A 72,089-nucleotide genomic window follows, 5' to 3' on the forward strand; every position below is an offset into this window, starting at 1 on the left:
ATAGTTTGTAGAGAGCAAACTCCTACTCTCCTACTTCCCACTGGCATAGCTGACGGTATCTTTGTCTCTGATGAGCATTTACCGTCCGCGACAACGTATATAAAATGTCCATACAACTCACGTATCTGAAAAACTGTGCTCGAACCTCCGTTAAGAGCCCACAGTGCAAGTCGTACGCTTTCCGGAAATCTAGGAATATGGCGTGTGCCTGCTGCCCTTCATGCCTGCTCCCATGATACCGTGCGAGTTTCGCACAGGCGGTGCTTTCTACATCCGTGCTGATTTCTGGACAGAGGCTTTTCTTTCTTCAGCCGTATGGTCATGTTGTCAGTAGTTGGTCTTCAGCTGCCGAAGATACCTAAATTACGTCTTCGTAGCTGCAGGAAAATGCTCGTTTTTTTCGGCAGCGACTTTCGTTTTTGTGAAATAAAGTATCATCAGTGGAGTGTAATGAGAGATATTTGTATTTGGTATGCTTTCTTGAGATGAGTCGTTCGCGAACTAACGGGTCCAAAGGAACGGTTCACCAAGATGAACGGAACGAGCGAGGAACGAATTATAAGGAACGGTCGTTCATAGTTCACTTTGGTCGCGGCTTTCTACTTATAGTTCCCGGGAACGGGAAACGGTCGGTCTCGTTCACGCAACGGCTCGTCGGCCGGTCTCGTTCCAGCCTCGGTCTCGTTCCCGTCTGTCTCTGTCTCGGTCTCGGCCGCACTCGTCCTTCTCCGCGTGGCCACTCGTCGCAGTTCCACTAAAAACGTAAATGCCGTGGGACGAGGGCCTCCCGCCGGGTAGACCGTTCGCCGTGTGCAAGTCTTTCGATTTGACGCGACTTCGACGACTTCCGCGTCGATGGGGATGAAATGATGATTATTAGGACAACACAACAGCCAGTCGCAGAGCGGAGAATATCTCAGACCCAGCCGAGAATCGAACCCGGGTCCTTGACATTCTGTCGCGCTGACCACTCAGCTACTGGGGGTGGACGCAGTTCCACTGCCGACTGCTCATAGTTAGTTCAGCATCGAGTTGTTGTTGTTGTTGTTGTTCGTTTCGTTCGCTTCGCACCAAATTCTAGATCTGTTTCAAACCTTTTTTTTTAACTCTGAACTTCTGATTCTTTTCTCATTCTATTCAGCGTCCACGACCGCTAATTAAAATGTATTTTATAATTACGTAAAATACATAAAAATTACGTGGTATGTAATACATACATCTTTTCAAGTAACAAACGGCGTTCCAGCTTACTTCACTATTTCGATAAACATCAGAAGAAATACTTGTAAAAGGGCAAGATTTTTTTGTTATTACACATGCAAAGGACGTCGGCACGGAACACACGAGCGCCCATTTTACATCTTTTTTTGATCCAAGGTAAAAGTGCACATTCATTGTTATGGAAGGTTGCATGGGGGCTTAATTAAATATAATTGAAAATACTTTTTTAGTTTTTAGTAGTTGTATGTCCGATTACGCTGTGTCTCGTAATCGGTTGGCCCTGACTAGTATTATTACGCTATCTGACTGCAAAGAACAACAACAAGAATGAAATGAAATTTTTCGTTAACACAATTAATTAATTAAGTCCCCAGCAACTATGAAACCTACGAAACCAAAGCACATATGTAATTGTTCTGTGTGTGGGAGTGTGACTCAACGTACACATCTGGCACGGTTCTTCTCCAACAAGACAAGAAATTTAAATACCAATTATACTGACGTGATAAAAGAAAATTAGAAAAACTATAATTGTGCAAGAAAACCAGAATTCACTCTAATACAAGAACACAAGCCAGATGCTTTGTTGACTGAACCTGTAATGACGCATTATTTCAGACACACAAATAATAAAAGAACATTGTGGCTTTTACCTTCATATATATTGACGAAATGCACTCTGATCATTACAATAACATCTGCTATCTCTCACATCAAATAACTGGATAAAACATGGAACAAACACTCCTTACTACAACATCTCGACAAGCCTTGCCCACTAGCACATCTCAACACGAACTGTCTTCTACGAGCTCTGCCCACGCACTGACTTCTACAAGCTCTCAACAGGCACTGACTGCTACGAGTTCTTAACAGGCACTGACTCTACGAGCTCTCAACAAGCACTGTGGAGGCGGCTTAATAATACTCTTTGGCGCAATCTCTGGCGCAGTGGCTCAGTGTAGCCACCTTTCATATGCCCCTCCTCCACAGGCCAGAATTTGATGGTATTTTTGCCAGCACTGGTGGTGAAAATACCACCAAATTCGTCCAGAAAAATACAGACAAAAATAAAAGATAATATTAATACCTAAATATCACATAATTAGTTAAAATTTTGGCTTTGCACTGACCTTTCAATAACCTAACTTATGAGATACAGTAAGCAATACAAATTTTTTTATACATGTGGCTTTACATAATAGTTTACACAATACACAAAAAATCAGTTTATACAAATGTTCATATAAAATGCTTTCAATGATTAGTTTATACAAAAAAAGACACCAACATGTGACATCATTTCAGTAGAAGCAGTCCATCAGTGGCACCCAGTAAAGTTTAGCAGGTACAGACATCAACAAGTGACTTCATTTCAGTAGAAGCAGTCCATCAGTTGCACCCAGCGATGTTGAGAGCAGGTGCAGACACCAACAAGTGACCATCATTTCGGTAGAAGCAGTCCATCAGTTGCACCCAGCAATGTTGAGCAGGTGCAGACACCAACAAGTGACATCATTTCAGCAGAAACAGTCCATCAGTTGCACCCAGCAAAGTTGAGCGGTGGCTACACTGAGCCACTGCGCCAGAGATTGCGCCAAAGAGTATTATTAAGCCGCCTCCACAGTGCTTCGTGCATGGGGGCTTAATTAAATAAATTTGCAAATACTTTTTTTTAGTTTTTAGTAGCTGTATGTCCGATTACGCTGTGTCTCGTAATCGGTTGGCCCTGACTAGTATTATTACGCTATCTGACTGCAAAGAACAACAACAAGAATGAAATGAAATTTTTCGTTAACACAATTAATTAATTAAGTCCCCAGCAACTATGAAACCTACGAAGCCAACAAAGCACAAGTGTAGCTGTTCTGTATGTGGTAGTGTGACTCAACGTACACATCTGGCACGGTTCTTCTTCAACAAGACAAGAAATTTTAAATACCATTATACTGACGTGATAAAAGGAAATTAGAAAAACTATAATTATGCAAGAAAACCAGAATTCACTCTAATACAAGAACACAAGCCAGATGCTTTGTTGACTGAACCTGTAATGACGCATTATTTCAGACACACAAATAATAAAAGAACATTGTGGTTTTTACCTTCATATATATTGACGAAATGCACTCTGATCATTACAATAACATCTGCTATCTCTCACATCAAATAACTGGATAAAACATGGAACAAACACTCCTTACTACAACATCTCGACAAGCCTTGCCCACTAGCACATCTCAACACGAACTGTCTTCTACGAGCTCTGCCCACGCACTGACTTCTACAAGCTCTCAACAGGCACTGACTGCTACGAGTTCTTAACAGGCACTGACTGCTACGAGTTCTTAACAGGCACTGACTCTACGAGCTCTCAACAAGCACTGTGGAGGCGGCTTAATAATACTCTTTGGCGCAATCTCTGGCGCAGTGGCTCAGTGTAGCCACCTTTCATATGCCCCTCCTTCACAGGCCAGAATTTGATGGTATTTTTGCCAGCACTGGTGGTGAAAATACCACCAAATTCGTCCAGAAAAATACAGACAAAAATAAAAGATAATATTAATACCTAAATATCACATAATTAGTTAAAATTTTGGCTTTGCACTGACCTTTCAATAACCTAACTTATGAGATACAGTAAGCAATACAAATTTTTTTATACATGTGGCTTTACATAATAGTTTACACATTACACAAAAAATCAGTTTATACAAATGTTCATATAAAATGCTTTCAATGATTAGTTTATACAAAAAAAGACACCAACATGTGACATCATTTCAGTAGAAGCAGTCCATCAGTGGCACCCAGTAAAGTTTAGCAGGTACAGACACCAACAAGTGACATCATTTCAGTAGAAGCAGTCCATCAGTTGCACCCAGCAATGTTGAGAGCAGGTGCAGACACCAACAAGTGACCATCATTTCAGTAGAAGCAGTCCATCAGTTGCACCCAGCAATGTTGAGCAGGTGCAGACACCAACAAGTCAACAAGTGACATCATTTCAGCAGAAACAGTCCATCAGTTGCACCCAGCAAAGTTGAGCGGTGGCTACACTGAGCCACTGCGCCAGAGATTGCGCCAAAGAGTATTATTAAGCCGCCTCCACAGTGCTTCGTGCATGGGGGCTTAATTAAATAAATTTGCAAATACTTTTTTTTAGTTTTTAGTAGCTGTATGTCCGATTACGCTGTGTCTCGTAATCGGTTGGCCCTGACTAGTATTATTACGCTATCTGACTGCAAAGAACAACAACAAGAATGAAATGAAATTTTTCGTTAACACAATTAATTAATTAAGTCCCCAGCAACTATGAAACCTACGAAGCCAACAAAGCACAAGTGTAGCTGTTCTGTATGTGGTAGTGTGACTCAACGTACACATCTGGCACGGTTCTTCTTCAACAAGACAAGAAATTTTAAATACCATTATACTGACGTGATAAAAGGAAATTAGAAAAACTATAATTATGCAAGAAAACCAGAATTCACTCTAATACAAGAACACAAGCCAGATGCTTTGTTGACTGAACCTGTAATGACGCATTATTTCAGACACACAAATAATAAAAGAACATTGTGGTTTTTACCTTCATATATATTGACGAAATGCACTCTGATCATTACAATAACATCTGCTATCTCTCACATCAAATAACTGGATAAAACATGGAACAAACACTCCTTACTACAACATCTCGACAAGCCTTGCCCACTAGCACATCTCAACACGAACTGTCTTCTACGAGCTCTGCCCACGCACTGACTGCTACGAGTTCTTAACAGGCACTGACTCTACGAGCTCTCAACAAGCACTGTGGAGGCGGCTTAATAATACTCTTTGGCGCAATCTCTGGCGCAGTGGCTCAGTGTAGCCACCTTTCAAGGTAGACCGACATACTACCGAGTGAAGCCTGCGCTTCGTAATCGAGTGTAGGGTGTCACATTTTGTAAAGAGAATATGATAACTCCCACAATATTATTTCAGTGGCACAGGGTGGCGCACGAAAAATCGGCTCATTGTCGCTTACCAATCGTCATCTATTGTTTCGAAGTTGTTTGCATTAGCTTATTTGTTATTTCTTCACTGCCTATTACATGTTTACCTATTCTGCTCGTAGCAGTCAACGAATCGTGCGTAATTCGCGAGCAGTCTGTATTCGGGGCCGGTTTTTGTGTGCCGCCTTATATTATTTCACTGCGATCAGACACATAACGTTACAGTTGGCTAAACGAGGTGTTTTGCGAATCACGAAAATTACAAGTGTGTGTGAATTCTGTAATGAATAAAAACTCTGTACTCCAGGGCGGAAGCAAGTGCCCTCTCTTGGCGGCTTCCATCTTCAGTCACCTAAGCTACTAATTTTCAGTTTTTCATAAGAACCATGTACCAAGCACAATGAACGATGTACAAGTAAAAATGAACGGTCCCCAACAAAGAGCGATCACCAGTGAACTAGCTCCCAACGATGAACGACTTTGCTCATCTCTAATGCTCTCTAGATCGAAAAACAGTTCTTTCCAAGAAACATTGGTTTCACTTGTGGTATTTTCTGTTTGGGTTTCTCCGTCCGAAAAGGCCTTGGGAGGTCCAACGGTACCGACCGACCCCCGTGTCATCCTCAGACCACAGGCGTCACTGAATGTGCATGTGGAGGGGCATGTGGTCAGCACACCGCTCTTCCGGCTGTACGTCAGTTTACGAGAACGGAGCCGTTACTTCTCAATCAAGTAGCACCTCAGTTTGCTTCACAAGGGCTGAGTGCACCCCGCTTGCCAACAGCGCTCGGCAGACAGGATGGTCACCCATCCAAGTGCTAGCCCAGCCCGACCTCGCTTAACTTCGGTGATCTGACGGGAACCGGTGTTACTACTGCGGCAAGGCCGTTGGCTACGGTATTTATTGCCTGGTTTCCGCTCACATCAGGAGTGCCGTCTGGATACACGTTGTCGAAGTATTAATTCCTTCGGCGTTGTTGATTTTGCCCTAATCCGACACTGACTTCGCAGATGTATGCATTTCTTGTGAAACACACCGCAGTGTAGCACAACTAGTACTTGTTTCTATCTTTCTGGCCAAATATGTCTCGTGTGTTCTGCACACCGAGCGAGGTGGCGCCGTGGTTAACACACTGGACTCGCATTCGGGGGGACGACGGTTCAATCCCGCGTCCGGCCATCCTGATTTAGGTTTTCCGTGATTTCCCTAGATCACTTCAGGCAAATGCCGGGATGGTTCCTTAGAAAGAGCACGGCCGATTTCCTTCCCTAATCCGAGCTTGTGCTCCGTCTCTAATGACCTCGTTGTCGACGGGACGTTAAACACTAATCTCCTCCTCCTCTTCCTGTTCTGCACAGTGTTACCAATTTTAGAACTAATTTTTCTTTGAACTAAAAAGGTTCTTTCCCTGTCCGTCTTATATGTTTTATGGCGTTTCATTGCATTTCTCCATATTTGCTTAATGTGTAAGAGAGACATGAAGGTGCAGTGCTTGAGTTGAAGAAGGAAATCGTGAGTATGTGGGATGGTGGTAGGGGGATAGGGATGAGTCATGGCGGGGGGGGGGGGGGGGCGAGGGGCAAAGATGAGTGAATAATGAATGCAAAAGTAGTCGACTGGAGAAAGTTTTCGAGCAAAAGTGATGAGAAACAAGAGGTGATATGAAATGGGGAGAGGTAACGTGTGAGAAAGTAAGGGATGGGAAAGGAAAAGCTTTCTTTCATTACGTGATTTTCTCAATTATTTTACGCTGAGTGTTCAAGTGGGAATGGTTAATATTCAAGTATATGACAAGAATATCCATCATTCGAATCGAAAAAGCCTAGTTAACATGGGCTGTAAAACGCATTCTTTAAGACATCTTCGACGTAAACAAATCTCTTCTACTGCAAGTTCTTTGCTTTCCATATTGCTAGTAATACGTACAAAACAAGAAAAAAATGTTCAGTTAGCATTTACTCTGAAGTGCATACCCTCAGAGCTATGAGCACTTGTTCATCTTCACTACTTTAAACCAAATCTACTGTACTGAGCAGGTGTTCACAGCTCTTAACGAATGCATTTTAGAGTCCACATTTACTAGTATTTTATGCTTCAACTAATCATTCGTGTCATACATCTTAATATTGACCATTTGTCCTGGGACACGCTCTGTAGTATTTGGTTAGCAATATTTGTGTGATCGCCGTTTAGGTTAATGCTTTGTGTATATGGTAATTTTCTTGAAAAGGGAGCAGGCACCTTGCTTACTGATTTTTATGATGTTCATATCTTTTTCTGTTGTAATAATGAATTAAAGATGGGTCCAGAATTATTATTTTGTTTTAATACCCAAACATTTATGATCACAGTTATAGTATCCTAAGGGATTCTTGCAGAAATAAACACAAAAAAGATTTTATTTAGGGTAGGAAATATATTACATCGAATTTTGTTGTTATTTAAATAACTTATGCGCTTTATCATTTACTTACGTAGCGTGTGTTCTGTGGACGCAAATCGAAATCCACCCCAAGTGTAAATTAATACGGCATGTGAGACCTGAGTTTCTCGTGGCGTATAAAACATTCAAATAACTTCCGGAAATTCAGCCAGCTAACACTTTCAGCGATCGCCGATATTTCGGCGGGAGAACACCCTCCCCCCCCCCCCCCTCACTTTCAAGGCAAAGTAAGTGCAACGGACAGGTGACGTACATGCAAATTTCAAAACAGAGGGACAGAGCCAATACTAGCTCACCTGCGAGCTCGTAGTCTCACTACCGATATCTGACTTTGGTCATCTTTGGTGGCACTAGTGTTCAGTGTGTGTGTTATCTTTCCTGAACCGTGTGTTATCTTTCCGAGAATTTGCATGTACGTCACCTGTCCGTTGCAGTTTGCCTTGAAAATGGCGGGGTGTTCTCCCGCCGAAATATCGGCGATCGCTAAAAGTGTCAGCTGGCTGAATTCCCGGGAGTTATTTGAAAATATGGCATGTAAGCTGCAAAGATAAGGGAGGTCAGGGAAACGACTGCACACACCCTTTAAAATACATATTCCGGTAAAATCGTGACATATGCCCCTTCTTAGCCTTACCATTGCTGTATTTGGCTTTCCTGCGTTGTCGCCGGTTTTAATTTGTATGCCAGAAGTGTTTTCGTTGTTGTTTGCATGTGTAGAATAATCTGTGGACATATGTAAAAATTTTATGTGAGGTTTAGGTACGGAGAACTATTTGGTGTGGTTTGTTACTCATGGATTATGTGCTACGGCTCTGTGCTGGAATTTTAACAGCGTTTCCTCTAGTTTTCTCTTGTTCGTCAGTGGAATCTGCGTCTGGTGCTGCGACTTGGACAGACGTTTCACTGCACAATTTACGTTTCTGATGCCCTTTTAGTTGTTGTTTGTTTCACTGTTTGGTTTTTGATTTCAGGAAAAAGAAAAAGCCCACTGAGAATGCCACGACTATGATGAAACATGTTTAGTTATTAAAGCAAAACAATAATTGTGTACCTGCAAAAAGACGGACAAATGGTTAATTCGTTATTATTATTGTGCAAGCACGGGAACAGAGCTTAAAATTGCAATACGGTATGTTTTCCATTGTGTTTGGCGTATGATATTCTTGTCAAGCTCGAGTGGAAATGTTGAGTGGTTCGTACTGTATTTAGATGCTCTGATGCGCTCCTTATGTTTTGTATCAAATGTTTAGCCAGAGATTTTATCTCTCGAGTACGTTTATTGCGAGGGTCGTACAATGAGTAATGCCTCAATTTTTTTTAAAGCCGTTTATATAGACAGAGGAACGTCCTTGTTGGTGCTTCACATTCGATGTTTGTTCTGTGCGCCGATGAAGTTTAGAACCGTTCTGGTAGATGGCAGAGCCGTAGCACAGCGTCAAAATGGCGTCTACATACGACTCACGTTACAAGCAGCGTGCTGTCATTGAATTCTTGTGTGCAGAAAAAGAAACCGTGGTGAACATCCATAAACGTTTATGTGCAGTGTATGGTGATGCTGCAGTTGATAAGAGTACAGTTGAGCGATGGGTAAACTAAAGTTGCACCCTCAGGAAATGCAGAAACAGAGCTCCATAACTGGCCGCTCTCCAGACATGTTGAATCGTGCGGATGCCATTATTCGCGCCGACCGGCGCATCACCACTCGACAAATAGCTCTACAGTTGTCGGTCAGCATTGAAAGGCCAGCCGCTGTGGCCGAGCGGTTCTAGGCGCTTCAGTCCGGAACCGCGCTGCTGCTACAGTCGCAGGTTCGAATCCTGCCTCGGGCATGGATGTATGGGACGTCCTTAGGCTTAAGTAGTTGTAAGTCTAGGAGACTGATGACCTCAGATGTTAAGTCTCATATTGCTTAGATACATTTGAACCATTTTTGAGCATTGGAAGTGCGTCTGCAGTAAGCGAGACTGTCGGGATTCAAAGAGATGCTGACGCTGGGTTCTACGAATGCTCACAGCGGACCACAAGATCTGAGTTGTTGGAACGTTTTGAGACGGAGAGACCTTTTTGTCACAGATCCTTACGGGGAATGAAAGCTGGGTGCACCACTTCGCGCCGGAAACAAAAACGCAGTCCTCATTCACGATAAACGAAGAAATTCAAGACAACTCCTTCTGCCGCAAAAGGCCTTGGTGAGAATCTCCTGGGATTGTGATTGCGTCATTCTCGTGGATGTGATGCCAAAGGGGTCAATCATCAATTCAGAGGCATGCGTGAAGACTCTGAATAAACTCAAGAGCCATTTCCGAAGTGTTCGATCGGACAAGGATCCAGCAGAAATCTTGCTCCAACACGATAATTCACGCCCACACACAAGTCTGAGAACGCGGGAATACATCGCTAAATTGGGTTGAACATCATTGCCTCATCCACCCTACAGTTAAGACCTGGCACAAATATCTTTGGGCCGCTTAAACATTGTCTACGGGACACACACTTTGAAGATGACGAGAGTGTCAGTCATGCAGTGAAAACATGGCTACGCCTACAGGACAAGAGGTTTTACCAGCAGGGAATACACGCTCTTCCATGACATTGACGTACGGCCTAGAAAAATAGGAGATGGACAAGACATGTTGATGTACACTACTGGCCATTAAAATTGATACACCACGAAGATGACTGCTACAAACGCGAAATTTAACCGACAAGAGGAAGATGCTGTGATATGCAAATGATCAGCTTTTCAGGGCATTCACACTAGGCTGGCGCCGGTGGCGACACCTACAACGTGCTGACAGGAGGGAAGTTTCCAACCGACTTCTCATACACAAACAGCAGTTGACCGGCGATGCCTAGTGAAACATTGTTGTGATGCCTCGTGTAAGGAGGGGAAATGCTACCATCACGTTTCCGACTTTGATAAAGGTCGGATTGTAGACTATCGCGATTGTGGTTCATCGTATCGCGACATTTCTGCTCACGTTGGTCGAGATCCAATGACTGTTAGCAGAATATGGAATCGGTGGGTTCAGGAGGGTAATACGGAACGCCGTGCTGGAGCCCAACGGCCTCGTATCACTACCAGTCGAGATGAGAGGCATCTTATCCGCATGGCTGTAACGGAGCGTGCAGCCACGTCTCGATCCCTGAGTCAACATATGGGGACGTTTGCAAGACGACAACCATAGGCACGAACAGTTCGACGACGTTTGCAGCAGCGTGGACTATCAGATCGGATACCGTGACTGCGGTTACCCTTGACGCTGCATCACCGACAGGAGAGCCTGCGATGGTGTACTCAATGACGAACCTGGGTGCACGAATGGCAAAACGTCATTTTTTCGTATGAATCCAGGTTTTGTTTACAGCATCGTGATGGTTGCATCCGTGTTTGGCGACATCGCGGTGATCGCACATTGGAAGCGTGTATTCGTCATCGCCATACTGGTGTATCACCCTGCGTGATGGTATGGGGTGCCATTGGTTACACGTCTCTGTTACCTCTTGTTCGCTACATTTCAGATGTGTTACGACCCGTGGCTCTACCGTTCATTCGATCCCTGCGAAACCCTACATTCCAGCAGGATAGTGCACGACCGCATGTTGCAGGTCGTGTACGGGCCTCTTTGCATACAGAAAATGTTCGACTGCTGCCCTGGCTAGATCTCTCACCAATTGAAAACGTCTGGTCAATGGTGGCCGAGCAACTGGCTCGTCACAATACGCCAGTCACTACTCTTGATAAACTGTGGTATCGTGTTGAAGCTGCATGGGCAGCTGTACCTGTACACGCCATCCAAGCTCTGTTTGACTCAATGCCCAGGCGTATCAAGGCCGTTATTACGGCCAGAGGTGGTTGTTGTGGGTACTGATTTCTCTGGATCTATGCACCCAATTTGTGTTAAATGTAATCACATGTCAGTTCTAGTATTTGTCCAATGAATATTCGTTTATCATCTGCATTTCTTCTTGGTGTAGCAATTTTAATGGGCAGTAGTGTATATTGTTACCAAAGTACGACTCTCGAGAATAAATATGTTCTGAGAAAAAAAAAGTGATGTTGGACCAGACCGCGCCGCTGCGCTCGTGAGCCACCGCGGTCCCAGGCGACCCCGATGGGCGGCGGCTCTCCGCTGCTGACCGACCGGTCCGCGGACGATGCAGCGGCCGCCGCCTGCCATCCGGAGCGAAAGTGCTCAGCCCTGCTCAGCCGTGCTCTGGCCCGCTACGCCCTGCTGTGGCCGCGGCTTCTTGCCGCCGCCTGCAGAACTGCATCTCCTCCTGCCCTTCCCCTCCCCCTCCCCCTCCCCCCACGTTTCTCCGCTCTTTTGCCGTCGCGTGACGGGCCTCCTCTCTCTTTCTCTCTCTCTCTCTCTCCCTGGCCTGCCACTCCCCCGCGCCTGCAGTAGCCGCCGTGTATATAAGGGGGGCGAGGCGAATCGGGCGCCCAGACGTGATCCAGGTCGGTCGCGGAGAGGGTCAACAGGAGGAGCAGGAGCTGCCACCAGCGGACACAGCCAGACTAGAGGCGCCCTTCCAGACAAGGTGAGTCTGCACACTCTGCCTGCGCAGGACAGCCTGGGACCCCCTATCGTGGCGATGCGGGACCTAGAGTCTCCAGAAGCACGGTCATGACCGCCCTTACTGGATATCACATACCCCGAGAGACCGTCCACAAACATCTTGTGAGGGGTCAAATTTAATAAAGGTATGGTGCGAAAATTGGCATTTGACCTTAAATAACAAAAAGTGTGAGGTCACCCACATGAGTGCTAAAAGCAATCCGTTAAACTTCGGTTACACTATAAATCTGTCAAATCCAAATGCCATAAATTCAACTAAGTACCTAGGAATTACAATTACGAACAACTTAAACTGGAAGGAACACGCAGAAAATGTTGTGCGGAAGGCTAACCATAGACTGCGTTTTATCGTCAGGACACTTACGAAATGTAACAGATCTACTATGGAGACTACGCTTGTCCGCCCTCTTTTAGAATACTGCTGCGCGGTGTGGGATCCTTACCAGATGGGATTGACAGAGTACAAAGAAAAAGTTCGAAGAAGGGCTGGACGTTTTGTATTATCGCGAAATACGGGAAAGTCACTGAAATGATACAGGATTTGGGATGGATATCATTTAAAAAAAGGTGTTTTTCGTTGCGGAGGAATCTTCTCACGAAATTTCTATCACCGTGTTTCTCCTCTGAATGTGAAAATATTTTGTTGACGCCGACCTATATAGGACGAAACGACCAAGATGATAAAGCACTCCGTCTTCAGGCCACAAGTGGCCCATCGGGACCATCCGACCGCCGTATCATCCTCAGCTGAGGAAGCGGATATGAGGGGAGTGTGGTCAGCACTCCGCTCTCCCGGTCGCAATGATGGTTTTCTTTGACCGGAGCCGCTACTACTCGGTCGAGTAGCTCCTCAATTGGCATCACGAGGCTGAGTGCACCCCGAAAAATGGCGACAGCGAAAGGTGGCTGGATGGTCACCCATCCAAGTGCTGGCCACGCCCGACAGCGCTTAACTTCGGTGATCTCACGGGAACCGGTGTATCCACTGCGGCAAGGCCGTTGCCACACCAAGCTGATAAAATAAGGTTAATTTTAATTTTAAAAACCAACAGCCTCAGTACAAAGTTTACCTAGATTTACCTAGGTTTCAGTCGGGATAACGTTCCAGTACAGCACTCGTGGCTGCCTCATCACAATTGTGAAGTGGGACCGAAGCAGTTTCAGATGAGTTTTACAGTATGATGATAATAATTTATGGATTTGTAGTTTTGGCTTGACGATGTCCACTATTGACAATCGGTAGATACTTTTATTCTGAAGAAGGTTGGGTTATCCCGACTGAAACCTAAGTAAATCAGGGTGAACTTTGCAACTGAGGCTGTTGGGTTTTAAAATTAAAATTAATATTTATACAGTTGCTGACAGGGCCGTGAAATGTTGAAGATAAAATAAAGGATGTCAGAGTTCGTACGGAAGGGTATAGGTGTTCGTTCTTTGAGCGCACTATACTAGATTGGAATAATACTGAGTTATGAAGGTGGTTCCATGAACCCTCTGCCGGGCACTGAAATGTGATTTGCAGAGTAGGATGCTGGAGTTGTTGTCCGATGACGTCCCATATGTGCTCGATTAGAGACAGATACGGTGGTCGAGCAGGCCAGGGCAACACGTCGACAATTGTACACCATGTTGGGTTACAACAGTGGTATGTGTGTGTGAGTGTTATCCTGTTGGAAGTCACTCCCTGGAATGCTGTTCATGAATAGCAGCACTCCATGTCAATCATCAGACTGACGTACATACTTGCAGTCGGGATGAGTGGGATAACCACGGGAATTCTCCTGGTGTCATACGAAATCGAATCGCAGACTTTAACTCCCGGTATAGGTCCAGTGTGCCTAGCACGCAGAGAGGTTGGTTGCAGGCTCTTAGCTGGCCTCCTTCTAATCAACACAGAGTAACCTGTCAGTACAGAACTACTGGTTCGCGAACCAATAGTTCTGTACTGACAGGTTATTCTGTAACTGCAATATATGATCTAGAGATGGGCAGCTAGCCTGAAACCGGTTATTCAAAATAAAAAAATAGCGATCAAAGACTGAAATGCCATATATTTAATCAAGTTCTTGCCATACCCGTCGCAGCATGGCATCGTCGACTGTGGCAGTCGCTTCCCCTATTCTCTCCCGGAGCTCTGCTACTTCACGTGGTAGAGGCGGTACGTACACCAGATCTTTAATGTGCCCCTACAAGAAAGAGCCCCACGGAATGACATCGGGTGATCGGGGAGGCCATTTCATGAACTCCCAACACACAGAAAGCTCGCTCCGCACCTGAACTCGCCATGTTTGCGACTAACGCTGACTGTCGGCAATTACCAAACTGCGGTGTGGCGGTATATTTGAAAATAAAAAACAACTTTCAGGGTTTCTCTTCAAAATGACATATGTATGATATCTGTACGATGTTTGGTTCTTGCGCAATAAATAATTGAAGGTGCTTCCGCACTTTATGTACACCCTGTACTTCTCGCCGGGTACTTGCTGTGTCTGAAGCGTGGACTACTTGATATAGTGCGCCAGAATTTTCTACGAAAAATTACGCCTGTTTTGAATCCAGTGGCACTCTTTTTGAATACCTTCTACTGTGTTAAACAATCTTAAGTAAACAGTACATTATCTCTTCCGAACTGAAAGCTCGTGTTCATTTACTGTGCTTGTTGTTGCTCAGGACAGATCTTATTTCCAAGACTATAAGCACCTCACCTACACCAAAGTAGTTGTGTTTCGACTCCTCTGTCATTTCCTTCGATTTGAACGCAACCTTTTCAACCATACTGTATCACTTCTACCTACGAACACGTCGCGAAAACACCATGCAGATGAAATTACAGAGATTGGAGCTCACAACAGCTGTTCTTCCCGCGCACCGTTCGCGACTGACAAGGGAGGAAGGGCCAATGGTGTAGAAAGTACCATAGGGTGTAAATATCATCTGCTAAAAAGCATCCGGACACTTAATAGCGGACATTAACGTGACTCGTGTCCGTTTCTGTGAGGGCTTGCTGGAGACACGTTCAATGAGGTGTCTTGATGTATATGGAGGAATCTAGCTCATTCTGTCGCAAGAGCCAAAACGAGAAGATAGTGATTTTAGATTCTGGGATCTGCATCGAAGACAACGTCCTAAGTCATCCCATTGGTGTTCCCTTTGGACGAGGTCGGGGCTGTGGGAGGGCCAGTGCATTTCAGGAACAGTGCCGTCCACAAACGATTGACTCACAGATGCTGTTTAATGACAGTCGTCCTCTCCGAACTGTTCCTCTATTGTACTCTGCACACTGCACTGTAAATGTTCACATCCCTCGCATTCAGCTGCACTGTAAGGCGACAACACGTTAATCACGGAAGACAACCTCACACCATAATACCAAACACTAGGCCCTCTGTCTTCACACACGACGGCAGGCAACGTTCTGCAGGCAGTTGCCGGTCCAAAACCCTTCCAGCAGATTGCTGCAGCTTTGTCGCTCCGACCCACTTATTTTCTGCCAACCACTGGCGTCGTTTACACGGCTTCTAGCGTAGCTTACCATTAGTACTCAGGAGCTTACCGCATTGGGACGCGACCACCTGTGACGTAAGCCGGTCGCGGTGGCTGTGCGGTTCTAGGCGCTCCAGTCCGGAGCCGCGCTGCTGCTACGGTCGCAGGTTCGAATCCTGCTTCGGGCATGGGTGTGTGTGATGTCCTTAGGTTAGTTAGGTTTAAGTAGTTCTAAGTTCTAAGGGACTGATGACCAGCAGTTGAGTCCCATAGTGCTCAGAGCCATTTGAACCTGTGACGTAATGTTGCAAGAAGCCCCCACTCGCACTAAAGCTCCAGAAATGTCCTCGTTTGGCCGGTGAGTCCGTACGTGGTGGTATAAGGATCGTACGGTATAACTGGCCAAGGTTTCCCGCCCGAGTTTTGTGGTAATTAAGCCAGTCCGTCCTTGAGATGACTCAGTGAGCCGCTGCTTAGGGATTCTTCCTGCTTGTTGTGCTGAAATGCTCTCCTACTTTTATGTCCCCTTGTAGAGCCATAGCAGTGCCGTCGGATTCTGAAAGTGCAAGTATACTGTCTATGTTTTATGTAGTGAAGCGGGATTGCAAATGATTTTACGCAGGTTGCGATTATGGCCCGTTTATATAAGAAACACTCTAAAGTGAACTCGTTCACACTGGTTATAAGCTAACTGTTAACGGTACGAAAGTACGGTCTACCGCATGACTAGATCGAAAGGCATCTTATCGCCGACTGCCGACTATGGAAACACAGTCTGTAACTTGAGCGTACGATCGGTACAGTTCGTATAAAATCGTACATTTTCGGTTATGCCAAAGTTATTTATTTATTAACATCAACGTTTCCTGGCATTGTAAAATTACTGAAAGATAGTATTTATGTCCCACACACTCCTAGTGGCTGAGTGGCAAATGTCAAGTTTTGTTAGCAAATATTTGCTAATAACAATTACCTGACTCGCCCCAGAATGTATGTACTTTCCCTACATACCTCTTTGCTGACGATTAGTTGATTTGCGCCAGAATAAATGTATTTTCCCTACTTATCTCTTTGCTGACGACACAAGAGATTCCTGCATCGGCTTCTCATCGCACTGGCTCTGAAAGCGCCAGATGGCCAACCACCTCTGCCAGCCAGCGTGGGAACCCTTACCCCGTACATACTTCGCGTATGTGGAATAGCAAAACTGGAAATAAAGTAAAATGAACCCTTATCTGCAAATATGGGGCGCCTTACAACTTGATCGTTAACATCGACTTCAAGATAACGGAAGACCGACGCAACGCTGACGTTCGTTCTGCTGACAGCTGGTGTGAATGTCGTCATTTCAAACATTTTGCGGAAGAAGTGTGGCGCTAGCTTTTGTGACGAGACTTGATGTGACCATTCACCCAGTGAGATCGCTTCAGAACCGCCAGTCAAAGCGGGGTTACAGGCGCGCGAGATTTCCGCGGACGTGCAGAACTGGCGCGGCGTAAAATCTCGCCTGAGGACGACGTCACGCGGGGGTACGAAACGTCGCTCCGTACCAGGCCGGAACGGCGCCGCACTTTCGCACATCCGCCGCACGGGAGCTGAAAGCAACGCTCTCTTCCTACCGGATACGGACGGCACTTCGTAATTACAGCCTACCTGAGTTCGAGATAATTCACCGCACGGCACACAATGCGGGCTGCAAAGAGCAGCTACGCACAGGGGCCGCATCTACATCTACACATACAGGATGTCCCACGAGGGTAGTTCAAATGGCTCTAATCACTATGGGACTTAACATCTGAGGTCATCAGTCCCCCAGACTTAGAACTACTTAAACCTAACTAAGCTAAGGACATCACACACATTCATGCCCGAGGCAGGATTCGAACCTGCGGCCGCAGCAGCAGCGCGGTTCCGGACTGAAGCGCCTAGAACCGCTCGGCCACACCGGACGGCCGCACCACGAGGAATGTGAATACTCAGGGATATGAGAGGAACAATCATTCGGTGCAAACCAGGTCTAGTAAATGTGCGCTCTAAAATGCGTACCTTAATAGCTATCAGTACTTATTGACCTTCGATTCTGTGAAACAAATCTCTTTTACTGCAAGCTCTTTACTTTCCATATTATTTGACATAGTAGCTCCCTACCCCCTGCCGATTACGGAAAGCAAAGAGATTGCAGTAGAAGAGATTTCTTCTAGTTTCGAATGTGAATAAGTAATCGTAGTTATTAAGGTATGCATTTTAGAGCACTCGTTTACTAGTATTTTTTGCATCGCATGAGCGTTCCTGTAATATTCATGAATACTGACCATTCCTCCAGTATAATCCCCAGACCAGGGTGGACTGCATGGTGGAGGAAACCGTAACAGTATTATCGATTTTCTATCATGTTCCATTCCTGTACTGAGTAAGGTGATAAATCGCAAGGCTATATTTTTTAATAACATCGTATCCGCCAGAAACTGTACTATATATTGCAATATCCATCACTAAAATTTCAACCTCGGGCCATTGTCAAGTTGTTAGAGGTGCTGAAAATACAGTAGTAGTCAGCATTAATAAAGAGAATAAAAATGACGTGAGCTTCTATGGTTCGTGTCAGCCTTTGTCACTTAAACCACTGCACACGTCACAAACGAACACTATGCTATTGAGTATTCATCATCAATCTGAGAATCTTACCAGGTAGGAGTGACAGAACGGATAGAGAAGATCTAACGAAGAGCGGCGCGTTTTGTCACGGCGCCAGAGGCAGACTCTAGAAGAGAGGCATTCTGTAGCACGGAGAGGTTTACTACGGAAATTTCGAGAGAGCACTTCCCGGGAAGAGTCGGAAAATATAATACTTCATCTCTCTCACACACATTTCACGAAATGACCACGACGAGAAATTCCGAGAAATTAGAAGCAATACGTAGGCTTACCGACAGCCATTCCCACGCGTCATTTGCGAGTGGAACAGGAAAGGGGGCTTCACTTAATGGTACCACACACCGTTGGCGGCTTGCGAAGTATTGAAGTAGATGTAGAAAACAGGCAGGATTTTTAAGGAGAACCTAGCCCCTGGAAATGACGCGAATATAAGGGGCGATCAAAAAGTTTCCGTTCGAAGGCAATACTGACCCTTTGTCTACATGTCGGTGCTTATAAACCCTCATCGGAGGGAGGCAGTCACTGTCCGTAGAAGGTGGATTTTCCATGTGTTAATAAAAATTGATAGCCTGGACCAGATAGCGGTGTGCGGCCGATACCCAGGCGAGAATGGGGCAGTCCTCAAAGAGTCCACAACCTCGTCAGCACTGATTGAAATTATGTACAGAATTAAAAAGAAACTTCTGTTGCAATCTGTTCGTGAATTTGCAATGCACTTTATCGCGCCAAGCAGGGCATTGCAGTTATTCTTCAATTTAACGATTGACTTTAAAGGCTAATTAGAGATTCTAAGTGGCATCTTGCTGTATACAGGTTGGTCCATTGATAGTGACCGGGCCAAATATCTCACGAAATAAGCGTCAAACGAAAAAAAACTACAAAGAACGAAACTCGTCTAACTTGAAGGGGGAAACCAGATGGCGCTATGGTTGGCCCGCTAGATGGTGCTGCCATAGGTCAAACGGATATCAACAGCTTTTTTTTTTTAATCGGAACCCCCATTTTTTATTACGTATTCGTGTAGCACGTAAAGAAATATGAATGTTTTAGTTGGACCATCTCAAAAACGTCGGTGTTGAGAAAGCTACATCAACATCGATTGCACCCGTACCATATTTCTATGCACCAGGAATTCCACGGCGAAGACTTTGAACGTCGTGTACAGTTCTGCCACTGGCCACATGAGAAATTACAGGATGATGACAGATTTTTTCCACGCGTTATATTTAGCGACGAAGCGTCATTCACCAACAGCGGTAACGTAAACCGGCTTAATATGCAGTACTGGGCAACCGAAAATCCACGATGGCTGCAACAAGTGGAACATCAGCGACCTTGGCGGGTTAATGTATGGTGTGGCAATATGGGAGGAAGGATAATTGGCCACCAATTTATCGATGGCAATCTAAATGGTGCAATGAATGCTGATTTCCTACGTAATGTTCTACCGATGTTACTACAAGATGTTTCACTTCATGACACAATGGCGATGTACTTCCAACATGATGGATGTCCGGCACATAGCTCACGTGCGGTTGAAGCAGTATTGAATAGCATATTTCATGAGAGGTGGCCCGCACGTTCACCGGGTCTGACGTCCCCGGATTTCTTTCTGTGGTGAAAGTTGAAGAATATCTGCTATCGTGATCCACCGACAACGCCTGACAGCATGCGCCAGCGCATTCTCAATGCACGTGCGACCATTACGGAAGGCGAACCACTCGCTGTTGAGAGGAATGTCGTTACACATATTGCCAAATGTATTGAGGTTGACGGACATCATTTTGAGCATTTATTGCATTAATGTGGTATTTACAGGTAATCACGCTGTAATAGCATGCGTTCTCAGAAATGATAAGTTCACAAAGGTACATGTATCACATTGAAACAACCGAAATAAAATGTGTTCAAACGCACCTACGTTCTGTATTTTAGTTTCAAAAACCTACCTGTTACCAACTGTTCGTCTAAAATTGTGAGCCATATATTTGTGACTATTATAGTGCCATCTATCATAAAGCGAAAAAAGTGGTCCAACTAAAACATTCATATTTCTTTACGTACTACACGAATATGTAATAAAAATGGGGGTTCCACTTAAAAAAAAAAAAAAAAACACCTGTTGATATCCGTTTGACCTATGGCAGCGCCATCGAGCGGGCCAACCATAGTGCCATCTGGTTTCCCCCTTCAAGCTAGACAAGTTTCGTTCTTTGTAGTTTTTTCGTTTGATGCTTATTTCGTGAGATATTTGGCCCAGTCACAATCAATGGAGCACCCTGTTTATTACAATGAAATACAGTGGCCTCGACTTTAATTACTGTTAATAGGGATTTGTAGTTTCACTCTTGATGTTTTTACTCTCTGGAACTGTAGTGATGTCCTACTACGGGAGTGGAAATTTAGGTTATTTAGAACTAGCCCGCTTAGAGTGCCGACGGCTTTTTTCCGCAAATGACAGTTCATTTATTCTGTCCAGACGAATTATTCTTAGAAAGTGGTGATTTTTACCCAAGAATTGTAATACTCACATCCGTCCGTGCCTATTTCTGACCTGTCAGACAGTGTTATTAATCCAGGTTAGGATTACTATTGTGAGACAGTAAATACTACGGGGATAATTATAAAGGCCTCACATTGATGTATCTCCATAGGTCGATAATTCGCACCAATTGGTCGACGAACCCCATCCTCCCAAGAATAGTAAGCGCCTCAAAGACATAAGAACCGTGAGAAAATAACCTAATGACTGCTCACTGTCCGCTACTCCATTTTTTTGTCGGTTTCATGAAACACATACAGATTTGTATTTACATATGGGCGACATTTTGTTGCAGGTGAAGTGTGCGGTCTCTTTGATTACTTATTGAACAAACCAGCCTATATCACGTGAGAGTAACTGTTACTACCGGATTCGGCGTACCTAGTAGTACAGCGTAACGCGCAGCGCACTACCCAGCCAGACTCGGCTTTAAGTAACATGGCGGATTAAAGGCCGTGGTCTGGTACACCATACAGCCTGAGGATGGCTTTTAGGCGGTTTCCCACGCTCGTTTAGGCAAGTGCTGAGCTGGTTCCCAACTTCCATATTAGAGGATTCGTTACGCAAACAGCTCAAACACGATGATACACAAAGCGGAGTTTACACGATTCATAGAGAGACGACACATAACGACTTCCTCTCTAAGGTAGGCTTAACGAGAAACGCGTAAGGAAGCCCCAAAGCTAAATAAAGAAAAAATTAAATTTGTCAAATCATGAAAATGCAGATTCCGTTCTAGGCGGCATAAACACTAGCGAAAAGAAGAAAGAAGAACATTACGGGTTTCACCCGAATTAGACCATCTTCTTCTGATTTAGCACTATAATACAGGAGTGTTGCTGTCACCGACGTTTGCTGGTGTGGGTCGTCAGCTGCGATCACGTATTTTAGTTTTAAATCTGAATATAGTGTAATACAGGAGAAGCCGATAATACAGTTAATAAAAACGCGATCTACACTTTTGTGTTCATTGAGGAAGGGTCCATATTTCTGCGACATGAGTACACAGAAGCTATGCCTCAGTACGGCTCTGGACAGATTTCAGAAGTAAATCGGCGATGTCTGTATTCAGTCGGCTCTTCGACGAGAATAGATTATGACGAAATTCGTGGAGAGAAACTCCCTGAGGCACTAAAACAGTCTTTAAGAGTGTCGCCCGCGTTAGGCAAGGTTTCGGCTCACAGAGTTAATCGCACAGGGACTTTCATACAGGCTACACTACGAGTGGGAGGTTTTCACTAAAGAAATCTGTGCGTGTGCGTAGAGTCTGAAAGTAAATTTGTTGCGATGTCCGAGGAACAATAATTAGCTGTTTCCACGCTCTAAACCACGAAACAATTCCACGTCTATGAAAGGAAATAGAGGGGAGCAATTTTCTACTGCCGACATTGCCGTGGAACTGTGAAAGGAGTTTGGACGTCTCATGCACAGCAAAGCAGGGAACTGAAGAGTAGATAATAGAGAAAGTTGGAAAGAATAAAGTGTGGGCAGTTCTAATCCTGCAGAAGATTGTTGACAATTACGTCGGCAGGTAAAGTGTGAAACTGAGAGAAATCAGATGTAAAATCCGAGTAGAGAAATCTGCGTAAATCGTACAGCAGTAAAACGAACTTGTTGCTGGAGAATGTACCGTGACATTGAGAACAAGTTAATGGGGCAGCTGGGAGGGAAATTGAGGACGAAAGTGACTGGAACGTAAACCACGGATCATTACTGAGAATAATTTTGTTTTTCCGTTTTGTCCGTAGCAGAAATACTGGGATTGCTAGAAGACGTAATGGAGTAGAAATGAATGGAAGCAGAGATGGTTAGAGTTTAATGGTCCGTCAAGGTCCACGTCGCTGGAAACAAAATGCTAGTCAGTCAATCAAGGATGCAAATACTAGCGGCCATGGCCCGATTTAGAAATCATCTCAGCATTCGAATAAAGTGATTTGGGAGATAGGAGTTAGAATTTATGGGATAGATATTTAATGAATTCATACACGAGGTGCAAGTCGGCGAAAATCCTGCCAGTAAATCTGGTTCAAATGGTTCAAATGGCTCTGAGCACTATGGGACTTAACATCTGAGGTCATCAGAACTAAGAACTACTTAAACCTAACTAACCTAAGGACATCACACACATCCATGCCCGAGACAGGATTCGAACCTGCGACCGTAGCAGTCGCGCGGTTCCGGACTGAAGCGCCTAGAACTGCTCGGCCACCGCGGCCGGCAGTAAATCTGGTCACAGTACTGCTGTGTACCGCTGTTAACGTACAGCTCTCATTGCCGGAAGAGCAAATCCGAGACAGAATAAAGCAATACTGACTGCAAGCTGGAGGGCGAAGAGTTGTACCGTCTGTTGTGAATGACAATTTTTCACAAACACAGCTTTTATTGAGGTAAGTTCACTGAACAACAAACGAAAAAGTAACGATAACGATGCCAGTAAAAGTCTCCTAATTGAGGCAAACAAAAGTTCACTTCTAATTTTCCACAAAGGATCGTGGTAACGTAAACACTAGTAAGAGTCCAATTTCGATACGAAGTCGTAGCAGTCGAAGTACACGAGGTCGGCATCCAGAGTGTACTGAACTTTGGGGTTGGTTCTAGCCTCTAAATAGCTGTCTCCAGCCGATCAGGTTTTGGCGTAGTGATACTTCCTGCATGCCGTGGCTCGAGCTCCCCCTGCAGGAAGTAGTGCTCGGAATGTTTATTATTTTGTATGTAAATAGCCGGTGTTTACCATTGTGCTTTTGGTACGCCTTGGACATAGACAACGCCGTTATCTGTGGTGTAATATGGGTTGCCGGCCCTCAGGGGCTACCTTGGCCCCGGCATAATACCGTCGGCAACTGCACTGTTGTGCAGACGTTTAAATCACAGCACAGGTACTAAGTAAAATGATTAGAAATGAAATGAGATACAATTACGCTACAGCTACCCATCAGTCCACGGCTTCCTTATTCCAAAACACTCTCCCAAAATATCTCAGAACAACCTCCAAAATTTTGTGGGTGGACTTCGTGTTCACCCATCACAATCATGACACAGCAATAATGCTGATTTTGATATAAACAATCACATCTGGACGCACAACATGCAATTAATGTGGTTCTTAATGCCTGAGGATGATCTGATAGTCCATATGAACAGGTAGTGCGCTTCTCACGAAACATTTTCCGTACAGCGATTGCGCCATATCATGATTTTTTTTTAAAGTTTGAAATTGTTACAAGTATTGTCAGAACTAAGATTCGCTGATGACGTTGCTGTGCTTAGAGAAAGTGATGAAGAACTACAGGACTTCTTGAATGAATAAATAGTCTAATCAGCACGCACTATGGATTGACAGTAAACCGAAGAAACTCTAAAGTAATGAGGAGCAGAGAAAAAGAGATTAGCGATAAACTTAACATAAAAGCTGGGGACCTCGAAACAACCGAAGTGAAGCATGGCTGTTACCTTGGAAACAAAATGGCGAGGCAAAGGGGATACACACTGAAGCGCCAAAGTAACTTGTATAGATATGCGTATTCAAATGCAGTGAAATGTAGACAGGCGGTCTGCAAAGCCTATATAAGACAAGTGTCTGCCGCAGTTGTTAGATCGGTTACTGCTGCTACAATGAGAGGTTAGCAAGATTTAAGTGTGTTTCAACGTGGTGTTACAGTCGGCGCACGAGCGATAGGACACCGCATCTCCGAGGTAGCGGTGAAGTGGGGATTTTCCCGTGCGACCATTTCGCGACTGTACCGTGAATATCAGGGATCCGGTAAAACATCAAATCTTCGACATCGCTGTGGCCGGAAAAAGATCCTGCAAGAATGGGACCATTGACGACTGAGGAGAATCATTCAACATAACAGAAGTGCAACCCTTCCGCGAATTGTTGCAGATTTCAATGCTGGGCCGCCAACAAGTGTCAGTGTGCGAAACATTCAACGAAACATCATCGATATCGGCTTTCGGAGCCGAAGGCCCACTCGTGTACCCTTGATGACTGCATGACACAAAGCTTTACGCGACACGGGGGCTCATCAACAACGAAATTGGACTGTTGGAGACAGGAAACATATTGCCTGGTTTGACGAGTGTCCTTTCAAATTGTATTGAGCGTATGGATGTGTACAGGTATGGAAACAAACCTCATGAATCCCTGAATCCTGCATGTCAGTAGGGAGACGGCCGCTGCGACCGAGTAGTTCTAGGCGCTTCAGTCCGGAACCACGAGGCTGCTACGGCCGCAGGTTCGAATCCTGCCTCGGGCATGGATAAGTGTCATGTCCTTAGGTTCGTTCGGTTTAAGTAGTTCTAAGTCTAGTGGACTGATGACCTCAGACGTTAAGTCCCATAGTGCTTAGAGCCATATGAACCATTTTTGTCAGCAGTGGACTGTTCAAACTGATGGAGACTGTGTAATGGTGAGGGACATGTTCACTGATATGGGTTCCCTGATAGTCTAGATACGACTGTGACAGATGACACGTAGGTAAGGATCCCGCCTGATCACCTGCATCCATTCATGTCCATTGTGCATTCTGACGGGCTTGGGCAATTCCAGCAGGACGATGAGACACCGGTGACGTCCAGAATTGCTACAGAGTGGCTCCAGGAACTCTTGTGAGCCCCCAAATTCCCCAGACATGAACGTTATTGAGCATATCTGGGATGCTGTTCAGAAGACATCTCCGGCCCCTCGTACTCTTACGGACTTATGGACAGCTCTGCAGGACAATTCCCTCCAGCACAACTTCAGATATTACTTAAGTCCATGCCACGTCGCGTTGCGGCACTTCTGCTTGGCCGTGGCGGACCTACACGATATTAGGCAGGTGTGTCAATCTCTTTAGCACTTCAGTGTAAGTTTCAGGCTAACACAAGCATATACGGCATTCCGGGTCAAAAGAAGTCCACTAGTATCAAACTAAGGTCTAAATTTAGAGACGAAATTTCTGACAATGTGCATGTGGAGTCCAGCATTGTATGTGAGTGAATCACGCACTCTGGGAAAACTGGAGAAAAAGAGAGTGAAAGTGTATGAGATGTGGTGCTATTGAAGGATGGTGACTAGAATGATGAGAAACGAAGATGTTCTTCGTAGAATCGGCGAGGAGAGAAGTATGTCTAAAACATTGACAAGAACAAGGGACAGGACATGTGTTATGCCATCAGAGAACAACTTGCATGTTACGAGGGCTGCTCAACTGCCACAGCGGCTGGTTGTTTTCACATATGTTTATTATTTCATTTAAATGTTTACATGATATTTTTGAAAGCACTTCCCTCCTACGTGAATGCACTTTTTATAGCGCCTCTGCCAGACCTCGAACACATGGTGTAGTGCAGTCTTTACCAGGTGCTTGAGAATCGTCGCACTTTTCGTGGGCACTGCTTCAGAGACGGGGTGCCAGATTGGAGCTACAACGCGGATGCGGTACAACTAATGTTGGACTTATGCAGAAACGGCAAGACTAGATTTGCGACGTAATGCCGCGTATTGTCATAATGAAATCGCCACCCAGTCCGAAAAAGTTTTGGTCGTTCCTTCCAATGTGATACCTCAGTTTAGCCAATACTGACGTGCAGTACGCTGCTGTAACTGTTGTGTGAGGTGGGAAATGCGTGCTGGTAAATCATTCCATCGCCGTAAAAAAATGTGATCCCCATTATTTTCTCTGCAGATGGACTTACGACTGCCATTTTTGGTGTTGGGGAATCTGGCGATTTCCACACTGTGCTGGCTTATTTATGAAGTCATAACTCACCACCGTCGATAATCGATACTAGAGACGCACTTCCTCTATCAGCAGCAGCTCACGGCTTGTCTCCATTCGCACAGCCTTTTTTTTCGCGAGCCAATAGGCGTGGCAGTCAACAGGCACAAACACGGATCGTATGGAGATGGTCATGGATAATCGTAAAGACAACGCCATATGAAATTATTAACGCTTCACTGAGGTTACGTAATGTTATCCGACGATCCTCACAGACAGTCACAGCAACTGTGTTGTTGTTGACTTCAGTCACAGCGGAAGCCTAAACACCAGGCCCACCTTGCTTACCTTAAGGTACCATTTGCACTCGAGCACAGACGATATTTAATTTACTGAACTTAGATTATATGTATCGATTTTTTAAGACAAGAGAAAGCTAAACAAAGGAATTAACACCGTTCTCTTGTCGCGGCCAGTAGGCATCAGCACTCTCTTATGTCATTCGTTGTCCTAGAAGGACGTAGTATTTTGTGTGGCTCCACAGTTAGCCATGTTGATACTTATTTACAGAAAAGAGGCGCAGAATTAATAAGTCGCTCTCATTTGTGAATTATCTGCAATTATTTACCTAGAATTTTACGTGTCATAAATATCGTAATGTATATGTTGAAATGAATACATGTTTTATTTAATCGTATGTTTTTCTCTGTTTTAGTAGTTTTAGACACCCCATTGTCATGATTGAAGCTGAGGTCAGATATCAGACTTTGTCTACAAAAAATATATAATGAGCCCTGGCTACGTTCCGTACATCTTCGGACGTGCGAAACTCCATAAATTCACGGCGTAAATTGCTTTTTCTTTATTGTGTGACCTCAATGAACAATGCTACGTAAGATTTTATGAAAAATTAAGAAATTCAATTCCAATCTTAAAGGCGAAACAAACTTTTATCTCCCAATTACTTATCCAGACAACAATTATTATTATTATATTATTATTTTATTTTATTTTTATTTGTTAAATTACCACAGACAGGTCGCCGTCTTTGAAGTCCCTGAACCACCTAAACACTGTTGCACGGTGTAGTGCTTCTTCACCGTACGCGTACTGCAGCTTCTCGTAAGTTTTAGTGGCTGTGTGGTTTAAACAACACAGAACTTTATTCCACCGTTCTGTTCCTCTCGCGTCACCTCCTTTGTTTCGTAAGCGAAATACAGAGAGCGTCTAGAAAACAGAACATTACAACAAACCTGTCCACACGTGAGTGCTGCCGCCAATGGACATTATACATAAAAACTCCCTCTTTTCAAATATTCGTGGTACATTTAGGAACCTACCACGGAAGCTGCCGGAGGAAATAACAGGAAACCTGAATCAGGATAGCGGGACGCGGGTTTTATTAGTGAGATGAAAAGCTTGGCACAGGAGAGGAATTCGTGGCGGGCCGTATTTAACCAGTCAGAAAGCTGGTGTCTTAAATAAAATAAAAGGTCAGCTCCTCAAAGTAGTATGGAAATCAATAAGGACGAGTAAATGCAGGGTTTGAGTGTGAGAGGGTAAATGGATAGGGAAGGCGTGGCGGAGTGGATGACATTAGAGAATTTTATGGGAGTGGCATGAGTTTCACACGTCGGCATTTGGTCTCGGGGAAGGTGGTCTGAAATGTCGCGCGATGAAAGCAGAAGAATATGGCTGTGGGAGCCACATGAAAATGGCAAGGGAAAGCCGGGACTCCTTCGTGGGAGGTCTCAAAATACTCCCAGCACCTTGGAGGAATGCGAAATGAAAGCGACATGCGGTGTGCGGGAACAGAACTGGCTGCGGACGACACAGAGGCCTTTGCTGGTTGATGGGTGGTACAGCAACTGTTTAAGATGGCATCTGCTTCGTTATACAAGCCTGTATTTTAAAATTTTGTCATATGATTTCTAAAAATAGATGTTCTGGAATTAATTATTTTAATTTTGTTCTATCACGCCAGAAATTTACACAAATAAGACCTCATATTGTAAACACTTCAATCAATGCGTAAATATTTATAGCTATCGTTCTATTTTTATAGTACTCTGCCTCTTTTAAACTTTCTCTTTTTTGATTTCCTCACAAAAGTTTCGTCTTTACTCCATCACACTTCCATTCGATCTTTCCGGTAGCTCTTCTCTACCTCCTTAATACCTCCTGCAAGCATTCTTGCTCTTCACTGGGAAACAGATGTAAGTGTAGAAAGTACATTTTTACTCTCATGCTACAAACGAACGTTATTAAATTTTCCAACATGGTTTTGGCTGAACAAAGTACGGAATGAGGGTGTTGTAGATACCTTCTCCTACTTAACCAGTCATAAACTGTTAATTCATTCACGGAGTCTGCCGAATTGTGGTTCCACAGAAAGCCGGACATAATTTTAATGGCGATGTGTTTACTTGGCAGGGGTAAATTAGACGTATTACTTTCTTGATGCAAATCCCATACTTTTAAATGATGCTTTTCTTGCAGACACTATATAGCCCATTACATGTGCACAATATCTATCCGCTCATACACAATTACTTACACTGATTCTTAGCGTACGCTCTTCATTCACTCCACCACACAGTATTACTGCATAACAACTATATATTATTAACGAAAAGCAACTTAAACCGAAAAAAAGAGTTCCGTAATATTTATGGTATTGTTACTTCTGGTGTATTTTAACTGTCTGACGATAAGGTGGTTTACCTAGATATTTTCTACGATATGTGTGTGTCATGTCATATCTCATTCGTATATTCATACTGGTCGCATTTTCCTGACAGCTGCAAGGGTATTTAAAATCTATCAGTGCAATTACTGAAAAATGCGTATTTATGTCAGCAGACGTTTTTTATTTTATTGATATAAAAGATCGCCAGTAGTCTACAATGAACGATACTTGCTATTTTTGTTTGTTTTCAAAATCTAAAATCAGTTCTTGACATAATCATAAATCGGACAGTTCCGTAAGAAAAAATCTCACCTCAGTATTTTATATCACAAACTGATCTGAGACACAGAACGCAAACAAAAATTGCAAGTGCTGTACATTGCAGACCACTGAGTATGTTGTACATAAATAAAATGAAACACGTCTGTCGACTTAAATACATATTTTTCATTAGTTGCAAAGACGGATTTTAAAGACACTTCATAAATGTCATTCCATTATATTACAAAGATATTACGTATGCCAAACCGAAATCTTTGGGTTTTTAGCAGAGCTTTTTATATACAGTCATTAAAATTTTCAGCTTGAAATTTCAGTTCTGAACTACTAGTAATATTTTACTGTATTGTGTAGGGTTTTGTTACAATCGGCGTACGATAATAGACGGAAATGAAATCACAGATCAGTTGATGGTTTGGTTTTATTCGGGTACATCTCGACACGGTATGTAGCTACACAGTCAGTTAGTACCGCGTCGTGATGATTATACATTCTGTAATTACTTATTGCTACGTCACATAATGCACGATTTTACGATCGTTACCTCTAGACAAAACACGACCTATAATGTGAAGACGACCTATAATGTTTATTGCAGGATTTCATCTGAAAAGAAGGAAAAGAGCATGAGTGAGGACAGGTAGGACGAAAGATGAAATCATTTTATGCAACCTAGGCAGTTTAATTTATTCGTAAAAGTTAAAAAATCACGTAACCATTTATTTCTGCATTATTAGTTACTTCTGGCCCGTGCTGCTGTAATTTCGAACGTAAAGTCTGTAAAACAGTTCAGAATTTAACATCGCTATAGAATATAAGTTAGAAATACAGTTATAACTACTTAAATGTACATTAGTAACGTGTGTGCCAGCGAACTTGAATACACTCGTGTTTGGGAAAACAAGAATTTGCTCCCACATACAAGTAAAGTTTTCTTGTATACGACAACAATTAGTATGACAAAACTGATGGACTGTTCTATATCTACACGTATATACAAAGCAATGCATGGTAGAGGGCTCTTCGTGCCGATGTTAGATATTTTCCATCGAATTCCAGTGGTATACTAAGCCAGCAAAGAATGATTGGGCTATCTGCCTCTATACGTGTCATAATGTGTTTTATCTCATGTTCACTATCCACTCGCAAAATATAAGGCACTGTCAGTACATTTCGATAACAGAATTTTTCGAGAACTTTGCCACGTTTCTTCCAAAGATTAACATTGACATTCACCGAGTATCTCTGTTAGACTTAAATAATGGTAGGACGATGTCAGTCGTGATGCCTACTCAATTATGAGCGTAAATGCTAGGATATCACTGTAAATTGGGTTGTATTATCCTCCTGTACTAGATTTCCGTTACACAGGAATGCACTTCAACAAAACTCAAGGTCTTCGATTCGCCTTTCTTGGTACTTCTTTTACGTGTTTTCCCACTTTATATGGCTTCCTAGTATTACTCCTATACACTTGTTCGTTCTGCTGTGCTAAAGATATTCATCAATAAGGTTGTTATCGGATAGTGAATTCCTCTAAGCCTTTGTTACATGTGTTATCTTGATTTTATCCACAGATAAAGAGAGCTGTCATTCAAGTAGAAATCTTGCCTAAGTATTCTATATTTTGCAAAAACAGACATAATGTCTGATGGGATAACAGCAATCAGTGATTTTATAATGTTACTTATAATCCGTCTTGATTGCAAATTTGTTATTCATATGACCGGTTTCGGTTCATTCAGAACCATCTTCAGATCTGATACTTCAGTTACAGGAGTAACCCGTCCAAATCCAGCAAATTTCACGCAGCATGTGAAATTTGCTGTATTTGGACGGGTTACTCCTGTAACTGAAGTATCAGATCTGAAGATATATCCTGTATTTTTTACGACAGTGTACTGTATGCGGTAAGGGAAGGGGGGAAGAAGGTTGTTACATATGCCTCGTGATGACAGTGTGCAGGAGGTCGAGCGGTTGGGAATTGAGAGTGGGCATCCAGGGCTGCCGTTAAACGACAGAACAGGAAATTAGATACAATGCAGAGAATATATTTCAGTGTATGGCATACAAGGGGTGCGCCTAGGGGCGAAAGTTACCAGGTTTAGGCCAGTCTAGGAGGTCGAACAATTAACTGAAGCCAACGGCGTGAATTCACTAGCGGTTTCAGCAGAGGTCTCAGGGCACCTCTTCTCAGTAGCTGTAACTGGACAGAACAGCCTCGGTTTTGGAAGGCAAGCGACTTGTCACGTAGGCACAGCATAAGTTGCTCTAGGACTAAACTTGTAAAGATTGGACTGGGACTTTGAAATAAATGTTTTAAACCAGTCCCCCAAAATATCCCTTGACTGGTGGCCACCATGTACAACAGTACAATGACGATACTTTCTCGTACCACATCAACCTTACGGTGTAATCTTGTAGCGCTACTGACCTTACCTGGCACATTTTTTTTTTTTTGTGTATATCGAGAGCGAGCCATAGCAGACGCAGTGTTGTGAGTGAAAGTGGCGACTCTGTGACTCCACAGTGTGTGACAATGGAGCCTATGTGCAACCTGTCGAGCTTATTGGGTGAAAAGAAAGCATAGGAAGAGTGCTCGTGGTACAGTACATCAAGGGACGTAAATATTTGCAGTAATCCGCAGAGTGAAGTGCTGAAACGTACGTGGATCAGTTGAAATTTATGGACTAAAAAACTAATAATGCCTCATTACGTTTGTGTCCTTTTTTGTATTTTTTAACGAAAAAAAGAAACCTCGAAGAGCTCTATGAATCTTTTCAGTAGTAGGTGGCCCCAGCACAGGGCCCTTTTTAGTTTCTTGAGTTCTGTGTGTGAAATACGTCGTTGCCTGTTTAAGAAACTTGTGGTTGTACAGAGGTTCATGAACCATGAACAATTATTATTATTTCATCGTTCACTCCTTTACGGTTTTACCTTTATTTGCCCCTGCCTCTTATGCTTCTAGAGTATCTGTAGTGCACTTTGGGTTGCCCTCTTTGCAGGGGCAGGAATACACGCGCCAATACTGACTGTAGCAGATAGACTGGAGTTGTGCTATTTTTATATTATTTGTAGATTTGTAGAGAGCTTTTGACAATGTTGACATAAAAACACTTTTTGAAATTCTGAAGGTGTAAGGGATAAAATACAGATATCCAAAGAATACCTACAATTTATACAGACTCCAGGTTACAGTTAAGAGAGTCGAAGAATATTAAAGACGAGGGCCAGAAGTTGAAAATACTGCTTCAGTTGTAAAGTTCTTTTACTGTCACACGGCCGGTTTCGGGCTCTTATAAGCCTCTTATACACCTGAAGATGGGTTTACAAGAATCCGAAACCGCTAGTGTGATAATAAAAGAACTTTAAAACTGAAACGGTATTTTCAACCTCTGGTATAATGCTCAGTGGCGGATGTTTCTCCAACGGGATTGTTTGTAAAGACAAGGGAGTGAGACAGGTTCGTAGTATGTCTTTGATGTTATGAAATCAGTACACTGAGTAAGTTGCGACCAAGAGGAAAATTTGGAGGAGAATTAAATTTCAGGGAGGAGAAATTAATAAAAGGGGTTTTCGGAAACCACTGTGTATAGTCTAACACCTACTCAGGAAAAGTATTAATCACAATAGTCCTTCTCAAATCAAGTAACCTGTCATCGAAAAACAAAATATTGATTTCATTGGGTTTATATTTCAGTAGTACTTATCATAATATGCAAGGAAAAGGATTAATATATTATATGGCGATGGCAGTTTATCTAAATAACGATTCCATTCAACACAGAATGTGTTCAGAGACGTGTGCTCGCATCAATTGCGATTTTAGACAAAGGATATGTGATAACATGTGATCTGGCCATTGGAACGTGATAAGTTACGAGTGGCTTCCGGATGAAAAACTAATAGAAGAGAATATGAAATCACTTCTGATTATTATTTAACAAATAAGTGCAAAATTAATGTAATTAAATTAAGTATGTCCTCCATGGGACCATGTGAAATATAAGACCACGTTCGTCAAAACTGGAAGTAAAAGGAACTTCATTTACTATCTAGCTTCAGTGGGATAGAAACGTGAAACATGACCTATCTTCACGACGAATTATTGAATGGCCCATATTGGTCATTCTATATGGAACAAAGTCTCTCACTGGAAACAATACATTTCGCTTTGGTTACAAGGAAAGCATATGTATAAAGCTGAAAATCATGTACAATAGAATTTTACGACAGAGGCCGTTAGCATGCAAACATAATTACCTGTTTTTGTATGTTCCAGTGTAGAAATGACCATCGCAGCAAACATTAGACAAACTTGTCGAATTTGAACAAATAGAACGGTGAAGATGCGGACAGCTTCCAGCTGTAGTTGTGGTTTCTGTCTCTCTGTCCAAACAGACAAGTTGACCCAACTCGCAGCCGTCCTATCACCGGATTGGTCAGAGAGGAACGTTTCGCCATAGGACTATTTTGTAGGCACAAGAGCGTTATAGAGATTCTCAACAAACTTCAGTGGCAGACGCTACAAAAGAGGCACTGTGTATCACGTGAAGTTTAGTGCTGAAATTTCGAGAGAGCATTTTCCGGGAAGAATCGCACAACATATTACTTCCTCCCAGATACATCTCGCAAAATGACCACGATGAGAGAATTCGAGAAGTTGGAACTAATATGGAGGCTTACCGGCAATCATTCTTCCAACGCACCATTCGCGAGTGGAAGGGGTCACCTGTCGGTTGTAACAGAAGTACCCTCCACCACACACCGTCAGGTAGCTTGTGGAGTACTGAGGTAACTGTAGCTCAGTAGAGTAAAGCCTCTAAAGTACGGCGTACGGATATGGTTTCGCTATGTAGCCAAAGTCTTCTAGAGAAGACGAAAACAGTGCATAGAGAGTCTTTACACCTCGCCAGCAACTTACGACTTGCGTAAAGATAAATGACAGGAAAGGCGTTTTGTAAGAGATGGCGCCGCTATCGTATGGCGAAACCTCGTTCCGATATCTTGAACCGTTCACAATCTAAAACGGGTGCAAGTTTCAGGTGATTATCCGGTACGTAGCCATAGTCGGGCTACTCAGTGTGTACCAAGTACAGCACATTCATTTCCCCCCCCGACAAGAATGCGTCAACCTCTGGTTTTTTCCTCTCCAGCGGGAGAAAGGCAGCAGCTGGAGCGGGAGCGACCGGTCGCTCCAGCGCGCTCCTGTCACTTCCTTTCCAGCGGATCGAGGACGAAAGTCGCCGGACCGGCTGGACCGGGGCGGGCTGGAGTCTCGGCTGGACTTTCGCTGGACGCCCTGACCCCGGAGCACCGCGCGGACTGTCTTTTATTTAGTTTTCTTTTTTACATCGGGCCACACATTAGCTGCAGCTGGGCGAGGGGGCGCAATAGTCCGCCGTCTGCACTCGGCGTTCACCGCGGAAGCGTCGTCTCTGTTGTTAATGGCTGCCGGTGAAGGCATCGCGAAAGCCATTCTGACCTTTCGCTTTGCGATGCTTCTGCTTGATCACGTCAAATAACTCCTTTTTTATAAACAAAATAAAAAATGTTTCAAACAAGGTTAATCTAGCTGCCACAGAAAAATTAACCAGCATATTTGCCTTTCTGGTAACTTTGTTCCTTAACAAGGATATCAACAGCGGTACGTCTTTATCACACTACTGGCTATTAAAATTGCTACACCACGAAGATGATGTGCTACAGGCGCGAAATTTAACCGACAGGAAGAAGATGCTGTGATGTACAAATGATTAGCTTTTCAGAGCATTCACACTAGGTTGGCGCCGGTGGTGACACCTACAACGTGCTAACAGGAGGAAAGATTCCAACCGACTTCTCATATACAAACAGCAGTTGACCGGCGTTACCTGGTGGAACGTTGTTGTGATGCCTCGTGTAAGCAGGGGAAATGCGTACCATCACGTTTCCGCCTATCAAGATTGCGGTTTATCGTATCGCGACATTGCTGCTCTTGTTGGTCGAGATCCAATGACTGTTAGCAGAATATGGAATCGGTGGGTTCAGGAGGGTAATACGGAACGCCGTGCTGGGTCCCAACGGCCTCGTATTAGTAGCAGTCGAGATGACAGGCATCTTATCCGCTTGGCTGTAACGGATCGTGCAGCCACGTCTCGATCCCTGAGTCAACAGATGGGGACGTTTGCAAGACGACAACCATCTGCACGAACAGTTCGACGACGTTTGCAGCACCATGGACTATCAGCTCGGAGACCATGGCTGCGGTTACCCTTGACGCTGCATCACAGACAGGAGCGCCTGCGATGCTGTACTCAACGACGAACCTGGGTGCACGAATGGCAAAACGTCATTCTTTCGGATCAATCTAGGTTCTGCTTACAGCATCATGATGGTCGCATCCGTGTTTGGCGACATCGCGGTGAATGCACGTTGGAAGCGTGTATTCGTCATCGCCATACTGGTGTATCACCCAGCTTAATGGTATGGGATGCCATTGGTTGCACGTCTCGGTCACCTCTTGTTCGCATTGACAGCACTTTCAACAGTGGACATTTCAGATGTGTTACGACCCGTGGCTCTACCCTTCATTCGATCGCTGTGAAACCCTACATTTCAGCAGGATAATGCACCACCGCATGTTGCAGGTCCTGTACGGGCCTTTCTGGATACAGAAAATGTTCGACTGCTGCCCTGTCCAGCACATTCTCCAGATCTCTCACCAATTGATAACGTCTGGTCAATGATGGTCGAGCAACTGGCTCGTCACAATACGGCAGTCACTACTCTTGATGAATTGTGGTATCGTGTTGAAGCTGCATGGGCAGCTGTACCTGTACACGCCATCCAAGCTCTGTTTGACTCAATGGCCAGGCGTATCAAGGCCGTTATTACGGCCAGAGGTGTTTTTTCTGGGTACGGATTTCTCAGGATCTATGCACCCAAACTGCGTGAAAATGTAATCACATGTCAGTTCTAGTATAATATATTTGTCCAATGAATACCCGTTTATCATCTGCTTTTCTTCTTGGTGTAGCAATTTTAATGGCCAGTAGTGTATTTACAATAATGTTTTCTTATTTGTGATACACGTACAGAGAGGAGGTGGACGAAAATATGGAAATGCCAAAACCGCGTCCCATTACCGTGCCTAATAGGTCAAGAAAACACGTTGCCATTCAAAATAGCTTCCAGCCCCGCCAGTCATCTCGGAATGGATAAATAAAGGCCCTGTACTGTTTTTAAGGCAACCTTATTATCATTCTTCCTGAAAAGTAGTAGCAAGTTCAGGTGATGATGATGTAGGTGGAGATTGATGAATTTCCTGGCAGATTAAAACTGTATGCCGGACCGAGACTCGACTCCGGGAAGTTTGACTTTCGCGAGCAAATGCTCTACCAACTGAGCTATCGCAGCGCGACTCACGCCCCGTCCTCACAGCTTTAATTCCGACAGTACTTCGTCTCCTACTCTCCAAACTTCACAAAAGCTCTCCTGCATACCGTGCAGAACTAGCACTCCTGGAAAAAAGGATGTTGTGGACATGGCTTAGCCTCAGCCTGGGGATGTTTACCGAATGAAATTTTCACTCTGCAGCGGAGGGTGCGCTGATATGAAACTTCTTGCCAGATTTGTGTGCCGGAACGATGGATGGCTCAGTCGGTAGTGCACTTGCCCGTGAAAGGCGGAGGTCCCGAGTTCGAGTCTCGGTCCGGCACACAGTTCCAATATGCCAGTAAGTTTCAGACCAGCGCACACTCCGCTGCAGAGTGAAAATCTGATTCTAGACCACAGTGCTCAATAATGTTAAGATCTGGTGACTGTGCCGACCAGGATAGGTGCGACAATTCGTCCTCGTGCTCAAAAAACCAGTGCCAGCTGATTGAAGCTGCGCGAGCAGGGGCCATGTCATCTTGGAACACAGCATTGCCTTGGGAAACGAACATTGTATCACGGGATGGACACATAATCGTTGACAGTGATGAGACCTCGAAGAATAACTACGAGGCTCACTGAGTAACGCCGGACGGAGTGCCCGAGCGGTTCTAGGCACTACAGTCTGGAACCGCTCGACCGCTACGGTCGCAGGTTCGAATCCTGCCTCGGGCATGGATGTGTGTGATGTCCTTAGGTTAGTTAGGTTTAAGTAGTTCTAGGAGACTGATGACCTCAGTTAAGTCCAATAGCGCTCAGAGGCATTTTAGCTATTGAGTGGCAACGCATGAGTGCTCAAATCACCACCGAACCCTCTCCGTGTTTCACTCTTGGGACGTAAACTCGGCCAGAAGTTGGAAACAGTGTGAAACGAGACTCATCCGCCACTTTCCACCATTCGTCTATAGTGCAAATGGTTCAAACGGCACTGAGCACTATGGGACTTAACATCTGAGGTCATCAGTCCCGTAGAACTTAGAACTACTTAAACCTAACTAACCTAAGGACAGCACACACATCCATGCCCGAGGTAGGATTCAAACCTGCGACCGTAGCGGTCGCGCGGTTGCAGGTTGTAGCGCCTAGAACCGCTCGGCCACTCTGGCCGGCGTCTATAGTGCAGTTTGCATGGTTCCGGCACTGCTTTCTCCTGTTACCGGCATTTCTTCCGCTGATGACTGATTTTGGAATACCAGCTCGCCCTGCAGTGCAATGTTTATAGACCTCATTCCGCGAGTGCGACGTTCTGTTCAGCGGTGATTTTTGAAGCTGTCCTTTTTTCGTCACAATCCTCTTGAATGAACGTCGAACGTCTGTCACGATCAGTAAACACAGACTTTCGTCCGTATTGTTGCTTAGCGATTATGTTTCTTTGTTTTCCCTGTATGAGTTATAATTTTTCCATATGGTGCATCTTGAAACACCAAACACTTCGGCTACTATGGTTACGGAAGCACTATTTGTGCACCAACAATTTGGCCAAGTTTGAATTCACTTAGCTCCGTCATAATGCACTCGCAAGCACAAGAGCACTGTTACGGCTACGACTGACCCTTACAACGTGTTGATATCATTGTACAGGTGCCTTTCGTGATGAAATAGAACAGCGCAACCTGCAGGTTCCACTAATATCTGGATTTATGCATTTGTCACGGGTTTACATACACTATGTGATCAAAAGTATCCGGATACCCCTCAAAACATACATTTTACATATTGGGTCCATTGTGCTGCCACCTACTGCCAGGTACTCCACATCAGCGACCTCAGCAGTCATTAGAAATTGTGAGAGAGCAGAATGGGGCGCTCCGCGAGACTTACGGACTCCGAACGTGGTCAGGTGATTGATTGTGTCGCTTGTGTCATACGTCTGTACGCGAGATTTCCACACTCCTAAACATCACTAGGTCCACTGTTTCCGATGTGATAGTGAAGTGGAAACGTGAAGGGACACGTACAGCACAAAAGCTTGCAGGTCGACCTCGACTGTTGAATAAGAGACCGCCGACAGTTGAAGAGGGTCATAATGTGTAATAGGTAGACATCTGTCCAGACCATCACACAGGAGTTCCAAACTGCATCAGGATCCACTGTTAGTACTCCGACAGTTAGGCGGGAGGTGAGAAGGATTTCATGATCCAGCGGCTGCTCATAAGCTACACATAATGCCGACGCCTCGGTTGGTGCAAGGAGCATGAACATGGACGAGTGAACAGTGAGAAAACGTTGTGTTGAATGACGAATCACGGGTACAGAATGTGACGATCCGATGGCAAGGTGTGGATATGGCGAATGCCCGGTGAACGTAATCTGGCTGCGTGTGTAGTGCCAACAGTAAAATTCGAAGGCGGTGGTGTTATATTGTCGTCGTGTTTTTCGTGAAGAGGGCTTGCACCTCTTGTTGTTTTGCGTGGCACTATCAAAGCACAGGCCTACATTGATGTCTTAAGAACCTTCTTGCTTCCCACTGTTGAAGAGCAATTCGGGGATGGCGATTGCATCTTTCAACGCAATCGAGTACCTGTTCATAATGCAGGCCGTGTAATGGACTGGCTTGCATAGAGTCCTGACCTCAACCCTACAGAACAGCTTTGGGATGTTTTGGAACGCCGACATCGTTCCTCACCGACCGACACGGATACCTCCTCAGTGGAGACTCCGTGAAGAATTGGCTGCCATTCCTCAAGAAACTTTCCAGCCCCTGATTGAACGTATGGCTGCGAGAGCAGAATCTGTCATGAAGGCTAAAGGTGGGCCAACACCATATTGAATTCCAGCATTACCTATGGATGCGACACGAACTTGTAAGTCATTTTCAGCCAGGTGTCCGGATACTTTTGATCACCTAGTGCATCTTTGTCCAACGTCTGTTTGGTGCAGTAGTACAGTACTTGTATAAACGATATGGTGTGACAGTCTTTGGTTAAATACTACGTCATCGTTGGTTTTCGTTTATTGCGGCGCTCGGAGAACCAGCATCTAAGGTGGTCAAATCAAGATATTCGTCTTCGTCCAGGACCTCTTTTGTAGCTGATTATCCCTTGAAGTATTTTTCGCCGCACCTGTTCATAATGAACGGCTTGTGGCGGAGTGGTTTCACGACAATAACATCCGCAACTGAGCATTATAGCAGACGTTGAAAATACCGCTTTACTTGTAAATCATATGTATTTGTATTTGTTGCGGCCGTTCTGTCAACAGGATTGTTTGTAGTCTTCAAAAGATGTTATGAGATGAATATCAACAAAAGTTAAAAAAAAGGGTTAATGGAACGTAGTCCAATTAAATCAGAAGATTACTTCTGAATGCATTATGGGAGTGACAGTGATCAATATGTTACAAATATTTACTATTAAAAACAGTCTTGATCACAATTTATTTAGTACGGTGACTGGTTTCGACCTCTACTGTGGTCATCTTCAGACCAATGAGTAAGAACCTCCTTCTGCTAGTGATTCTCTTCAGACCAATGAGTAAGAACCTCCTTCTGCTAGTGATTCTCTAGCAGAAGGAGGTTATAACTCATTGGTCTGAAGATGACCACCGTAGTGGTCGAAACCGGTCACTGTACTAAATAAACTGTGATCAAGACTGTTTTTAATAGTAAAAATCAGAAGATGCTTTGCAAAGTAGGTTAGGAAACGAGCCGCTAAAGGTAGTAGACAGGTTTTACTATTCTGGTAGTAAAGTAACTGATGATGGCCAAAGTAGACATGTTGTGAAATGCAGACTGGCTATAGCAAGAAAAACGTTTTTGAAAAAGAGAAATGGAATATAAATTTAAGTGTTAGGAAGTCTTTTTATGAAGGTGTTTGCCTGGAGAATAGCCTTGAACGGAAGTGAAACAATAATCTATTCAGGTAAGATCAAAACAGAACCTCTTGAAATTTGGCGCTACCGAAGAATCCATAATGCCCACAACCGACTCTGCATCATTTACAAGAAAAGGAAGAAAGATTGTCAGGGAAGTTGTGCTGGTTAGTCAGCAGCTGTAATGACTGGTGATCTGGTGCCAAGAAACTGAAAGGTCGGAGGATCGAGTACTGACCACAAAATGTTTCAGTCTACCCATAACCTAGCCTCTAACTCCCAATGATGCGAAGATTCACCAGGATCGATATGTATTTCAGACTCAATGTTAAATTATAGGTCTCCTTTCACCAGTACCATGAAGTCCAGATGAAAGACTTGCAGCAGATCACTGTAATTATGATAGTCAGTAGCAGAGTTCACTGACAAGGAACAGCCTAACAGAGGATATGTGTATTTGTGGTTCTGCAGATGAGGACAAGCGGCGGCGTGGTGTGCTGGGTGGCGGTGTGTGCCTGCCTGGTGGCGCAGCTGGCGGCAGCTGCCGAGGAACAGCAGCGGCAGATCCGGCTGGAGGACATTGAGCGCGACACCCTCAGCAGCGCCAAGGAGAGACAGCAGCTGCAGCAGCAGCCGCAGCCCCAGCAGCAGCAGCTGTACGCGCAGCAGCAGGTCAGCTCTCGCCCTCCCAGCTGTACACTCACCTGTCAGCGACCTTAAGGAGGGAACTTACAAGGGAACCTCCCCTTTGCACCCCCCTCAGATTTAGTTATAAGCTGGCACAGTGGATAGCCCTTAAAAAACTGAACACAGATCTATCGAGAAAACAGGAAGAAGTTGTGTGGAACTATGAAAAAAATAAGCAAAATATTCAAACTGAGTAGTCCATGCGCAACATATGCAACATCAAGGATTGTCTGCGCTCAGGAGCGCCGTGGTCCTTTGGTTAGCGTGAGCGGCTGCGGAACGAGAGGGCCTTGGTTCAAGTCTTCCCTCGAGTGAAAAGTTTACTTTCCTTATGTTCGCAAAGTTATGATCTGTTCGTTCATTCATTGACTTCTCCATTCACTGTAATAAGTTAAGTGTCTGTGTTTTGCGACCGCACCGCAAAACCGCGCGATTGTTATTGAAGTCGGGAGCTATATTTGATGGATTAATATTGCCTACGGAATACATCTTAAGTATTTAATGCACTCTCGTCCAAAGTAGCGAGCAGTCAACTGCCAGCCAGGGAGCCTCGTTAGCAGGAATACTCTCTCTTCCGTGCGCTGTAGCCGACTGACGTCGTGTGTTTCGATGTTTGTTTAGCTGTAGCGTCCCCATACTACGGCGTAGTTACCTCGAATCGGACGGACGGACGGATAATAATTGTCTGAAAATAAAAAATATAACTTTTCACACGAGTGAAGACTTGAACCAAAGACCTCTCGCTCCGCAGCCGCTCACGCGATCCACGGGACCACGGTGCTCCTGAGCTCACATTGTCCTTGATGTTGCATATCTTTCGCATGGACTACTCAGTTTGTTTTGCTTATTTTTTTCATAGTTCCACACAACTTCTTCCTGTTTTCTCGACTGATCTGTGTTCAGTTTTTAAAGGCCTGTCCACTGTGCCAACTTATAACTAAATCTGAGGGGGGTGCGATGGGGAGGTTTTAAAGGCCTGTCCACTGTGCCAGCTTATAACTAAATCTGAGGGGGGTGCGATGGGGAGGTTCCCTTGTTACTAGTCTCACTTTTGGTAAGGAATTCATTTCCAGAAGTGTCCCATTTCAACATGAAATACAGGGTGTCCGAAAAGTCTTACCCGGATTACATAAATTGATAACTCAGGCTAGAAGTAAGATACAAATATGAAACTGGTGTCTAATTGTTTACAAACTATCAAAGTTTTTTCACACATCAGTAAACTTCCACATGAGCACCCTTGGTAGCACGTAGCACATCTAGGCGATGTTCAATTTCCGTCCACACATTAGCCAACATCACTGGAGGGATCGATTCAACGACTGTGGTTATCCGTTGCCGCAGGGTTTCGAGATCTGGTAACGTGTTCGGTAGACCTCGTCCTTGACATAACCCCATAAAAAGAAGTCTAATGGGGTTATGTCAGGAGAGCGTGGAGGCCAAACCGTTGGCCCATCACGACCAATCCATCGCCCAGGAAAGGTCATATCGAGATAGGCACGGACGTCCAAACCCCAATGAGGCGGTGCACCGTCTTGCTGAAAGACATCGGGGTGATACTGAAGCAGCTGAGGAACAGCATACAGTTGCAACATGTCCAGATACACTGCAAATGTGATGGTAGCCTCAGCGAAGCAGAATGGCCCGATAATTCGATCGTGCAATAGCGCGCACCAAACATTCACCTTTGGGCTGCCTCTGGTGCACTCCATGACCTCGCCAGGGGGTTGTGAACCTCAAATGCGCACGTTATGGCGATTCACTACTCCACTGACGAAAAAGGTTGCTTCGTCAGAAAAGGCAATTCGTCTGAGATAACCATCATCGTCCTCAATACGTGATAGCATTTCTACCACAAAGTCATATCGACGTGTACTGTCATTGAGCAACAATGGAAGTGGAAGTTTACTGATGTGTGAAAAAAACTTTGATGGTTTGTAAACAATTAGACACCAATTTCATATTGGTATCTTATTTCTAGCCTGAGTTATCAATTTATGTAATGAGGGAAATACTCTTCGGACACCCTGTATAGTTGAAGACCAGGTTAATTAATGACAGAGTTGCACAAAGCACGTATCAAGGAGGTGTTCAGAAATGGTTCAAATGGCTCTGAGCACTATAGGACTGAACATTTGAAGTTATCAGTCCCCTAGAACTTAGTACTTAAACCTAACTAACCTAAGGACGTCACACACATCCATGCGCGAGGCAGGATTCGAACCTGCGACCGTAGTGGTCGCGCGGTTGCAGACTGTAGCGCCTAGAACCGCTCGGTCACTCCGGCCGGCTCAAGGAGGTGTCAGGATTGCTTCAGTCCCTGTCATTATTAACTGACTGCAACAGTGACTGTGGGAAACTGGTACATTACCAATTTGGAGGGCTGACTGTGGGGGTGCATAGATGTGCACCAGTGTTTGTGTACAGTGTGCATGGCAGCAGGTGTCATAGATACAACCTGTACAAATAACTGCAGGGTCAGCACGAGGAACAGCCCCTGTGGAGCACACAGATCAGGGCTCATTGCCTCTGCTGTGTGCGTACCATGAAGGGGGCGCCTGAAAGTCATTTATCTACTAAGTCCCCTCTACAACCCCTAGAAGCCTCTAACAGCAAATTGAACCACCCAGTATATGAATGTTGGACAGTTACTGATATTTGCATAATGTTGGGAGTTTAAACATTGATCTTTCAGTAACGATACTAAAGTCTCTGAAACATCGTGTCATCAGTGTTATAGAAAAAATAGTGACCATCAATGTTGCCAAAAAAATAAAAAATATGCAAGTTATATGCGATTTCAGTCTTTCTCGGCGTATTCCACTGATGATTTCTTCTTGGGTTATCAGCTGTGTGGTATTGAAACGTTAAGACAAGACGACGCCACCACACGGCTGATTACCTGAGAAGAATTCATCAATATGCAAGTTGCTTGCTGCCGCTATCAGTAAGTTTTTCGTAATTTACACAATGTTTTCTTATCGCATCATATGCCACCATTGCGACACGTTTACAACTTGTAAAAAATGACAAGGGGGTTGGGGGGTAACGAGAATTATTTTTGAATGAATTTTCTTGTAGTTAAGACTTCATTGATCGCTATCATGCAGTTCATGCTTTCATGGTGTCAGCTAGTGTGGCAACACAGGTAAACAGAGAAATCAAATTTGATTTACGGATTAAGCATTACAAGAAAAGATAAGAAAAGTATAATTTGAAAACAGGAACAGATACTGATCTACCATGTTGCTGTGGTCTTCAGTACTGAGACTGGTTTGATGCAGCTCTCCATCCTACTCTATCCTGTGCAAGCTTCTTCATCTCCCAGTACGTGCTGCAGCCTACATCCTTCTGAATCTGCTTAGTGTATTCAACCCTTGGTCTCCCTCTACGATTTTTACCCTCCACTCTGCCCTCCAGTACTAAATTGGTGATCCCTTGATGCCTCAGAACATGTCCTACCAACCGATCCCTTGTTCCAGTCAAGTTGTGCCACAAACTCCTCTTCTCCCCAATTCTATTCAATACCTCATTAGTTATGTGATCTATCCATCTAATCTTCAGCATTCTTCTGTAGCACCACATTTCGAAAGCTTCTTGTCTCTTCTTGTCCAAACTATTTATCGTCCATGTTTCACTTCCGTACATGGCTACACTCCATAAAAATACTTTCAGAAACGACTTCCTGACACTTAAATCTATACTTGATGTTAACAAATTTCTCTTCTTCAGAAATGCTTTCCTTGCCATTGCCAGTCTACATTTTATATCCTCTCTACTTCGACCATTATCAGTTATTTTGCTCCCCAAGTAGCAAAACTCCTTTACTACTTTAAGTGTCTCATTTCCTAACCTAATTCCCTCAGCATCATCCGACTTAATTCGACTACATTCCATTATCCTCGTTTTTCTTTTGTTGATGTTCATCTTATATTCTCTTTTCAAGACACTGTCCATTCCGTTCAACTGCTCTTCCAAGTCCTTTCCTGTCTCTGACAGAATTACAATGTCATTGGCGAACCTCAAAGTTTTTATTTCTTCTCCATGGATTTTAATACCTACTCCGAATTTTTCTTTTGTCTCTTTTACTGCTTGCTCAATATACAGATTGAACAACTACCATCACAGTTCATTTATTAGCTCGAAAATGTCCTTCTATATCTTAAACATGATCAATTAGAAGCATGGAATCACTCGCATGTTCTATCTATATAAAGCTAAAAAAGCTGCAAGAAATTACTCTTAAATACATCAACTGTAAAGCTGCACAATCAGATTTTGAAAGACTTTTCTCAAAAGCAGGTATCTGAGCACTTACTATGTACCTACAGGTTTAGTTTGATGTTGATACTACATCAGAATATTTTATGTTCTGAAGAGGGCAGTAGCTGAAACCAGTCATAGTGAAATGTAAAAATTTATGTGATCAAGACGGACCTGTAAAATAAAGTGCCAAACAAATGATCACAGACTCATTAACAGACTTTTTGCCTTGAATTGACAGGCATTTTCTCACAAGTGTGTTATTTTTACAGTAGTTGGACAAAAAGGAGTGGGATCTGTAATCTCTATTCTTGCTGTATGTATTGATTAACAAGTATGATATGAGATATATTTGTATACTGCTATTTACACCACACTTTAAATTTATGATTTGTGACTATTCTTAAGAAGATCGATGTTCCTAGTTATAATTGCCAGATACTGATGTTTAGATACTGATGATAAAATAAAAATCAGTGTCAGTGCTTTACAACTTCGCACAGCCCCACATGTGTACACAAGTAATGCTCCTTTTGGCAGGTCCAGCAGGTGCCACAGCAGCAGCAGATCCCCTTGGGCTACGCACAGCTAGCAGAGCTGCAGCAGCAGCAGCAGCAGCTGTTCAGCCCAGCCACACTGCAGCAGCTGGCAGCCGCCTACCAGCCACAGGTGGCACAACACGTCCCCGCCGCGGCGGCCGCACAGGCGCCGCAGCTGCCGGGACAGCAGCTACTCTACGTGTCGCCCGCACAGGCACAGCAGCTGCAGCTGCAGGCACAACGGCAGCTGCTGGGTGGGGCGGCAGGTGCTGGCCTCCCCGTGTCTGCGTTCTACCAAGCACAGCAGCAGCCGGCAGCTGCAGCTGCGACTGCTCTCCAGTACCAGCCAGCTGCTGCTATCCCAGGTGGGTCCGAGCGGACATACCAGAAATATCACGATTTGAATCTCACATCTTTTCACTGACTTTTTTTAGTCTTAGGAAGGCACCTTGTCATTGATCTTCTCGTTTTTTTGGGTCATCAGTTGAGTGGCATGATGGCCTCCACGACGACTTCCTCTCTTGTGTCAACCTCTTCATCATTCAGTAGGCTGTTCTGGCACTACTCCACGGGGCAGGGCATCCTTCCACATTCCTCATGGGACTCGTGGGCAGCTAGTGTGGGCTACTCGCTAGATGACCCTATTGAGCATGTCCTACTCATGAGTGAGCTAACTGGGAGCCCCTGCACATTGTGTTTGAGTGTATGTGCTGCGACTCAGCTACTACATTGCATGTGCATCAGCCATTTGCCCACTCATGGCCACTTGCTCCTGTGGCTGCCTGGCCTATCTTTGAGTATCACCTACACCATCTTTGCTTCCTTATCTGAATTGTCAGTGTGGCAGAATGCCATGCGAGAAGCCCACGTTCGATTCCCGGCTAGGACGGAGATTTTCTCCATTCAGGAACTGGGTGTTGTGTTGTCTTTCTCATCATTTCATCCTCATCGACACACAAGTCACCAGAGTGGCATCACCTAAAAAGACTGGCCTACCTGATGGGAGGCCCTATCTACATGACATTTCATTTTACTTGCACCATTGTCCTCTATTATTTGTTGGATGTTTTCCAATCTGTATCTCCCCAACAGTTTATACCCTCATTCTGTACTGCCACGAAAATTTCAGGTCTTCATCCATGTCCTATCTTCTTGTTTCTTCTTATAGTCAGTATTTTCCACGAATTCTTTTTGTCGCCTATTTCACAGAGACCTTTCTCGTTTTTCTTATCAAAAATGGTTCAAATGGCTCTGAGCACTATGGGACTCAACTGCTGCGGTCATTAGTCCCCTAGAACTTAGAACAACTTAAACCTAACTAACCTAAGGACATCACACACATCCATGCCCAAGGCAGGATTCGAACCTGCGACCGTAGCAGTCTTTTCTTATCAGTTCACTTAATTTCCAGCATCCTTCTGTGGCATCACATATCAAAACCTACAATTCTTTTTTGAGTTTGCCTTCTTGTTGCACATCTTGCCTAATTTTTGTGTTACTGGCCTTTTAAGGTCCTTCATCACTTCCCAGCAGTTTTTTAGTTTTAACGTAAACATCAGTTCTTGTTAATAAGATGACTTAAACGACAGTGTTTTGGAATCTTGTACTTTCATAGTTTCATTTGATTTCCTTGATCGCTCCTTCTATGAACGAGTTGCATGTTAATTATTTTACTGTCCTCACGTTATTTACACATTCTCATCTTGACACAAAGAGCTTAACAACTAACAGTGTAAATACGCCACGCATGTAGCCATGGTATTTGACACATATTTGACAGACAAAAGACATATGTTGCGTTTTTATATGCATATTTATTAACAAATTAACCATAGTCTCAAAGGAAACTCACTCAGTCACACACACACACACACACATACACATACACACACACACACACACACACACACACACACACACACACACACTGGCAGATTTGTTTCTTTCCACCTCTAGTCTTCACTTACTTGTAACGAAGTCAGATCGTGCCTTAAGCGTGTGCTCTACCTTCCTTCCGGCCTGGACCAGCTAAAGCACCTCCCTCCCTCCTATCTTACAGGAGCTGCGCTGGCAGGCGCCGCCTACCCGCAGCAGTACCTGCAGCAGTTCGCACAGGCGCCCGTTGTCAACATCCCAGCACAGAGGGCACAGTACAAGGTACGTAGCACTGTGTCTAGCACTGCCTGTCTATTCACACTGAGTCTTACTCGCTGCAGCTGATGTGATGTCTCAGACGATAAAATCAGGTGGTTCTCTTGTACTATAACACCTCACTGACCAGTTACAAACTTCCTTCAGGTTCTCATTTGCTTTCTCTGCAAGAAGTTGTTGTTTAATTTGCTACGACATTACTTTCATTCGTTGTAAAATAACACTTGCCGTTAAAAGCCATGCTTTTCTTTCTTCTGTAATACCTTTAAATAAGCAAATAAAGTGGATATACTGGGTGATCAAAAAGTCAGTATAAATTTGAAAACTGAATAAATCATGGAATAATGTAGATAGAGAGGTACAAATTGACACACATGATTGGAATGACATGGGGTTTTATTAGAACCGAAAAGCTACAAAAGTTCAATAAATGTCCCACAGATGGCACTTCATCTGATCAGAATAGCAATAATTAGCATAGCAAAGTAATGCAAAGCAAAGATGATGTTCTTTACAGCAAATGCTCAATATGTCCACCATCATTCCTCAACAATTGCTGTAGTCGAGGAATGATGTTATGAACAGCACTGTAAAGCGTGTCCAGAGTTATGGTGAGGCATTGGCGTCAGATGTTGTCTTTCAGCATCCCTAGAGATGTCGGTCGATCACGATACACTTGCGACTTCAGGTAACCCCAAAGCCAATAATCGCACAGTCTGAGGTCTGGGGACCTGGGAGGTCAAGCATGACGAAAGTGGCGGCTGAGCACACGATCATCACCAAACGACGTGCGCAAGAGATCTTTCACGCATCTAACAATATGTGGTGGAGCGCCATCTTTCATAAACATCGTACGTTCCAGAAGGTGTTTTTTTTTTGTTCTAATAAAAACCCATGTCATTCCAAGCATGTGTTTCAATTTTTACCTCTCTATCTACATTATTTCCGTGGTTCATTAAGTTTTAAAATTTATACTGATTTTTTGATCACCCAGTACTTATAAACGCACTTGTATCTAATATATAATCAAATAATGATTTATATTAAATATGATAAATACAGTCGGCACTCTAGAACAGTGCACTGACTCTGTTAACTGTCTGTAACGTCGTATCTTCGTTAACAATATGTAAGATTCCTTTTTCATTCTTTGTTACTGAACGTTTCTTTTTTCAATGTGTTTGTGAACTATAAGTCGTGTGATTGATGCTTAATACGCGAGTGTTTCGGCATAAGAAAAGAACAAGAAATCCGTTATACATATTTCCTAATTTGTCATTCACCATAGAGAGAGATACATTATAAAAGTTACAAAAATTCACGTCTTTACGTAACAGTATAGGTACGAGAACAATGAAGAAACTTTCGCTCTACACATCGCAACCATCACGCAGAAATACCATAACACACCAAAACCTTCCTTTAGAACGGGTATTATTTCCCTAAATGCGTCGCAGAGGATATGAATGAAGGAAAATCCTGCCAGGCAGCAAAAAATGTTATTTCATAATAAAAAAATTGTTTATGCAGTCCAATGCTTTCACGAAGCACTTGTAATGAGTCAAGTAGATGTGCAATGTTACTATCGCCACAAAGAAAAATTGTGCCCATGACGTCAATTATTCAGAAAGTGAATTATGCATACGGGAACGATATTGATCATAATGTGCTATCCTGAAGAACTCCTATATTAATCTGTATTGATTTTCGCAAGTGTTTCACTAACAGTTTGAGGTTTATGTTAGGTTCACACTTTGTACCCTGTATGCTACATTTGATCAAAATCAGTTATTAGCTGCACGTCCTGTTCCTAAAGATTGTATATTATTCTGTACAATCTTATGGCCAAGAGTATCAAAAATCATGTGCAGTTCTAAGAATATGCACGTGAGACACTCAATCTCGTCAAGAGAATCAAGTAGCACTTTTGAAAATTTTACTACGGTTGATTCTTATTTCTACAAATGTTTAATGTACTTACGGAGTTATCTTTATTCAAGTAATTTCTTAACATACCTTTCATAATATATACTTGTATTTTTTAGAATGATGACTGCAACAAAATTGGTCTTCACGGTTCTCTAGGTTTTCTGCATTACCTTTCTTTAGAACAGGCACAACTCTTGTTTATTTTAAATAGTCTGCAAAGTTTCCTAGTGGGAATGAATCGTTAACTAGTTTTCCTAAGGGAACTTGTATGCTGTGTATACGCACTTATTGATACTTCGTGCGCTATGGTTGGTAATCCCATCATTATACTCAGTAAATACTTCTTTACAGGTGTTTTATCTGTTCCTGGGAATTTTTGTTATAAATTCTCTGCAATACTTGAAAAATTCTGATTCATAACTTTGGTTACCTAGTGTCATCATTTAATACTTTACCTCCATCTCTTATCAATACATTATTACGCTTTCATTTGAGAAAGATTCTTTCCGGTTTGAACCTCGAGTGTAAAAGAATTTTTCGTCACCAATATTTGGCTTATATGGTAGGACAGGAGGTGGGATAAAGCTTCTGATAATCTGTGTGCCAGTGCCCTGGGAGTGAGGGGATGTGACACTGTTTATGGTAATCTGTGGTCTAAATGCTACTTGGGAAGAGCAGCCTATTTCTCCAGGCTGGGTTCAGCTTACTCATTTACATCCACACCAGTATTCTGTAAATCAATGTGAACGGTTTGGCAGAGTGAGCTTCTCATTTTACCATATTTAGGGTTTCTTTCGTCTCCAATCATTTATGAAGAGCGATACGATTGATTGCTTAAACACTTCTGTGCACGCTGTAATTAATCTGGAATGCTGCGAGCTGGAGTATATTCCTAGATTCCTTAGTTAAAGCTGTTTTTTTAATCTTTGGAAGAAGACTTTCTTCAAGTGTCTGCCAGTTAGGCTTCTTCACCATGGCGCTCTCCCATAGGTGAAACCAGCCTGTAACCGTAAGTACGTTCATTTTCCCCTGTTACTCTTGTTTGGTATGGGCCCCAAAGACTTGAGCGTTATCCTAGAATGGGTCAAACGAGTGCTTTGTGAGCAATCTTCAGCAGTGACTTGTATATTGATTGCATTTACCCAGTATTCTATGAATGAACCAGTTTGCTCCCTACTTTGCCTATGACTGAGCCTATGTGATTTTTCCATTTCATATTCCTACGAGGACATGTGAATTTGTATGGGTTGAGCGATTCCACTTGTGACCCACTGATATTGTACTCAAGGGATACAACCCAAAACAGCCAAACGATTGACAATGGTAAACCTCCTCACTCAGGAATTTGCCTACAGTAGCAACGCAAGATTCACAGTAGCTACACAACACTCAGTTCATTCCTTATTTATGTGAATGACCTCACTTAACATTCACCAAACACGTTTGGTACTTTTTGCAGAAGATACCAGTGTTACTATGTATCACATTAGAGATTACGCAACAGAAGAAATTGGTAATGGTACTTTTCATAGAATTATTAAGTGGTTCTATGAAAATGAATTTCCCTGAATTTTGAGAAAACACTCTATTTCAGTTCTGTATAAGAAACAGAGTGACACTAATAGTTAGTGTAGAACATGAACAGCAGTTAATAAACTGAGTACAATGCTCCAAAGTTTTGGGTGTACATATTGATGAAAACTTGAACTGATAAAAGTATTTTGCTAAGTTGCTCAAAAAATTCAGTTACTTTTCCTGTTCTTATAAGTGCTAGTGTTTGTAATAAACATCTCAAACTCATAATGTATGTTGCATATTTTCACTCCATAATATATTAGTAAATAATTTTTTGTGGTATCTCATCATTTAGAAATAAAGCACTGCAAAAAAGCAAGCAGTAAGAATAATGTGTAGTATTCACCTGCAGTCATCTTGTCGATGCCATTTGAAGGAGTTAAGCGTTGTAATCTCACCTTTGTAACAGACACGAGTAGTATACCCGCAGTCTCTCCTAAGAGGCGTCGAGCGCATTTCCTCTGCTGTTTCAGCAAATATTTGCAGTCTCATTTGTGGAATAAGCAGCTGGAGTCAGCCTAGACAAATATTGCTCCATGCGACACCTAATGGCAACGGGAAGCGCTGAATCGCTTCCTGTTCCCAATAAAAGGACTTCTAAAGCGCAGTTTTAAGTGCCCATTTGACAGAGGGGTCCCAAAGTAGTCTAGTGTGATATTCGGTTTAGTGGCATGTACTAACATTGTCAGTAAAACAAGAATGAATAACCAGTACTCCACTAGCGACTGAAGTGCTCCCCTGCCGAACACTGCCTGCTACCGCCCTGCGACAGCGCTGATCAGTCGCCGTTGGAGTACTGGTTATTCCATGGTGGTTTACCATCCCTGTTAGCACATATCACTAAACTGAATATCACACTAGACTACTTTGGGGCCGTTCTGTCAAATGGGTGCCTAAAACTGCGCTTTTAAAGTAATGTTGCTTGTCCCAAAAGACAATCATATGTATACTGTTGAAACTGGATGTCACATGAAACAAGTCTTATAACTTCATGCTGTATGGTTCTTTAGTGGAGGCAGGAGGAAGGAAATGATGCTGTTCATGAACAGAGAATTCAGATATTAATTTATTCTACATCTGGTATCAAATAGAAAAAAAAAATAACTTTGCTGCTATGGTTGCAGCATCCGTTGCTAACAGTAGCTTTGACTGTTGAAACATAGAGAGATACCGAAGGCTTACAAATCAGTCAGCCGATCGTTAGCCCCAGTAAATGTTATTCAACTGGCAAACTCACAAAATGGGCTAAGTGGATGGATGTTCGAGCTTAAGTAGACGTGCTGCTGGAGCTCTGGAGAGGGGATGCCTGCATCTGATTGGCAGCGGCATAATCGTTCGTGGCAAGCAGCGCCGCCGTGCCGCAGTGGTGGCTGTTGAAAACTCGGCGGTGTAAACTGGCGGCGCTCGTATTTGAAAGTGTGGCCGACTGGATTGCAGCCGGTACCGCAACGAGCAATATTTGTTTCGACCGACTGCATCTATACATTGCAAATGCGAAATCGCAGGTATCTGTCGAAACGTCAGAGAAAAAGCGCGTGACAACTCTTAGGACAGACATCCTGTACATTCACAAGTTGAAGTTCATCTTACGTAATCAATCACAATTTGACAAGACAATTGATGCCCATATCTATAACACTATAAGAAGAACAAAGCTTCATTATGCACTCTTAAAGTTGTCAGTGGCTCAGTACATATAGAAAGAAAAGAAATTTGTCATTGTCCAATAACATAAAATGTATGACAAGTAGCAAAGCAACTTTTAAATCTAATCACATATCATTTCTTCTGGACAACTCCTTCTATCCCATAGACAAATTATTATTTAGATATTAGTACATTGTAAAAAAAAGAATAGTTAGCTACAACATCCAGTTCCTTCTCTACATAGTTGTCTGTCCAACTTAGACATTTGTTGTAGCGTTGTACGAACTTCCAATACCCTTCTAAAAGAAGATAGCCGCCTGTGCTTTACCCCAATACTGTAAGCTATTCTGCAACTCCATGTCTGTGCCAAAATGTTGCCTGCATAGCCGGCGGTTCTTGTGAGCAGAGATAAAACTCAGGGGTAGCCAGTTCTGGGATGTATGGTGGGTGATCAAACATTTCCCATCGAAAACATTGCAGGAGCGTATTCATTGTACCTGAAGACTGTGGCTGAGAACTGTTAGGAGAAGGAAACGCATGTTATTTGGGCTATATGACAGCAGACGAATTTTTTTGTCAGACCCTCGTACTTGGCGGGAGACACTATTTTCTACGCATCTTTACATGCTCACTGTGTGCTCAGAACTGAAAAGAGTAAATTGACACAATCCACGGGCATACTAGTACACTGCCTAACACATCTCTAAAAAGCGTCATCCGATTTTCACTGTGGTTTCCATTTCGCACCTGATCTGGCTTCATTTTCCGAATAGCCCTCGTAATTAAGTTGGGCACGGGACAGACTACAGCTGTGCTCTGTGTGCAGGTTCCAGCAGCTGCCCCTGCAGCTGCGGCTCAGCAGCAGTTCTACATCTCCCCGGAGCAGCTGCAGCAGTACCAGCAGCCCCAGCAGCAGCAGGTGCAATACGACTACAGCGCTCTCCTGCAACAGCAGCAGCTGCAGCAGCAACAGCTGCAACAGCAGCAGCTGCAACAGCAGCAACTGCAACAGCAGCTGCAGCAGCAGGCCAAGCCCGACTACAACGCGCTTGCACAGCAGCAGGTGCAGCAGCACCTGAAGAGTGCGCACGTCAAATCCACGGCCGCCCCTCCAGCCAAGCAGCAGCAGCAGCAGAGCCAGAGCGGTTTTGTGCCCATCCAGGCCCCCACCCTGAGGCACCCGGGCAGGGGGGTCAGCTTCAGCCACTACCGCCAGGGTGCTTAAGGTCACAGTGGTCCCCCACTGGGGTCTCCCATCAAGGGCCCAGCTCAGTTCCAAAATGCTTCCCTTCACGCAACACTACTGTGCATTACAAGCCTATAAGGGCACAAAATCCCGAGAGTCCATTGGTATATGTGGTAGCATTGGCGACTGATACCAGTGCTGTGTTCACCAAATGAATAACTGGCCAGTCACTATAACTGGGTACACCAAGCAAGGTGCTTCAGGAAAATATGTTATTTGTGTCGTGTCCTAATCTATTTGTCACTGGCTTCACTTCACTTATCATATGTCACTTTTAACTCCACAATCATATGTCTCATCATAGCATTTGCTCCACTCATCCACATTATCAAATCACAATCGATTGTTAGGGCCGACAGTGTTTTTGGAAGACACAAGTGCTACGGTGACCATGTGAAAACTGAACAGCTATCTCAAATGGGTTCACCAATCAAGAGACTCAGGAAAACATGTTACTTGTGTTGTGTCCTACACCACTGGTGGAAGATTATGTATCGAAATCCCGAGTTCACATCACCTGTCGTATACCATTTCTAATTCTACAATCATATACTTCGCAATAACATTTGCTCTAGCCATGCCACATCACCATGTCCAAACTGCATTCCTGACAATAACTGTGTATTCAGGACCTAAACAATTAGAAGTCTCAACAATTAACATATTTTAGTGTCTTACTATGGTAAGTGTGAGAACAGGGGCCAACCATCATAGCTACATTTCCAATCTGCAAACCTTGAAACGAAACATCTCATATGTAGAGTAATGCCTTTGCTCATAATCCACAATCAACTCACACATCACGCTGTTGTTATCTCGTATCGCCACAAACTAACTAATCATACAAACTAACTAATCATACAAACTAACTAATCATACAATGCTTGTTGCTTGCAAATAGGGAGTTGGGCTTCATAATCCATCATTCATTGCAGCATCATGCTTACATACAACGCTAGCCAAAAACCATGAGATTCTTTGATAGTGCATAAAAGTGGGATGTGTGAAATTTATTGTCAATTACAGTGGCGCTAATAAATAATCCAAGCTTTACGGAGGATATTCGTAGCAAAGGTGAATCTTCTCTGTAAAATACTGTTTACTTTTTACTACACAGTGTGTCAAAACGGCGGAAGACACAAACTTGCAAGAATCTGTTTTCTTGTGTTAACTACCAGGCGAACAGTCTCGGCTATATCAACTGTGCATCGGTCACCCAACACATATTCTGAAGTTGCCACTGTATCATGTACATATCCAAGTCAAATAGCATCGCAGTATCCATTCATCGGGCAGAATTAACCTCACAAACCATGCACTCACCTGCACCTAACTGTCACATTGTCCATCATCGCTAGATTTTGTGAGGAACTATGAACCTCATTCAATCACAAAAGTGAGTGAACTATCTTAACGGTTTAAACTAAGACTGAATTTTATTGTCACATATCGCTTACACCATTCATTGCCACTTATCATTCATGCGCGTCATTAAAGGTACCTGGTTATGTGTCCTAAAATAATCTTTTTCTGCTTTTTATTAAGTCCATTCAGATAAAAAAATAATAATCCGGGAAAGTATATTAAACTATGGATAAGGCTTCATATTCGGAAGTATGTGTAACCTTTTCATTCCCAGGAGAGTTATGGTAGTGATTATTAACTGGCATTTGTGTTCCTCATGTCGTTTCACGATCATAGAATTTTATAACTAACCATCTTTGTACAGCAGCTCATCAGAGTAGACATAGATTAGATGTTCATGTATTTTTGCATACAAGGCTTAGGCTTAATAATCTGTATAAAGAAGATTGCCATCCCTGTAAACAGTATTCATGTACACAATTCATCGGTTTCTTCATCACGTCACTTCATCGATCACGCTTTGCTACTGGTCCACATATCACGAACTATCAGCACCATTCATTGCCATTCGCGACGTCTAGAGTATCTTGAATCGTAAAGAACACAGCTTCCAATTATTCACTAGGATAGTACTCTAACTGCACACATGTAAACATCGCCTCATACACCACCGCATAGATCACCATCACATTTCAAAAATTATCCTGTAGCTACTAGTGCTGTTACTACGTGAAACATCCTGCAGATTAATATTTCACGAGTGAACTATAAAGCTTGCTTATTAAAAGAGTTTTTTCATTATCACAGATTTCATTCCATTAACTCATTTCACTTAGAGAGCCAGAAGAAGTTCCAACTGTAAGTGCTCTCGACATCATTTTTCATTAACTGGACCATCTTGACAATGGAACTGCACTCGAGAATGAAAAGTAAGGGCATAATGCACAGTTGGGAGTTGTTGAATAGTCTGAATGAGAGAAATGCTGTTTCGTTCTCCCATAAACAATTCTCACATCATTTTGGGAGCTGGACTCTGTAGGTGCTTGTCTCTGACGCATGTAAATGCTTGTCTTTCATTATTGTTTAGGAGCTCATAAGATGTAGCTCCACGTGCTTTCCTGTTATGTTTACATTCGTATGAAATATGTATGATTGCACTGTATTTTACCTATTTGTACTTTTTTGTAATAAAACATTTCCTTCTCGGATGTTCAGTGTTTACCCATGCATGTCCCGGATAAACAGAATTTCGCTTCATAAATTGAGCATGCTGAACAAGTATCAGTTAGCCGCAGAATAAATCATGGAAATACTGTGTAACACCGCCTCTGTACTTCATAACGGCCTCAGTTCGGCGAACAACTAGAAGAAGCTAGGTGTTCTATGACGTTTCCACACTTTAAACCACGTATAACGAGAATTTAACATTAATTATTTTCATTGCATAGGTAAGAACATTGTAAGATAAAAATAAATGTTTGATTTTATTTTAGATGAGCGCCAGGCTCCCTACGAGTTTACAATTTTACGAAATAAAGTCCAGGCCAGAATTCACCTATCTGCCCAAAATGGTATCGCTGAAAATATCTGACCTCTCGCAAATTTGAATTACTGAAATATTCAAACTCGAATTAAATAAGGATTTGAAATGATTTCGTAGCCTCTGCTATGAATAAAAATTGCAAAATAACATAATATTTAAATCTGATGCGTAATGGCGACCAATTATTGCCAGTCAGCGATAACGGCTTTTGGGCGTCGTAGCAGCTGAAAAATACTAATTAATCTCTGTCTTCAAGTGAAACATTTAGATGAGGTACTTGCATTATCTTGAAATAATAACATGAGCTATTTTTATACATGTATTTTAAGCAATAATTTGCATACACACCTTAACATCGTCTAGAAGAGAAAACAATAACAACATCTGCAAGCCTTAAGCGCTACACACAATCTCCATATAACGAAGGAAGCAGAAGAAGATCGATTTGTTTTGTTCATCTTATATATAGTTACACAAAGATATAAATATTTTATTTCAATATATTTTTGCTGCGATGTTAATTATCAGCGATAAGGTCTTTTTCTCATCAGAGTGTTTACGTTACAGTTTTTTGTAAACATTAATTGTACAGTTCTTCACAACTGCCTTTTAAGTCTTATTTGTTTTATTTTATTCACGTTTTTTATATGCATTGCACGCACAGTGTCCGTAAAAATCGCCTAGTGGACACTACAGTTCGTTTTTTCCGGGCGCAATGCGAGACTGGAATAATATAGAATTATGAACGTGGTTCGATGAACCCTCTGCCAGGCACTTAAACGTGATTTTCAGAGTATCTGTGTAGATGTAGATGTAGGAACAGAGTCCTTATGTTTCTCCAGGTATCCTATCCCAGAGGAAAAATGTTTCTGTCGTAGCACAAAACAGGCAGATATGCTGTTTTTTAAAAGCCTCTAACAAAGAACCGGGTAACCAGCTACCACCCCTCCCAAGCCTACTTATGCTCTCCACTCATCTGTATTTTTCATTTCCGCTGTTTCCTCTCTCTTTTTTTTCCATTGCTTCTGTTTCCATCAATCTTCCTTCTCTTTTACTGTCACTGTGTCTTACTTGCCTCTCTTACTCTTCTCTCTTCGTCTTCACTCATCTCTCTTTCTCCTTCACTGCCACTTTCTCTCTATTTATTTCGCGCTCGAACTGTCTCTCCACGGTCATCTCTCTCCTACTCTCTTTCAGCTCCAAAAAGCACGAATATGTTTGCGTACCAAAACTTTTGGTGACGAAGGACGAATGAAGATTAGGCAGCTGCTTCCCCACATTTCTGTCAGGATCTTTTAAATAGGAACACATTCGCCTTTCTTGTGTTCCGAGAGGAGCATACTTTCGCTGGTTCCCTTCCTTTCCCTGCTACAGCAGAGTGTGCTGCTCATATAAAACGAATTCCGTAGGTCAGTAAAGTTTTGACAGTTCATTTACTTTGACACATATAAACAACAAACGAGAATACATAATACAACATCAATATAAAATCGTTTGTTTTAAATTTTTCTGGATACTTTTCTCATCGATCATATTTCAACGAGAACACCCGGTTTGATATTTGTTTCTTAAATAAGAGTAAACATCTCAGTAGAAATATTTTACTCAATTTACAGTATTTGCAGTTTTTTATGATTTTTTGCAGTCATTTTGAGTTTTTTGCAGCCATTGTAAGACGCATTTATCCTATTTTTTGTCAATGTAGTAGCAGTTTTGGCATATTTTTATAGTTGTAAAGTGTCCATTATACAAACACAGCTTGTCGTAAAGTTTCATAGGTGAAAAAATGCTGACTAAAAGCGTGGTTTGTTGACCTCAGAATACTCGCTATGTCTGTAAACTATTGCCAGGTATTCGTTACGTCAGTTAAACTACATTTTCTCCTCAGACGGATACTAGGCGCATAAGTACAATGAGTTTGGACCTCTGGGTCTCGGTAAAGAATAATGATATCGAAAAAAGTTTCGAAGTTCCACGAGAATACAATCTTAAGAACGTATGGTAAAATTTCGACAACCCGCCACGAATAGAAGTTACAGAAGGGGTCATCGCCCAGAACTGGTACTTTCGTGCCCAAAAAGGTTTTCTTTCAGGACCTGCCCATGAGCAAGTGGTGGTTTTATAGGCCTCCTAAGGTCCACAGTAGGCCGCATCTAAGGCAAAAGAACCAGCCGATTTGGTCGGCTTGCCTGCGCTGCAGGAAGCGTATAATGTTTAAATTTTGACCCTGTACTGTGAGGTAGTATGCTGGTCTACAAAGATTTGCTGAATATTTCTGGCAATTATGGTTCCGTTCCAGCGCCTGGTACCAGTAAGAAGGTCACCAATTTGAAGAAGATTGCTAGTATATCTGTATTATCAGGTCCTAAATACTTTTTAGGTCTGAAATTGAATTTTTCTATTGCTAAATCATCCGAATCAAGTAGTATTGGTAATGGTTGGATTACATTCGCTGTTGTTGTTTGTCATGATGCACCTAGGACTGGATTGGAAAGTTTTACATCTCGTGAAGTTTTGTCATTTCGTACTGTACATTTGTCAGAAATTATTGTTATTAATGAAGGTTCTTATTTAGTACCCTAGGTATAAAAAAGATTGCTGGGCCAAGGGCTACGCAAAACATTTGACCCATTATCTCTGTGGTCAACAAAAGACGAGTTGCGACTACCCGAAAAATCGAATTTTTCTGCTTGAGGTTTTGGAACATGCATGTACCTTGCACTACAACTGAATTCACTCATGATGGTTAGATGCCGCAGAGCTACTAAGACGGTGGAGATGTTGGCTGCTACGTTTTACCCGCCATGGCAGACATTTTCTGTGGTATTACGATCGGCTGATTTAGAGGGCCATTCAACGTGCGGCAGGTTGCCTGAACCTTCGTCTAGATGCCGCAGAGCTACTAAAACGGTGGAGATGTTGGCTGCTACGTTTTACCCGCCATGGCAGACATTTTCTGTGGTATTACGATCGGTTGATTTAGAGGGCCATTCAACGTGCGGCAGGTTGCCTGAACCTTCGTCTAACCAGGAGCGTGCGAGTGTGTAGCGATGTAAGCACAACTGTTTTCATGCTGGAAGACAGGAGTGTACACACTGTCATCAAAAGTAAGCCGAAGGGGTGCATTTCATCGCCGAGAATGTCGAAATCAACATACCAGTTCATAGGAACGAACCTCCAGCAAACTGGAAGATCTGCATGCGCTGTAACTGTTCCTTTGCATGTTACTTTAAATCCGTCTTGATTGCAATTTTTTTTTATTATTCGTATGACCGGTTTCGGTTCATTCAGAACCATCTTCAGATCTGATCTAATGTGACGTAGCATGTGAAAGTTGCTGAATTGGACGGGTTACTCCTGTAACTTAAATATCAGATCTGAAGATGGTTCTCAATGAACCGAAACCGGTCATATGAATAATAAAACAAAATTTGCAATCAAGACGGATTTAAAGTAACATTATAAAATCACTGATTGCTGTTATCCCATAAGACATTATGTCTGTGTTTGCTAAATGTTCCTTTGCACATTACTGACATGGTTTTTGAATTTTGAAAATGCCGTTTTTACTATGTTACGATGATCTGGAAATGGGCCCCGGTCCGAAACTAGACACCGAGTGAATAAAAAAAATGAAATTTGCAACTTTGGATTTGTTTTTTGTTATGCTGATCCTGGTTCATGTTCGTGGTAATCTGAATCAGTGGTTCCAACTCGTAAAAATAACTTCCCTAAAAAGTGGAGTTAAAATCATTAAAAGTGTTACACAGCATAGTGTAATGGTTACAGAATAAATGAACCATACGTTTTTCGCGTGTACCAAGGCCCCCTCGTAGCTAAAGTAACACACATACACGTCACACGCCGGATTTTCGTTTCCTTTGCTACGCTGCCGCAGCTCTCGCATTCGCTCGGTGCTGGACTTTCTAGGTTTCTTGGTTTCCTTGCGATGCGAGCTTCCCTCTGCCTTGCGTTTTCTACAGTTCCCAACCTATTTAAAAGTCATATGAGGAGATGTTTCTCTATTTTGTTATTTTCAATTTAACACCAATTTGTCTCACTTTGGGCAGTAGTGCATCTACGCAATGATACCTGAATCAGTGTGCTATCCAAATGAGTTTCCAAGCTACGCGAACTTATATCTGTACACAAAGCTAACTCCTAAGAATCACGCGCATGCGCCCACACTGATACTATGATGTCACAGCCAAATCAAATACTGTGCGACAAACACGTAAAGATATGATGTGTCCGTTGTGGGATAAACCACTGCTTGTGCATCATTAGTCTCGCAGTTAATTGCGAATCAAATCTGACGGTATCTTGTCACACAAGGATGTCCGACCGATGAGCGAACAGACGTTCCCCGCCGATGAACATTGGCCTGAAAAAAAGAAAAAAAAAACACCCTCCGCGCATTCTCTACGCCTCGCAGTATTTGAAAAAGACAATACCGCAACTCGTCGCACCACACCACGCGCCTCGTCTGCTGCAGAGCAGCTGCTGCGTCGTTTGGCCCACTGAAGACGTACAGAGCATTAAAAGACTCCAAATGTCGATTTGCAACATTTACCTTCACAATGTTCTCCCACAAACTGCTTGATATGAAACTACATTCACTGACAGCAACAAGACCAGTCTTATTTGAGAAAGATTGTCATTAACAAGGCACGGCATATGTCTGTCGGCTAGGAATATAATTAATTTTCTTGAGGCAGAAAAGCTTGTATCCAGTCTACATCTACATCTACATCTATATCCATACTCCGCAAGCCACCTGACGGTGTGTGGCGGAGGGTACCTTGAGTACCTATATCGGTTCTCCTTTCTATTCCAGCCTCGTATTGTTCGTGGAAAGAAGGATTGTCGGTATGCTTCTGTGTGGGCTCTAATCTCTATGATTTTATCCTCATGGTCTCTTCGCGAGATATACGTAGGAGGGAGCAATATACTGCTTGACTCTTCGGTGAAGGTATGTTCTCGAAACTTCAACAAAAGCCCTTACCGAGCTACTGAGCGTCTCTTCTGCAGAGTCTTCCACTGGAGTTTATCAATCACCTCCGTAACGCTTTCGCGATTACTGAATGATCCTACAACGAAGCGCGCTGCTCTCCGTTGGATCTTCTCTATCTCTTCTATCAACTGTATCTGGTACGGATCTCACACCGGTGAGCAGTATTCAAGCAGTGGTTGAACAAGCGTACTGTAACCTACTTCCTTTGTTTTCAGATTGCATTTTCTTAGGATTCTTCCATCTGGCATCTGCTTTACCGACGATCAACTTTATATAATCATTCCATTTTAAATCACACCTAAAGCGTACTCCCAGATAATTTATGGAATTAACTGCTTCCAGTTCCTGACCTGCTATATTATAGCTAAATGATAAGGGATCTATCTGTCTATGTATTCGTAGCACATTACACTTGTATACATTGAGATATAATTGCCATTCTCTGCACCATGTATCAATTCGCTGCAGATCCTCCTGCATTGCAGTACAATTTTCCAATGTTACAACCTCTCGATATACCGCAGCATCACCCGTAAAAAGCCTCAGTGAACTTCCGATGGCATCCACAAGGTCATTTATGTATATTGTGAATAGCAACGGTCTTACGACACTCCCCTGCGGCACACCTGAAATCACTCTTACTTCGGAAGACTTCTCTCCATTGAGGATGACATGCTGCGTTCTTTTATCTAGGAACTCTTCAATCCAATCACACAATTTGTCTGATAGTCCATATGCTCTCACTTCGTTCATCAAACGACTGTGGGGAACTGTATCGAACGCCTTGCGGAAGTCAAGAAACACAGCATCTACCTGTGAACCCGTGTCTATGGCCTTTGAGTCTCGTGGACGAATAGCGATAGCTGGGTTTCACACGACCGTCTTTTTAGAAATCCATGCTGATTCCTACAGAGTAGATTTCTAGTCTCCGGAAGTCATTATACTCGAACATAATACGTGTTCCAAAATTCTACAACTGATCGACGTTAGAGATATAGATCTATAGTTCTGCTCATCTGTTTTACGTCCCTTCTTGAAAACGGGGATGACCTGTGCCCCTTTCCAATCCTTTGGAACGCTACGCTCTTCTGGAGACCTACGGTACACCGCTGCAAGAAGGGGGCAAGTTACTTCGCGTACTCTGTGTAAAATCGAACTGGTATCCCATCAGGTGCAGCGGCCTTTTCTCTTTTGAGCGATTTTAATTGTTTCTCTATCCCTCTGTCGGCTATTTTGATATCTACCATTTTGTGATCTGTGCGACAATCTAGAGAACGTTTTTCGCGCGACAACCTGCGAATCATGGATGAAGGGCGCCAGGCAGATTCCAAAAGTGTTCAACACTGCGCCTCAGGGCAGACTGTTAACGAAGGTCCGAGCATACGGCATACGTTCGCAGATTTGTGACTGGACTGGCTCGGTGACTTCTTTACAAATACGCTGAAGAGCCAAACAAGCTGGTACACCGGCCTAATATCGTAAAAGACCTCCGCTAACACGTAGAAGTGCCGCAACACGACGTGACAAGGACTCGTCTAATGTCTGAAGTAGTGCTGGAGGGAATGGACACCTGGAGGGTTGTCCATAAATCCGCAAGAGTACGAGGGGGTGGAGATCTCTTTTGAACAGCATGTTACAAGGCATCCCAGATATGCGCAATAATGTCCATGTTTGCGGGGGGGCTTGGCAGACAGCGGAAGTGTTTAAACTCAGAAGAGTGTTCCTGGAGCCACTCTGTAGCAATTCTGGGCGTGTGGTTTGTCGCATTATACTGCTGGAATTGCCCAAGTCCGCCGGATGCACAGTGGACATGAATGGATGCAGGTGAGACGTGGGACTGAAGGAAGGCAGGAAAAGGTGTGAACGGGGCCTAATCAGTTACCATTGGTTGCACAGTGAAGACCTACACTTTATTTAAGGAAATAATTTCTTTAAAAACAATAATTTTTTTAAAAAAATTGACTGTAACACAAGCTACACTGACGGCTGAAGGCCTTATTACGAAAGATTTCAAAATTATTTGTCGGCTGAAGGCCACGAACAATACTTCAGAACAATTAGCGACTGAAGACCTGAATTACAAGTGAGGAAGACAACTACACATTGAAAATACCAAAATAATTTTTAAAACAGCCATTAAAAAATTGACTGTAACACAAGCTCCACTGACGGCTGAAGGCCCTATTAAGAAAGAATTCAAATTATTTTCCGGCTGAAGGCCAAGAGCAATACTTGAGAACAACTAACGACTGAAGGCCTCAATTACAAATGAGGAAGACAATTACACATTAAAAATACCAAAATGATTTTTAAAGCAATCATTTAAAAAAAGAATTAACTGTAACACAAGCTACACTGACGGCTGAAGGCCTTATTAAGAAGAATTCAAATAATTTGTCGCCTGAAGGACACAAGCAATAGGAATGATTTAAACAAAGTATTATTTTTAAACAACTCACACTATCAGAGCAAAAAAGAAGGGAGTGACCTACAGACAGTGCTCCAAGGATCGACCTGAGAAAAGTCCCTACAGCTGCGTAAGCGATGAGACACACCGCCCAGTGTTACACTCACTTAACAGGATGGTAACTCAAACCAGTCACAGTTAATCGTAAGACCAACACTCTCGGAAAATCTACCTAACATCCGATGTCCAAGACACGATAGAATAACCCATGCCAGGCAGACTGGCGGACTACATTCTTGACATCGTAAAACGACAAACATTATACAAGAGAACATGTTCAAATGCAAGAGTCATCAGAGGTAATCACAAGTTGCCTCCACAAATCCCGTAAGCAGACAGCTTTAAAATGACTGCTCATTCAAAACCACACTAGATACACACGGATTCGCGGAAACAATAGCACAAGGACGAATTACAAGTCGACACAACACAGAGAACCCAAAACCGGTCGGAAGACCAATTACACGTCGTCCGTTGAGACGACCGACCGAAGGACCAACCAACGGTCGCTCTCGATCAAGTCAGGCAAGATAAACGTCCCAGTCGACTGACAGCTTATTCCATGAGGTGACTTCAACGGATGGACACACACACACACACACACACACACACACACACACACACAAAATGGTTCAAATGGCTCTGAGCACTATGGGACTTGACATCTATGGTCATCAGTCCCCTAGAACTAGAAACTGCTTAAACGTAACTAACCTAAGGACATGACACAACACCCAGTCATCACGAGGCAGAGAAAATCCCTGACCCCGCCGGGAATCGAACCCGGGAACCCGGACGCGGGAAGCGAGAACGCTACCGCACGACCACGAGCTGCGGACGACACACAGACACAGACACAGACACAGACACACACACACACACACACACACAGCAGTGAAGACTGCACTACTCGAGTATAACTATCCATTCAACTTAAACTGGTTGAATCCGGACCTCGACGTGGCCGTGCACTCTCGGGACGTCATCCTTCCATCGGGCAGTGCATGTATCGCTCCCTGCGAGTACTGACGCTGTGCGGACCTCACTGCTGCTCCGTCCCATCTCAACTGAACTCCGACACACGAAGACCTGGAAATACTAGAGGTGGCTCCAAATATAGTACCACAGTACTCGCTATCGATAAACGCCGCTGCTGGCACTCACGGGCAGACAAAGCGAGCAAACATAGTGGCGCCAGTGAACCCACTAAGAAAACGAGAGGTCACAATCTGAATACACGACGCCAACCTGTCAACGGCACAAACACGAGCCGGAGCACGGCTCAGCAGGAGATCAGACAGGATGTTTACGTACGTGTCGCTCGTCAGAGCCGTATCTAGACCTATCAGGCGTCCCATATCACTCCACAAGTCCCGCACCATTAAAGAGCCTCCACCAGCCGACATGCAGGTTACATTGATTCGTGGGGTTGCCTCCGTACTCGTACACGTCCACCCACTCGATACAATTTGAAACGAGACTTGTCAGACCAGGCAACGTGTGCCCAGTCCTTTTAAGAGTCCAATGTCGGTGTTGACGAGTCCAGGCGAGGCGTATAGCTTTGTGTCGAGCAGTCATCAGCGAGTGGGTCTTCCGCTACGAAAGCCCATATCGATGATGTTTCGTTGAATGGTTCGCACGCTGACACTTCTTGATGGCCCAGCGTTGAAATGTGCAGAAATCTGCGGAAGGGTTGCACTTCTGTCACGTTGAACGATTCTTTTCAGTCTTAGTTGATTACGTTCCTGCAGGATCGTTTCCCGGCTGCAGCGATGTCGGAGATTTGAAGTTTTACCGGATTCCTGATATTCCCGGTACACTCGTGAAATGGTCGCACGGGAAAATTCTCACTTCACCGCTGCCTCGGAGGTGCTGTATCCCATCGCTCGTGCGCCGACTATAACAGCACGTTCAGACTCACTGAAATCTTGACAAGATTCCATTGTAGGAGCAATAGCCGATCTAAGAAGTGCGCCATACACTTGCTATCTTACGTAAATACTGCAGCGCCGTGTTCTGCTTGTTTATAAAAAATGGTTCAAACGGCTCTGAGCACTATGGGACTTAACTTCTGAGGTCATCAGCCCCCTAGAACTTAGAACTACTTAAACCTAACTAACCTAAGGACATCCCAAACACCCATGTTCGAGGCAGGATTCGAACCTGCGACCGTAGCGGTCGCGCGGTTCCAGAATGTAGCGCCTAGGACCGTTCTGCCACACCGGCCGGAGCCTGTTTATATATCCCTGTATTTGAATTCGCATGCCTATACCAGTTTCTTTGGAGCTTCACTGTATAATTCTCAGTACGCATTAGAACCAAAAAGGAAAAATAACAATGGAAAACCAAGAACGAAGTCCTTGGAGTAAAAACATTATAAAACAGAGATGAAGTTTTTTGCTCCTATTTATCTATTCATCGAAAAACAATGATACAAATTAAAAATAGGTTAAAGAGTGGGATGAACATTTAGGGTGAAAGGATATGGATGATAAAATTCGCTGACGACGATGCTATGCTTTGCGAAAATAAAGAAGAATTAAAAGATCTGTTGAATAGCCGAGTGGGGTAGCCGCGCGGTCCAGGGCGCCTTGTCACAGTCCGCGCGGCTCTCCCAGTCGGAAGTTCGAGCCCTCCCTGGGGCATGGGTGTGTGTGTTGTCCACAGCGTAAGTTAGTTTAAGTTAGATTAAGTAGTGTGTAAGCTTAGGGACCGATGACCTGAGTATTTCCGTCCCATAAGATCTTCCACAAATTTACAATCTGTTCAATACAATGAAAACTTTAATCAGTGCGGAATATATAAACCAAAGAAAGGCGAAAATAATGAGTAGTAGTAGAAATGCGATTAGCTACAAATATCCAGGCTGGGGACCACGAAATACACGAAGTGACGGAATATCTTCTGCCTTGGAAGCAAAATCACATATGACGGACAAAGGATGGACGTGAAAAACAGTGTAACAAACGCAAAGAGAACATTCCTGACCAAAAGAAATCTACTAGTATCAAACATCTGCTTTAAATTGAAGAAGAAATTTTCGAGAATTTACATTTGGATCACACTATTGTATAGTGATGAATCTGGACTGTGGAGAAGCCGGGGAAGAAAAGGATGTAAGTGTTTGAGACGTGGTGCTTTTGAAGGACGTAGAAAATTAGATGACTGATAAGCTAAGGAATGAGGAGGTTCTTCGCAGTAAGTAGAGGAACATATGAAAAACACTGACAAGAATAAGGGATAGGATGGTAGGACGTGTGTGGCCAGCACCTCATCGGCTACCACTACGATTGTACACAGAGAATGCGGCAGAACTTGCCATTCCTGTACCAGCGGCCGGCGTAACGTAGGTCTCTGGAGGAGCGAAGCGTTCCTGATGATTGGAAATACGCACTTGCCAATCCATTTTTCAAGAACGCTCGTGAAACAGACGCTCAGAACTATAGGCCTCTATCTCAGATGTCAATCTGTTGTAGAATTTTGGATCATGTTTTATGCTCGCTTATTATGACATTTCTGGAGACCGATAATCTCCTCTCCAGGAATCAACATGGGTTCCGAAAACAACGATGATGTGAATCCCAGCTCGCTCTGTTCGCCCACGAGATCCAGAAAGCAGCAAACACCAGCGTCCAGATAGGTGCCGTGTTCCTCGACTTCCGTATGGCTTCCGATACAATTCCGACCTGCCGCCCAACGGACAAAATACGAGCGTGCGTAATATCAGACCAGGTGCGTTACTGGGTTCAAGAGTTTCTAGCAAACAGATCACAGCACGTCATTGTGAACGGGGAGAAGTCTGCAAGCGTAAAAGTAACTTCGGGAGTACCCCAAGGAAGTGTTATAGGTCCATTACGTTTCACGATGTACATAAATGTCGTAGTAGACCATCAGAAGTTTTACACAAAGAAGCATATAGAGCAAATGCACTGCCTCTGTAGATTATATGGTTGTAAGTGACTGGGTACATTCGAGTACCGTCCGACTAACGTTCTGTTCTACCTCGTTAGTACGAAGGATTGTCTCCCTCCATCCAACGCACATCTACACACATCAAAAAAAGTTTTGCATCATCTCCGTACCCAGAACTCCTCAAGGTAGACGTTGACTGTGTATATTGTATCACAGACACAGTCCCTCTGACTGTTCAGAGTAAACCCACCCAAAATGTAAACAACCATGCATGAGCAGCGCCTATTAGACGAACGGGGTTCGACAGCCGATTAGTTTCAGTCATTCCACCAGGAAGGAAGTACACAGCCCGTGTTGTCTGTAGTTCAACCATGCCTAGATGGTCAAAACCGCGGTTCGGTCACGTCCGCATTGTTACTATGTGCCAGGAAGGGCTTTCAACAAGGGAAGTGTCCAGGCGTCGCGGAGTGTACCAAAGCGATGTTGTTCGGACATGGAGGAGATACAGAGAGACAGGAACTGTCGATGACATGGCTCGCTCAGGCCGTCCAAGGGCTACTACTGCAGTGGATGACCGCTACCTACGGATTATGGCTCGGAGAAACCCTAACAGCAACGCCACCACGTTGAATAATGCTTTTCGTGCAGCAACAGGACGTCGTGTTACGACTCAAACTGTGCGCAGTAGGCTGCAAGATGCGCAACTTCACTCTCAACGTCCATGGCGAGGTCCTTCTTTGCAACCATGATACCACACAGCGTGGTACAGATGGGCCCAACAACATGCCGAATGGACCGCTCGGATTTGGCATGATTTTCTCTTCACCGATGAGTGTCTCATATGCCTTCAACCAGACGATCGTTGGAGGTGTTTGGAGGCAACCCGACAGACTGAACGCCTTAGACACACTGTCCAGCGAGTGCAGCAAGGTGGAGGTTCTTTGCTGTTTTGGGGAGGCATTATGTGGGGCCGACGTACGCCGCTGGTAGTCATGGAAGGCGCCGTAACGGCTGTACGATACGTGAATATGCGACAATCATTGGTGAAGAGAACGTGATTCGGGCCGTAATCCGTAGGTAGCGGTCATCCATTGCAGTAGTAGCCCTTGGACGGCCTGAGCGAGGCATGTCATCGACAGTTCCTGTCTGTCTGTATCTCGTCCATGTCCGAACAACATCGCTTTGGTACACTCCGCGACGCCTGGACACTTCCCTTATTGAAATCCCTTCCTGGCACAAAGTAACAACGCGGACGCGATTGAACCGCGGTATTGACTGTCTAGAAGTGGATGAACTACAGACAACACGAGCCGTGTACCTCCTTCCTGGTGGAAAGAATGGAACTGATCGACTGGCCGAACCCCTCCGTGTAATAGGCGCTGCTCATGCACGGTTTTTTTTACATCTTTGGACGGCTTTAGTGACATCTCTGAACTGTCAAAGGGACTGTGTCTGTGATACAACATCCACAGTCAATGTCTGTCTTCAGGATTTCTGGGAACTGAGGTGATGCAAACTTTTTTTTGATATGTGTATATAATCATTTAAATTTGTATAATAATTTTATAGGAAAATAGGAGTTTATTTTGCAAGTAACGAGACTTCAGTTAGATGAGGGACCATGTTTGGAAGAGTCTGACATGTAGAAAGATTAAGTTTCTTTTAAAATGGTTCTGAGCACTATGTGACTTAACTTCTGAGGTCATCAGTCCCCTAGAACTACTTAAACCTAACTAACCTAAGGACATCACACATATACATGCCCGAGGCAGGATTCGAACCTGAACTGTAGCGGTCGCGCGGTTCCGGACTGAAGCGCCTAGAACCGCTCGGCCACAGAGGCGGGCATTAAGTTTCGTACCTGCCTCTGAGAAGACTATAAGTAGATGTTGGTACAGTTTTAATTGGATTCAGAACTGTAGAAAGGTGGTACTCATATAATTTTGAAATCTCGTAATGATACTCATTAATCGACGGACTATTAAAGAACTTGACTCTGTAGCTGTTTTGGTTATTAGCTGGTGGAAGACGGTTCACAACTTATAGCTAAGGAAATACAAGGGAAGTTCAAAAAGTAATGCAATACTTTTTTTTCTGAAAGCAGGTTTATTTTATTTAACATTCCAACACTACATATTATTCCCCACTCTTTTGGCTAAAAATCCCTGTTTCACATCATAATCTCCGTTGAATGAGACGGCCTTACGCCACCTTACTGGGATGACCTGTATGCCCGCATGGTACCACCCTACTGGTCGACGTCGGAGCCAGTGTCTTACTACAGCAATCGTCAATAACCTCCCCACCATCCACGTACTGCTTCCCACGGTGTCCACCCTTCATTGGGTCACACAGATGGAAGGTGCGAGGTCGTGGCTGTAGAGCGTGGCTGAGGAAGAGCAGTGCACTCACGTTCCGTAAGCTCCTTTCAGGAGCACAGACTTATCTCAAGCCTTGCGTTATCAAGCAGAACGAGAAGTTCGTTTACATTTTTGTGGTGACGATCACGCTCAAGTCGTTTCTTGAATTTCTGAGGGCGTTTGTGTCCGGCCGGCACGTGGGAGATCGGGTCGGATTTGCACGATCTTGTTAGGATGATGACAGACGCATAGCCCACCGACTCACCTTGCTTATGTTCACTACCAGGTCTCCGTAGACATTGTGCAAGCGCCTATGAATATCTGCGATGCTCTGGTTTCTCGCCAGAAGAAATTCAGTGACAGCTCTGCTTGGAAAGCATCTCCATTACAGACGCCATTTTGAAGGCTATGTATAGCGCCACTATCCATCGGAACTTCATGAAGCTATAGATTCTGAAGCAGAAATATTGCACGATGTCCCATAACAAGTTTCGCATTTAACAGAAGTTCGTCGAGGAAAGCAATACGTTGCATTACTTATTGAAAGTTCCTCGTAAAAGACTTGA

At 43.6% G+C, this 72,089-nt stretch overlaps 1 protein-coding gene across 1 annotated transcript; it reads left to right on the forward strand.

The window, feature by feature from the left end:
- Positions 1-12,129: 12,129 nt before the first annotated feature.
- On the forward strand, positions 12,130-57,435 carry LOC124716996 (putative uncharacterized protein DDB_G0271606). Its single transcript, XM_047243621.1, has 5 exons — positions 12,130-12,211; positions 41,297-41,497; positions 46,316-46,679; positions 48,374-48,471; positions 54,443-57,435. Exons 2-5 carry the CDS (start codon positions 41,297-41,299, stop codon positions 54,839-54,841), a joined length of 1,062 nt encoding a protein of 353 aa, XP_047099577.1. The 5' UTR covers positions 12,130-12,211; the 3' UTR covers positions 54,842-57,435.
- The last annotated feature ends 14,654 nt before the right edge of the window (positions 57,436-72,089 follow it).

Source organism: Schistocerca piceifrons, chromosome 9 (genome assembly GCF_021461385.2).
Source record: "Schistocerca piceifrons isolate TAMUIC-IGC-003096 chromosome 9, iqSchPice1.1, whole genome shotgun sequence".
Classification (NCBI taxonomy): Eukaryota; Metazoa; Arthropoda; class Insecta; order Orthoptera; family Acrididae; genus Schistocerca; species Schistocerca piceifrons.

Excerpts from the sequence above, each read along its gene's own strand:
- LOC124716996 (XM_047243621.1), top strand. The coding sequence starts at position 41,297 with ATGAGGACAAGCGGCGGCGTGGTGTGCTGGGTGGCGGTGTGTGCCTGC. Across the intron at positions 46,680-48,373 it reads GCCAGCTGCTGCTATCCCAG|GAGCTGCGCTGGCAGGCGCC; the intron begins GTGGGTCCGAGC and ends CCTATCTTACAG. Across the intron at positions 48,472-54,442 it reads CACAGAGGGCACAGTACAAG|GTTCCAGCAGCTGCCCCTGC; the intron begins GTACGTAGCACT and ends CTCTGTGTGCAG.